This window comes from Gopherus evgoodei, chromosome 12 (assembly GCF_007399415.2).
Source record: "Gopherus evgoodei ecotype Sinaloan lineage chromosome 12, rGopEvg1_v1.p, whole genome shotgun sequence".
In the NCBI taxonomy this organism is placed as follows: domain Eukaryota; kingdom Metazoa; phylum Chordata; order Testudines; family Testudinidae; genus Gopherus; species Gopherus evgoodei.
The window spans coordinates 7,621,134-7,692,697 of record NC_044333.1 but is presented as its reverse complement, the minus strand read 5'-3'; the positions used below and the strand labels follow the sequence as shown (position 1 = coordinate 7,692,697).

The 71,564-nt window shown below is 47.6% G+C and overlaps 1 protein-coding gene, 1 long non-coding RNA gene and 1 gene segment (V, D, J or C); all 3 read right to left on the bottom strand.

The window, feature by feature from the left end:
* Positions 1-549: 549 nt before the first annotated feature.
* On the bottom strand, positions 550-4,433 carry LOC115660492 (P-selectin-like). The gene is given in 4 exon segments (XM_030581963.1): positions 550-575; positions 2,466-2,573; positions 4,059-4,319; positions 4,322-4,433. Coding segments are annotated over 4 exon segments (507 nt in total).
* Positions 4,434-18,195: 13,762 nt separating this feature from the next.
* Positions 18,196-22,738, bottom strand: LOC115660451. 3 transcript variants are annotated; one of them, XR_004002823.1, is made up of 7 exons: positions 21,728-22,738; positions 21,377-21,490; positions 20,991-21,204; positions 20,102-20,890; positions 19,610-19,980; positions 19,257-19,372; positions 18,196-18,886 (listed from the first exon to the last, which is right to left on the bottom strand). It is a non-coding gene; the product is annotated as an uncharacterized LOC115660451 (long non-coding RNA). The 3 variants fall into 3 exon arrangements; XR_004002822.1 differs by having other exon boundaries at positions 19,018-19,372; positions 19,610-20,890; XR_004002821.1 differs by having other exon boundaries at positions 19,610-20,890.
* Positions 22,739-28,745: 6,007 nt separating this feature from the next.
* Positions 28,746-54,288, bottom strand: LOC115660450. The segment is given in 3 exon segments: positions 28,746-28,979; positions 43,194-43,523; positions 54,082-54,288. Coding segments are annotated over 3 exon segments (555 nt in total).
* Between the last annotated feature and the right edge of the window lie 17,276 nt (positions 54,289-71,564).

Here is a 71,564-nt window from a genome sequence, read left to right as displayed (position 1 = left end):
TTATAGGAATCCTTGCCAGTGATTGTCTCTGGTTCTGTGTCTCAGGCAGTGCTTAATTTGTAGTGAAAGAGGTGCCAGCACTCAAGCAGTTTTCTTTTACATTCATAACTGATGCAGCAAGCCCAGGAGTGCAGGGGCTATGGATTGCCAAGCCTGGCACAGACTAAGCACTGCTCTCAGCTTATCGCTCTGTAGGAAGCTGATGGTATCTGGATCTCATAGTAGGAAGCACGTATGAGGTTGCTGCCACTTACTGATGGTCACCTGGGTTCCAGCTCCTGACACAGACAGGTTCCTGGCTGTGATCCCCACCTCACACACACAGGTTCCTGTATTAGATGAATTTGCGTTCTTCAAAGTGAGAGAGGCAAATCCATTGTCCAAATTCAGGGTTGTAATCACATCACTCTCATTCACCAGCTCTTGCTTTAGTCCCTCGGTCCCATAGTTATACCATCGCACATACATGGTGCTGTGGTTATTGACTGTCTTGTATGTACAATTCATGGTAAGTTCTGAGCCTTCCAAATCACTGACACTGGCTGGGGTTTAATTCACCATCAGGTAGGTAATTTCTGCAGAAAGAGAAACACAGATGATGGCACCTTTATTGAGAAACAGTTCCATGTGCCACCAGACTAGGGCAGATGTACAAAATGAATCTCTCCTGTCTCACAGACTTTAAGGTCAGAAGGGACCATTATGATTGTCTGTCTCTAGTCTGACCTCCTGCACAACCCGGCCCCAGAATCTCACCCACCCATTCCTGTAACAAACCCCTGACCTATATCTGAGTTACTGAGATCCTCTAATTGTGATTTAAAGATCTTATGGTGCAGAGAATCCTTCAGCAAGTGACCCATGCCCCATGCTGCAGAGAACGGCAAAAAAAAACCCTCCAACAATGTGACTTCTTACCTGAACCTTGTGTACACCTGACACACCTGCCAAATTACTCACATTCAAAACCTTCTTGAGACCTATTACCCTCCACCAGCAGGGCAAGAGAGAGGGTGGCCAATTCTGCCCGTTCGCCCCCCTTTTGTCTGTCTTGTCTGTTTAGAGTGTACATTCTTTGGCACGGGGGCTCTCGCACTACGTCCATGTACAGTAGAGCTGCTTGCAAATGTTCTGGCAAAACTTAGCTTAGACTGAAAATGCCAATGCGCTGAAGAGAACTGATTCACCAAATCGACTACAGATTTGACTCCACTTCATCAGAACACACACAGGTTTCTGTTGGTGTTCCAAGAGCCACAGGGTTAAAAAAAACCAACTAGATAAGTGCCTGAAGGATAGGTCCATCAATGGCTATTAGCTAGCATGGCCGGGGATGGGGATGTCAGAAGCTGGGAATGGGTGACTTGGGATGGATCACTGGATGATTGTCTGTTCTGTTCATTCCCTCTGGGGCACCTGGCATTGGCCACTGTCAGAAGACAGGATTCTGGGCTAGCTGGACCTTCGGTCTGACCCAGTGTGGCCGTTCTTATATTCCGTGAGTCCCAGCTCAGGGAGTCGGGAGTCGAGTCTCGAGGCAGAGCCAGGTCTCTAGGGGCTCTTGCTGCCTGCTAGGCTCCCTGTCTGAGCCAGGGTTCTTGGCGCTTTCAGTGTCCCTGCCATGGAACTGAAAGCCTGGAAGTTCCAGGATCAGCTCACAGGGGGTGCAGCTCTGGGGTAGCTCCGCCATGTAGACTGCCCCAGGCTGGAGATCCCAGGGCTTCTAGAGGCCTGGGCCAGTGACTCCCCAGGCTGCTCTGCTCCTGTGCAGGCAGCTGGTAACTGGCCTCTGGGATTCTGGAATCCCTCGGGTCCCTGGCCCTGGTGCAGTCCTTATCCATCTTGGTTTGGAATGAAGCCAATTTTGAAATAACGAAATGTCTCACAAGCTGAAACCACCAGCTCTAGTGTACAGGGTCTAGCTCAGTGGGCCCGACATGTTGGTTGAGGTCTCTGAGCACCATTGCAAAGCAAACACTCAATAATAACCTATTACTGAGCAAACAACTTCATCCCAACTCTGCTCAACCCGTTGTGGGTTTGGCTTAGACTCTTCAGGGGCTAAGCTAGAGGGATGCCCACGTTTTGTCAAGCACCCTGCTCAGCCCTAAGGGAGACGCGACCATCTGTGCTGCTTGGGCAGCTCCAGCTGACAGCGGGATGGGAGGCAGCCTTACCACTAAGGGAGGCAAACTGCCTGGGCTGGCTTGGGGCGGGCGTGCTATAACCGCAGGGCAGGCGGGCGCTTGGGATGCTACACCCCCACCCCACTCTGCCTCCTTGGCCAGGGAGCCATAGCAAAGGCCCCTCCTCCAGCTGGGCTAGACCCCTCTTTGGTGAATCTAGGCTGTCACCCCAGAGGATGTCTCTGGGGAGACCCTCCAGAAAGTAAATGCAGTGACTGTAGCAAGCCCTGCGGTGGGGCTCCCCCCCGCCCCTGAGTGTCCCTGTTCGACTGCCCTCACCCTGTTCACACTCCGGCCCGTAGAACCCAGGGTAGCAATCACAGGTGTAGTTCCCGATGGTCTCCACGCACTCGCCACGCTGGCTGCAGGAGGAACGCTGGCAAGATGCTGCAGAGATACAGCTGGGTTAGAATCCACCCTAACAGCTCCTTTGAGCCCAGTTAGAACCCGCCCCACTGCCTGGATCCTGCACTCCAACCCTGCTGCATTTCTTCACTGTGGGATTCTTCCAGAGTCTGTTAAAGTCATGGTAGAAAACCCTGCTCTCAAAGGCCTTGGCTCAGGCACTGCAAGAGCACTTGGGGGTAGGGGGGACTAGATACCACCCAGGGTACCTAAGCTTTGCCCAGCCATGTGGCATTGGCACCTTGCCAGAAGCTTGGAGGCAGTGGCTGCTTTGCACAGATTGTCATATGGCTCTTGCACCCAGAGGTGCTGCCTGTGGACAGCGCTGAGCTGGACAGATTGGCTGCCCTCTGGATTAAGATGGAGCGTTGCATGCTGGGCCTGCAGGGGACACACCCAGGCATTGATCAGAGGGCAGCATGTGTCACATTTGGCTATCAGGCTGTGCTTTGACCTCCCTTCCCCCCCAGCACTGATTGCACTCCGAGGAGGGTAGTAAAGAGTTTGGCAAGGAGACGCCACTGCGTCTCCCAAGGGCTCAGAATAGGTGCTCCTGGGGCCAAGCGCCTGGCATGTCAATTTACAATGGGACTTTGTGAGGAGACGAATGTAGGGATCAAAGCAAGACTCATTCAGAGCCCAGGTTCAGCTCCGGTCTGCTTGGCCCATTTGTGAGAGAGAACTTGGAAGGCAGGACTTTAACTCCCCAGCCAAAGGAGCCAGTGAGGCACAGAGAGCAGTGAGTGCTCTCAGGCACAGGTGTTGCGCCCAACAGCTAACGTGCAAAGCGGATGCAGGCCTGAGCTGCCGGCCATGGGGAAATATCACTAATGTCTAACACTAGCTAGCACTAACCAGACCCTTGGTGGCTGTCTCCATAGAGAAGTCAGGACTCAGTGGGCCATGGAGACCGACTGACCCTGCAGATCAGGGTTGAGGTACTCTAGCTGGGTGGGTGGGTGAAGTTCCTCTGCCCAGACCATACCTCTTTGTAACCGTGCGTCTGGCCCTTTAAGGGCTAGTGGTTTGGGGCCAGCCAACCCTAGTTACCAGATAGGCACAGCTGAGCAGGGCTCAGCTGATGTCCCTGGACAAGTGGCAGGAAGCATCAGAGAAGGGGAGTGCTTAAGGAGAGACAAGGCAGGAGGCTTCTGCAGGAAACCCTTCACCGGCCGGCAGGGTTTGGGCCTGGAAGGAAGCCCGAGCCAGAGGGCTGAAGAAGACTGGGAGCCAGGGAGAACAGACTCCAAACAGTAAGGAAAAACTCCAGCTGGGTGAGGTGAGAGTGGCTTGTGGAGCAACCTCAGACCACGAGGCGGCATGGGAGACAGCCAGCCCATCGACACTCTTCTATGGACAATTAGGGACTTTCTTCTCCAGAGCTGTCAATCCAGCAACTCTCCCCAGCTCTACATGTGTTAGACAGACCCACACTTCCAAAGAGAATGGCAGTGGTGGGGTGGTTACCTTGGTAACACAGAGTCCTCTTTTTCTTTTGGCAGTGCTCATCGTTCCATCTTCCAGCATCACGGTCCCTCTTTATGTAAATTTCCACACAGTCTTGGTTCCTCCCTTTATTGTTGGGTTCCCTGCTAGCCCAGTTCTCAACCTCCTTTGTCAGGGCCTTGTTGGTACCAACCCATGTCCAAACATCGTTTATCCTCTGTAGCCCAGTCCAGTAGTATGTTCTAGAGTAGGGTAAGATACTGTTGAGATAAGCAATTTCCCCCGGTTCTGGATTGCTACGAGGTCAATGTAGAATGACCTGCAAAAGTTTCTGGCCAGCTCCCATTAGTAATCAGATTTGTCTCCATAATGGTAGGTCCAGGCTCCCACTTCCATCTGAGTCACGAGCACTGTTGGAAAGGGTAAAAACAGGCAAACTTGTGTTACAGTCAGTGCCAGAGCTATGGATTGACTATCGATGGGTGACACCAGACTAGATCTTATATCACACACAAAAGAACTGCATTAAAAGAACATTATTTAGGTTTCAAAGTCAAGCGCTCAAATGCCACAATTAAAGTTGCCCATATAACTGAGTTCAGCCCCCTTTTAAGTACGCACAATGGCAGTCTTTAATGGCATGATAATGTACTATTTTCCTGTGGGTCCTCTGCCTCACTCGGTGCGGAGGATGGACGGTGCTCACTGAATGAGGAGCTATTCAACAGTGTGTTTTCTCCTCACTGGTCAATGTGTGACCGCCCCTCTTCCCTGCCCCATTCTTATTTACTGCGCACGATACAAACCCTGCTCTGAAGACAGAAGTATTCATTTCCCCAGAGGCTTTTCTACAGCACTCATCGTGCCAGTATCTGAGTGCGTCACAAACATTAATGAGTTTATACTCACAACAGCCCTGGGAGATGAGAGGGTGGTATTATCCCCATTTCACAGATGGAAACAGAGGTATAGAGGCACTGGTTCTCAAAGGTATTTAGGCACCTAACAGCCATTGACTTTATTGCAGGTTAGGTGCTTAAATACCTTTGAGGAGCTGGACCAGAGAGATTAAGGCCAAAAGTAATTTTGGGGTGCCTCGTTTGAGTAGAGCCCTACACGGATACACAATTATATCCACAGGCGGGTATCCATGGATCTAAAGCAGATACCGCAGACTTGCAGGGATCTAGTGACAACGTGCGAGACAGGATCCTGGTCAGGTTACACCTTTTGCACACACTAGTGTGACCAGAGGCAGCTGCCAGTCAGCCTAGTGCCCGCCCTGGTGGGCAGGGCTGGAGGAGGTACAGCCATGCCGGAGGAGCTGCCTGGGCTGGATGCTGGCTCCTGCAAGCGGCAGCCCGACATGCTGCTTCTTTCACCACTGTGGCTCCTGGCCCAGTCATTGGCTATGGCCCTGCGGGTCTCATTCACTGTCACTAGAGCCCTGCAAATCCGTGGATATCCGCGTTATATCCACAGATATCCACATCCGCGGATATACATTGTGTATCTGCAGAGGGCTGCAGAGGGCTCTATGTTTGAGACCCCTAGGACCGGATTTTCTGTAGTTTAGTATTTAGCATTATAAAGCACTATGTTCAGAGCACTGTTCCCATTGACTTTAGTTGCAGCTGTGAGTGCTCAGCACTTCTGCAAATCAGACCCCAGGTCTCAATTTGAGCACCCAGAAAGCGAGGAACACACATTCAGTGGCCACCTGGGAAAAATTTGGTTTTAGTGATTTGCCCAGAATCACATGGGAACTCTGGGGCAGAGGCAGGGATAGAATCCAGTTCTCCAGGGCGGCAATCAACAGCCTTACCCTTGAAACCATCCTTTCTCTTCTTGCACCCCCCTGCCTTGTTCATCACACCTTCCAGCTCCTGCAATAGAGCGGGTAGGGCTCCTACAGACAACAGCTCTTTTCACTGTACAACTTGGATTCATTCCTTAGAATAGGTCCCAGGGCCGGCTCCAGGTTTTCTGCCGCTCCAAGAGAAGAGAAAAAAAAGCTGCGGCAGTGTGAACGCACCGCTCCTTTCTTCAGCAGCAATTCAGCATCAGGTCCTTCACTCCGAGAGGGACTGAAGGACTCGCCACCAAATTGCCACTGAAGACCTGGACATACCGCCCCTATAGCGGCCAGAGTGCCACCCCTTCCCATTGGCCACTCCAAGCACCTGCTTCTTAACTGGTGCCTGGAGCCGGCCCTGGTGGGTCCATCCTGTGCACTCAGGGAGGGAAGGGTTCTGGCATTTCCTATGGTATGAGGCTTGACTTTGAAACTTTAACTATGGTCTTTTAAAGTAGGTGTTGGGGGGGTGGGTAATTTCCTACATTTTTTTAAAAAGCAAACTGTAAGAAACAGAAGATCGATCATGTGGCATCATAGTGACACCAATATGGATCATCAGCAGGGTTAAAATCCTGAGATCCAGTGCACAGCCCTCTGCTGCTTGAGCTAATGGAGGAACCAATAGCAGCAGCAGGTTGTCATGCTCCCTATGGGCCAGCACTAGAGGGATATGAGACACACATTTTGCCAGGGGATTTCACAGATATTTGCTGACAACAGAGACCTCAGGAACTGTGGGTTCCATTCCAGGCTCTAGCAAAGGTGGCAGCTGAAATGCCTAAAGAACACATGAACGACTACGAACTTTTTAAACAACAGGCGAGAATTAGAATGGGGCTAACCCCCGAGCATGCCCGTCAGTGGTTCAGAGCCCTAAGGTGGAAACCAGATGTGGCATTTTCCCGACACTCCTACCACATTTTAAAAATTTGGGATACTTGGATATCAGGAACAAGTGGTCATAGACTCTTCTGCCTCTGCCTCCTAAGCATGGCCCCTTCCGCCCTGTTCCCTCCAACCTGTCCCTCTCCCAGGCCTGCCTCTTCCCCATCCCTGGCTCCTCATCTCAGTACCAGTCTCACTGTCCAGCAAGTCCTAGTCTCACCCCTCTGGACTCCCCGTCCTACCCCAGGCATCCCTCCACACCCAGTCCCACTCTCCTAACCTGGCCATTCTCTGTTTCCCCCCACTCCCCAGGCTCCCTGCCCAGCCAGTCCCAGTCCCCTCCAGCCCCCCCATCCTGGCTCTTTATCCAATCTATATCCCTGTTGGCTTGCAGGGCCACTCTCCCTCCCTGGGTTTGTCATCCAGTCTTAGCAGACATCTCCGGCCTTCTTCTCCCAGTGTCCTTGCCCAGCCATTCCCCCTGCACATCAGCTCTTTGGCAGAGTTGTCTCCCCTCCCCCTTCCCTCCTTCCTCCTGCCCTCCTGGTTCTCCGTCCCAGTCCCCCCCAAGATCCTCATCCAACCTCACTCTCCCCCAGCCTACCTGCTCCCACTCCCCCCATTCCCCTCCCCCAGACCCTAGTCCCAGTCTTCCCTGGATCCCAGTCCCAGTCTTCTCCCTGGGCTCCTTTTCCCAATCTACACCTTCTGCCATCCCCACCCACAGCAGGTCTGGCTCTTGCCCCTCTGCCTTCAAATAAGGCAGCTTCTTGCTCCACGCTGCCTGAGCTCGGAGGGCGGCATTGAGAGCCCAGCAGATTCAGCCTCTCTCTTCTCTGTTCCAGTGCCTGACTCAGCCCAGAGCTGCAATTACAGGGAACATCCTGCTTAGCCCCGAGCTGGAGCCTGACTAATATTATAGATGGGCTCTTCAGGGAATGTGGCTGCTAAAATCAAAGTCTTGACTGAGCAAGTACAAGCTGCAGTTTTTCAAAGGTTTATAACTCGGCCGAATTTTGGTCTGATTTTCACAGGCATCTCCCTGACACAATCGTCTGCTCCCTGCCGCATTTCAAGTTCCTGCTCCAAAGTGGGGGCATCAGAGCTTTTCAAAAAAAATCTCACCCCGATTTTTTGAATACGAACAAAACAACATCTTTTTTCCATAGCCTTGTTCTTGGACATGGCTGAACTGTTTTGGTTGAAATTTTCCAAAGAGTTCAGCTTGGGACAGACAACCCAGGTGGAAAAATGTCCATCCAAATGGTTAAAGCCTGGCAAAGTTATAAGCAGCTGAAAACAGGGTCTTATAATGGGAAGCATTGGCAGCCTTAATGCTAGGCAGTGCTACCAGCCTGCCTATAAGAGGCCAGTCCAGTTCTAATGGCCTGTATGTGTTATTCTTGGATCCGACATCACAAATCTCCTGCTGAGAGTCTCTACCTAACTAGCAGAATTCAGTGAAATAAGAACTACAGGGACTGAAAACTGGTAAAAGGTGAACTGCAAAAATTAAACCGGCTTTAGGCTTTGATTTCTGGTCTGAATGTCTCCACTCAGCAGAGGTTAACAAGATAACTAACCAACTCTCCCCCCTGCCCACTCCCCAGACAGCAGAGCTGAGTGTGGGAGGGTTCTCCTCTCTGCAACAGGTAGGGGAGGATCCACACAGGAAAGGCGAGTAGCAACCTGTTCTTGGAGGAGATGTGATAGCCAGGCTTTCCAAGCACAGGCTGGCCAGGTATGGAGCAATCACCTTGTGCACCAGGGAACTCCTACCTGAACTGGGCTCTGGGTGTCAGCCGGAGAGGGCATGACTGAAAGGGCTACTTGAAAGGAGACAATTGTACAGTCAGGATTTCTGAGAGGTGCTATGAGGAATGTGGGGCCTTTTGTACAATTGTTATAAACCTCGGGGTATTTCTCCACTTTGTAGTGTTACCCACTGGGTGGAAAGGGTTTTTCTCCTTGGAACCAGACAGCTTAGCAAGAACTGGCTGGAATCTACACACAGGAATTGGAGACCCTGCATTGATAATGGAAGAGCCAAGGACGGGGCCATTAGTGCTTAACTTCCTCCAACCTTCTGCAGGGAATCAGAGTGAAAAGGCCATAGGTGGAGACGAAGGGATGAGGTGGCAAGCGGCTGTCTGTTGAGGTTGCTGCGATGAGCAGATGGACTCACACAGACATGGTCAGAGAGAGCGAAGAAGGACCCCAGAGAATCAGGGCATGGCAAAATCATTGCTCCTACTGATACAGACTCTGAACCTTGGCTGTCTCATGCTGCCAAGAACTTACCGATGCTGGATTCCAGATAACTAATCAAAGCTACCTAGTTTTGAATCTGCTGAGTGCATTGCTCCCTAAGAGGGGACAGGCTCTCTCAGGTGTCTGATCGCGGCTGGAGTCGCTGCAGAGAGCCACAGTGAGAAACAGGTGCTGGAGTCGGAAGGCCCAGGCCTGCAGTAATAGAGTCACGTGGCCTGCCCTTGGAAGTCTGGCACACTAAAGGGGTTACTCCCAGAGCCTGGATTAAAGGCCAGGGCATGGCCCAGACCCTCTAATCCAAGACAGGTGCCAATCCCCTGCACTCTGTCTGCACCAACACTTGCACTGCTGCTGGTGCTGGTGCTGGAAATGGGGTCCAGATAGTCCCAGTGCAGTCAGCAGGCCCAGGGAGGCACTTGCAGAGGGGAGAGCTGGCCTGGACCATGCCTGTTCAGAGGAGTTCATCGGCCCCTGGCCGGCTGGGGAACTGGGAGCTGCCTTGGGAAGCCAAGCAGGCCCATGTAAAGGCTTCTCCATTGTAACTAGGGTGGAAGTGCCTGGCTCCCTCCCCCTTAGGAGGCTGTTTCTTAGGTACTTGCTAGGGACTCCACTGGTTTTGGAGATACAGAAGGGGCCGAAAGCCAAAAGAAGGGATTAGGAGGAATAGGATTTAGGTCCCTAAATAATCACCCCCAGGTGGGAATTCTGTTTCAATGGTCTTGGGAGTGAAATGTCCCTGGGCAGACCAGGAGTGACTGATGGCACCACAACAACACCACTCCCCTCCCAGGGCTTTCCCAGGGATAGTCTGTGAATTCTCCGCTGGCAGCGTCAGCGGCAGGCCACCAGAGCTGCAGGAAGGCTTACCCCAGCTAATGGCGGCAAAGCACAGGAGTCGGGCGCCATTCCAGCCACATCCCCAAGCCCTTGGGCTGGAGCAGAGTTCTCCAGCGCTGCCCTGGGGGTCAGAAAAACATGTCCATAAACCCCTCTGTGCTTCCCAGCAGGCTGGTTCAGGCATATTGGACACACTGAGCTGAACCAGACACTGTTGGACACACCCGGCTGACACAGACACTATCTCTGATTATTTACAATGCAGATAAAATGCAGAAACTCAGAGGGCAAGAGCTGCCAGCCTCCGCAGGGAAATAAGGAACAGCTGGAATTTTAGGCAAGTGATTCGGTTTAGCAACATCATCTCCACAACTGGTTGTTAATGAACATCCTGGAGAAGGTGAGTATGAGTGTGAGTTGTTGGTCAGGGCCATGAGTTCAGCTCAGAGGATGAAGGCAGTTTTTGTCCATAAATCAGATAAAGAGCTGAGCATCTCAGTCAATTGGAGCAATATTCAGGTGTAACAGAGCTATATTAGAATTAGAAAAAACAGGAACCATCCATGGGTGTAAACGTGAAATGCTGCAAGATGTGCCAGCAGGACCCTCCTCTCTCTGGGCTTCAGAGGGCAGGATCCAGCCGCAGCCCGAATGTCTACCCAGCTGTGTGCAGGGCCATTGCATGAGCTCTGTGAACCGGGGCTGTGAGACGCAGTGCGTGGGTGTAAAACACAGTGCAGTACCCTCTGGCATCTTCCCAACAGGGGCTGAGCCCAGCCCTGCCCAGAGATCTAGGGGAACGGAGGGGGGTGCTCTGAACCAGTTACGCTAGGGGGTGGTGTGGCAAGGGCTGCGGTGCTGGCTGCTCCTCTCCCCAGGCAGCCTCCCAGGCCAGAGAGGCTCCATGCTGTCTTTTGGCTGGCAGGGAGGCTTTGAATGAGGCTGTCTCTGGTAGCCCATCTCCACTTTCCCGACCAATCCTCATGCTGGGGTTGCTGCTATTCTCTCCCCAGTGACCCCACAAAGCCCGGCTGTATCAGCCACCCACCTGGAATTGGGGGGTCCAGGGAGTCATTGGCAGCATTCAGTAAAGTCATTAGTGTAGGAGCTCTGGAGGGAAGGCAGAAAGGAAGGGGAAAGTGGGGAAGAACGTGCCCCACTCCATCCCCTATGCAGTTTTTAACCTTTAGCTCTGCTTCCCAGGTCAGGATCTCGAGCTGATGGGCAGGGGATATTCATGAGTGTGCTGAGGGAGAGAAAGCCTCCCAGCCCAGGTGACTGAGGGAAAGCCAATTTGCACAGCAGTGGGAGTGGGGGCTCTCCTTATCAGCTCAGGGCTGGGCTGCGGGGCGGGGAGGGGTTCTCTCCCTGGCCACTCAGGGCTGGGCAGTGGGTGGGAGGGGGCTCCCCTGACAGCTCAGGGCTGGGCAATGGGGGATTCTCCTTGGGCATTCAGTGCTGGGCAGTGTGGTGGGGGGTTCTCCCTGGGCAGCTCAGGGCTGGGTGTGGGTGCATGAGGGGGCTCGCTGCAGGACAGGGCTAGACAATGGTGGGGCTCCCTTGGCAACTCAGGGCTGGTTGATGGGGGCAGGAGGGGGTTCCCTGGCAGCTCAGGGCTGGGCAGTGGGGGGGGCCTCCCCTGACAGCTCAGGGCTGAGCAGTGGGGGGGGGGCTCCCCTGACAGCTCAGGGCTGGGCAGTGGGGGGGGCTCCCCTGATAAAGAAGGGAATGTATGCATCAGGAAAAGATAAGGTGTGAATGCCATTGTTATAGCCAGAGTCAAGGAAGAAGTAGTAAAGAGACTTAAAGAACATCAAAGAATCACCAGGCAGTGCTTACTACCCCGACGGCTGTGAAACTGTCTGGCATCTCAGAGTGGATACATGTTTCGCAGTGTAAGAATGCACCATCCCCAGTGAACCAATCATCACCTCAGGACCACGCAGAGTCAATTGTGACTCCAGAAGAAGACGTAGAGGAACAGCCTGCAATACCTTACAATTTACGTTCTCATAAGGGTTGCCGGAAGCAGATGACTACATAAAACAAGGCCCAAGAAGAAGCAGTAGTGAGCCTACTGCCTGCTGCCTGGTGGACATAAAACTGTGACTGCAGTTCTCTCAGTTAAGGTTGTCAGAACCAGAAGGGCCCTGCCTCCAACATGCACCTCTGGTGGTGCCTGTTCCTCGGCTGTTGATGTCTTAAGGTCTGGGGAGTCCACAACAATGACAATTCTTTTATCCAGCAGCAAGTGTGGATAGCTCAAACCCTTAATATTTCTAAATGCTGGGTTTGCAGCCACATCCCAACCCACTCTCAAACTGGTGTTCCTGTCCTGGTTACCCATTCAATTCCCCAGACCTCACTGGAGGACTTTGTCCGTTTAACACAATATGGAATAGTAATGACACCTGGGAAGAGGCTATTGGCAGTTCCTTTATCCCACTTGGGAGAGTAATACACCAGGCAAAAAGGCTCCTGAGGTTACAAGCAGTATTAAAATAATGGCAAATGAAACCGGAGAAAGTTTAAAAACCCTGGCCAAAGAAACAGGGGCGATAGGACAGGTGGCCCTCCAAAACCATCAGGCATTAGAAATAGTGCTGGCAGCCAAAGGAGGGACCTGTGCTCTCACTGGAAAAGAATGTTGTGTGTTTATACCTGACAATACCAATGAGGTAATAGATCACGCTAACCACTTAGAACAAATCTCATGTCTTCCCCATGAAGAGCTGAGTTCTTTATGGAAGTGGCTAAGTAACCTGTTCAATTTCTCTGGCATAGGAAACCGGTTGTTTCAGGGAGCCCTAACTATCCTGTTTGGAATCTTAGTGATTTTTGTATGCTTTCAGTTAATCTCCTGTTATATCCAGAATCGTGTCACCCAGGTGACTGCCCCAAAACAGAGTGCTAATATGATGATTTTGAATATCACTGATGAACAAAGAGATAAGGAACGGTTAATTTGTGGAACCCAGTAATTGTTGGTCATGGCGTGTGCTTGACCAAAAGGAGGGATTGTGAAAGTAGAATGAATTATATTGTGAAAATAAAAAGGATTGAAGAAATGCTGTCTGTACCTTTAAGCAAAACTGTTGGAATGCTGCAATCCAGGTGTTAGGAATACAGACATTAACATAGAACAATTGCACCATTTAAGGGCAATTGGTGAAGTATTAGCCTTAGATCGATAAGAGTTAGTAAGAAAGTAGGATATGCATGCTGTGCCCCAGGTGAATTTTACTATTTGCTTTCTTTGTCCCTTTATCTAATTCCCGCTGTTTGGGTCTTGCACGGCCACTCACATTATCTGGGTGTTATTGGAGGAGCGCTGCGCTAATAAAACAGAGTAGTCTGACAAATTGTGAGTCCTGATTCTAACTTTGACACTAGTGACCCCTTTGTGACCCCTTAGTACACAGCTTTCCACTCCTGTGATAGGCTGTGGTGCTGGTGGGAGTGTTCCTAACAGGGTTCACCTGTGCTGGGACCTCACTGTGCTATGACCCCATTTTCACTTCAAATGCCCTCACAAATGGGCAGGTGGACATGGGGTGGGGCTTCTCTGCAATAGATGGAGACCCTGCTGGGAAGAGAAGTGACCCACCAAGCTGCTTTCAGGAGTCTTCAGTGGTTGGTCAAGTTGTGATCTAGGCTGCATGGCCCTTGCACATGAGAACTTCCCTGGAGAGAACAGGAGCACTTGTGGCACCTTAGAGACTGGAGAGGGATTTCAAGGAAGTTCAGTTTGGGGAGAACCAAAGCAGAAACTTCCAGCTTCCAGGCTTCCCTCAGGGAAGGGTCTTGTCAATTCTTGTGAGCCCTTCCCTCACCTATCCCCACTATAGTGATCTCGGCTGTACGGGTGCTGTGTCTGGGTCCCTCACCAGAGTTCGCTTCCCTCCACTGCGGCTTCAGCCAAGATCCCCCTCAATGCTGCCTCTTGCTGGGAAGTCTCTTCAGTGCCATCTCTTTGCAAAGCCCTCTGTGGAGAGGGTGACAGGACCCCTGAACGGAGTTCTTGCCACCAGGTAGGAGCCTTGTTCCCCTCAGTCTTGTTCTCTCCATTCAGTCCATTATCTGACCAACTTGGGGCTCGTGTACAGTCCTGGTGAGGACCCAAAATGTCATGGAAGGTTTCAGGTAGAAAGCTTAGGCCAGGGGTCGGCAATGTTTCAGAAGTGCTGTGATGAGTCTTCATTTATTCATTCTAATTTAAGGTTTTGTGTGCCAGTCATACATTTTAACATTCTTAGAAGGTCTCTTTCTAGAAGTCTATAATATATAACTGAACTATGGTTGTATGTAAAGTGTTTTTAAAATGTTTAAGAAGCTTCATTTAAAATTAAATATAATGCAGAGCCCCCTGGACCGGTGGCCAGGACCCAGCAGCATGAGTGCCACTGAAAATAAGCTCACGTGCCGCCTTCGGCACCCGTGCCATAGGTTGCCTACCCCTGGCTTAGGCAATGAGTTCCCCAGCTGTACTTCCCCTGTTTGCTGACAGAGGGCGGCAGAGTTCCTTCTCTGAGCAGTTTCTGTGTATGGAGTTCTGGGTAAACAGCTGGTGGAGCAGGTGTTGGCTGCTCTTTGCCCTCTTCACCTATGGATGGTGGCTATGAGCCATGTAACATCTGCGTTTCAGGCTGCCAGGCACACACATTGCCTGGGCTGGTAGCTGTGAGCTCTGCTACCAGCTCCACAGAGTTCCAGGTGCCATGGTGACTGACACTCATAAAACAGGTTTCAGAGTAGCAGCCGTGTTAGTCTGTATCTGCAAAAAGAATAGGAGTACTTGTGGCACCTTAGAGACTAACACATTTATTTGAGCATAAGCTTTCGTGGGATGCATCCGAAGAAGTGGGCTGTAGCCCATGAAAGCTTATGCTCAAATAAATTTGTTAGTCTCTAAGGTGCCAAAAGTACTCCTGTTCTTTTTACTCATAAAACAGACAAAGTGGGTGAGGCAGGTAATCTTGTACTGAATCTACTTTTCTGGCTTTCAGGTGCCATAGAGCTCCTCAGGTCACAAGACGCTCCAAAGCTTGTCTCTTCCACCATCAGAACTTGGTCCAGTAAAAGATACTACCTCACGTATCTTGTCTGTCTCCTCCTGGGACCAATACAGCTACAACAACTCTCCTGAACTGGGCAAGTGAGATTCTGTTACAGTGGCTGGATTGGTGCACAGTCTGAAAGAAAATTGTACAGGACTTTTTGGGCTAGACCTGGTCAGAAACTGTTAAATATTGTCCACAAACTTTTAAAGGAACAAATGACTTTCTGAGAAATCTTTGTTTTTTATTAAAAAAAAATTCCCTAAACTTTTCAGTTTTCAAAAAATTGAAATGTTTGGCTCTTGCAATTCATTTAAAATGCAACACTTCACTGACATTGTTTCCAAAATAACTTTCATCAGGAAATTTTTGAACAAAGCTTGACCAGCTCCACTGGAGATCAGGGTTCTCTCCTGCCTCATTTGAGCACTGGACCACTTGCAGCTTGGTACTCGGTCTGTTGTGAGGTCACTGGACCAGATCCACCAAGATATTTAATCTCCTAATTCCCAGGGATTTCCACAGGAGTTCGGGGCCTAAATAACTCTTGAGGATACAGACTGTCCCACTCTGATTCTTCAGTCCTCCAAAGTGCTCTGCCAAAACCAGAGTAGGAAAAATCTGCTATTTCAAGAATGAAATACAAGCAAGAAAAATCTTGTCCCAAGTCACAAACCCTATTCTGTTCCCTCTTCAGGTGAGCTCACAATGCCCCAGTGATGTAGGAAAGTGCAGGTAATCCTAGGTAACAGGCTGGGAAATGGACAGTGTTAAGGCTGATGGGAGAAAAGGACATTGTGTCTCCAGTAACTTATCAGTATCTTAAGATGCAGGAGACTGGTTCCAGTGTCAGTCATGGGAGGCAGTGATCTGCCAGCAACAATTCTACCTGAGGGCAAAGATGGCGGCTATTAAATGCCCAAGTGATGTTATGGGCTGAAGTGTCACCACCTGGAAACTGCTCCCCTCCCCTGTGGTCATGTTACATCCCAGCAGCAATCACAGGCCAGGGGCTGACTGACTTGGGCTCTAAGATTGGCCAGTCGGAGTGATGTGACTCCCCCCAGAAGCTATTGAAGGGAGGCTGACACAGCCCATGTAGGAGGGGAGTTTTAGCAACAAGCAGGCTGTGGAGCAGAGACCCTGGAGGACTCTGCAGCACAAATGGCATTTGTAGCTGCTGCTGGTGGTACCTCTTGGGGGGAAGAGGGGCAGAAGAGGCGAAAGTGATGGACTTTCCCTGTGCTAAATTCAGGAAGGAGCAGTGACTGGCCAATAAAAAGGGCTATTAGTTGAATTTCCAAAATGTCTCTGAAAAACCAGTTCTGTCCTGTCTCTAGAGGACCCTGCTTAATATTTCTGAAGTTTATTCAGGGCTCATAAAAAGGGGCTCCCTGACCCAGGCCGAGCTCAGGGCTCTGTAGGGAGGAGGTTGTATGGGGACCCAGGTAGAACCTCCAGGGCCAAGGTGAAAGCCGTGATCCTCTGCAGAACAGGAAATGGGACACCTGTTTTATGTTTCTTGTCCTGAGGACTGGAGATGCCCCAGAATGACTGGAGGCTGCAGGATGGATTTACCGATGGTTCAGTGACAGAAGGAGCAGCTGTTGGCAGAACATCAGGCCACTGGGGAGGGTGCCCAGCCTCTATCTGTCCTGTGCCTTTGTGCCGTCAGCCCCACTCTCTGGTGTCTGGTGGTGTTTGACCCTGGCTAATGCTTGGGGATGCAGTGTGTGTGTGGAAGTTGAATGCACAGTTAAGCTCTGCCCATCTCGATGAAGGGAGGGAGCAGACTGTGTTGTAGGTGGGACTGTGATCACCAATGCTGCAGAAAATCACATGTTGGGATCTGCGGTTTTAACTGGTGGTTTTATAATCCTGCAGCCAGTTCCTCCTAGGCAGGGTGTGTACAGACCTTTGTACAGTGTTTAGGCGAGGCTGAGATGGGCCGGAACCATCCCTCCAACTCTCCATGATCTCGGGGCGGTTACGAGAAAATAAAACCCTGATCTGATCTTCCTCTCTCCACCCTCAGTTTGGCTTCATTTTGCCAAATAGAAGCTGAAATGAGATTGTTGCAAAGCCAAGACCACGGCTTTCCCCATTTTGCTCTTCTCTGGTGTTAGGTCCCCTCCTGCACCACTGTTTGTGAGTGACACCAGTTCACGTGATATCTTTGCACAGGATATCGCATTCTCCCCAACCTCCTTCCCAAGGTACGAGTCACTTATATTGTCTTCACCTTGGAGATGCTGTCTTCCTGCAGGGACAATCGGGCCCTGGTGGCTTTCAGGCAGCAGGGTTTATAGAGTTTGAGACCCTACAACAACGTTTTGGGCATTGCCCTATGGTTGAGGTACAGCGTGTGGCTGGGAAGCTGATTGGGGAGGGGCAGAAAGTGGATGCAGAATAACATGTTACTGGCCCCTCTCCCTCTTCTCATCCCCTCCAGCCACGTGCTGCTAATACTGACCCTGTTCTATGTCCCCTGGTCATGCTCCCAGTCCCTCTGAGGCAGATCATGGAGATCTGATTTCCCAGAATGCCTGCAATGAGATCTACAGACCCGTGCTTGGCAATTCAGGGGGAATGAGCTCTTGCAGGCCAACCCAGCACCGCCCTGAGAGGTGCCAGACTTGGAGGGGGGTTAGAAGAGAAGAGGGAACAGCTGGAGCAGACTGCAGAGGACAGCTGAAGGCAAGAGCTTCCTGGATGCCCAATGGCCCCCTCTGGAGCGAGGGGCAGCCAGAGCTGAACCCACCCTGGGGGACTATTCGCTGCTAGCCTGTGAGCCCAGTTCAGGAGCTCAGGAATCGGTGGCCCCACCATTCCAATGGAAGAATTGCTCTGGGGTCACTGACCGCCCCTTTCAGAGCCGCTCTTTGAGGGGCTCTTATGACAGGGCAGCGGGGCAAAGCGCTTGGATGTGGCTGACCAAAGGCCTTGCCCTGGCCCCTCCGGGCATCCTGTGAGAGAAACATGGTAACTGCTGCTGTGCTTCCTGCTTTCCCCTTGACCGGTGCACCTGGCCATGTCCTCTCCGCATCCCTGGGAGCCTTGCACACGGCTTTTCCCTCTCTAGGACAGTGGGCTGGTCTCTCCTGTGCTGATCTCTCCTGTGCTGGGTCCCTGCTGGAGTGGGAGAGTGACATGGGGGCCATGCTGGCACAGATGGGGGAGCAGTGCACCTGGGAGGGACTCTGCCCTGCTGTGGGGCTGGGAGCATGGGCATGGCCAAGGGGCACAGGACAGGTTTATAGAACATTCAAAAAACGAAGAGACAAGTTCTCTCTGATGGATTTTATTGTCTATTGTTCCTAAATGGCCCTAAGGGTTGGTCCCTGCTCGATGCTCCAGAGGAAGGCGAAAAACCTCCAGGGCTCTGGCCAATCTACCCTGGAGGAAAATTCCTTCCTGACCCCAAACATGGCGATCGGTTTCACTCTGTGCATGCGAGCCAGGATCACAGTGGGGAAAGGACCCGCTGGTCACTATGGTTACATACCCTGTCCCAGGCCCCTCCAGGATAGTGTCTGTGTCCCAGCACTAACCCGTTTCCAGGGCTTTCTTCTTTGCTTCCATCCCAGCAGCAACTTTTGAACATTATGTGACAAGCAGGTTCACCACCTCCTAATAAAGATGAATCCCCTGACATCTGCCATCCCCCTCACGTCCTCTTAGATCCTGAGATGCATGATCAGCTGTAACAAACCCTTTGGCACAATATAAGTTATAACGAGCACTAAAAAGTTGCTGTGCTCATTTGTTAGACTTACCAAATGCTGCTTACCTCTCCTTAGCCAATCCTGGTGCTTTATTGAATGAAAGGTCTTTTTCCTGGTTTCATATTTTGAGATCCAATCATCCTTTCAGGTGTTGGATCTGTTCAGCTCCATTCCTATTCCTCCGTACTCAAATCCTGAGCATCTGTAACTCTTCTCCTGAAAAGACACATCAGCTTCACAAATGAGTCCCTGGGAAGCACAGCTGTGGCTGTAGAGATCAGCATGTGACAGGTAACTTGTTTGCATGATCTGTTCCATTTGGCAATAAGAGAATCCTAAATGCTCACCTCCTTGTCAGTGATGGTCTGCTGCATTGTGGGTTTGAGACGTGAAGGTGATAAGTGTTTGTCTTCCCATTCGAGTCAAGGAAGGCAACTTTTTGCAGGTCTGGCAACGTGTGTGTGTGTGCTTCAGTAATATGACTGCTTATAGTCCTCAATCCCCAGGAGATCAGATCAGCTGCATTTCTTTCTCCTGAAGGGAAACCAGATCCATCAATTTCTCCATTATGAGGGGAGTTCCTTACCTCTTGGCAGCAGTGAGGAGTTTTGCTTGTTTCCTTTCTGTAGATATCCCAGATCTTCTAGGAACTTACTGAAGTTTTCACGCCCTCAACGTTCAACTCAGCTGCATTTCTCTCATCTGAAAGTACAAGGATCTATTCATTTCCACTTGAACATTAAAGAAATGTGCTTTTTTTTGTCTCTTATCAACTGACATGCCCAGTTCAGCTAGCTGGATTTGCATTAATTCCTTCTAGAACACAACAGCCCTCTGGTGTCCTTCCATCTGGAGATGCCATGTGAGCTATTTATTTGGTCTGCAAGTGTTGCTTTAGCACCAGATTCATTTGTGAACCAGAGAAACTTAAATGCTTACCTCCATGTCTGTGATGTTCTGCAGACTTGATTCAGATTTGCAACTAGCTGAACTATTTGAAGTAGCTTTTTTTGTTTGTGTCTTTTTCCCTTGAAATAATAGCATTTTTTCATTGGAGTCCTCAATGGCTTGAGCAGCTGGCAAGTCCATGTTGCTTTGTCTTGTGTCTGCTTTTGACACTGTCCTCATGACAAGAAAGGTCATCCACAGTTTTTCTCCCTGAAAGTAAAATCCACACCACTTAATGTACACATGGATATTTGGAGACTGGTATTTCTTACCTCCTTGCCTGGGACAGCCAAGCCACTGAGCCTCATTTCTCCCTGGTAGGAATGAGCACCTGGTCTCTTCATATCTCAGAAGAGCAAAACCTGCAATCAATGTTTGACAGAATTATTTATTATTACTCATTGCCAGCTATGAAGAGTCATCAGTGGAGAAGGTTCCTTAGCATCCAGATCATTGGGCTTCTAGAGACCTTTCAGTGCTCACCTACTTGTCAGTCATGTTCCACCACAAGTCTTTGATTCTTAGGAGTACAGCCAGCTGCACCTGTTAAAACCTGAAGCGTATAAATGGCTGCTTGCCTTTTTCTGAACTGGAAGTAAAATGCTTTTCCCTCTAGCCAGGTATCAGTGCCTGTCTGACTATTTTTTTTCTTAAATTCAGCAGCCTCTTATCATCCTCCCTTGAATGGTAAGACCTTCATTTCACCTGAAAATAGAAACAGAGCCTTTAATTCCTGCCCCCGTGTCGTGAGGAGGTTCCTGACCTCTTGATAGAAATGTTCAGTTCCACTTATTTCTTGACATCTGAAAAATAAGCAACAATGATCAATTAGGCACAAATAGAATCAGCTGGACAACTCCTCTCTGCAAATGCAAGAACAGGCTCAATGCTCATCTTCACACTGTGGTTAGTTGCACTTCTTCTTTGAAATAACTTCCCTGTTACATCCTTGTAGGAACAACCAATGGCCTTCTCTGGGAAGGAAAAAGCAGCAGAGATCATCATCATTAGTTAGATTTACCAACTACTTTCCTTTCATCTGAATAAGTAGCTCCCATTTTTATTGCTTTATTCAGTAAAGCAACTTCTCCTGCTCTTAAGAGAGATGAAAATTGCATCAGTTACCTTTCGTCCACCTAAAAGTATGACAGAACCATTGACTATTATGGGAATAGTGTATTGTATTTCTTACCTCCTTAAAAGGATGGATCAGCTACTTCCTTCCTGTAACTTACAGCCATGTGTCATCCTTGCATCTCGAAATATGACCTGCTGCAAAGATCAATGTTTTACACACCATATTTTTGTCAGGCAACAAATGTAAATGAATTGTCATTGGATTCATTTTGTAATAGGGAGTATAAATACTCACCTTCTGCATGATGAATTGCTGGATTGGTTTATCTCTTTCTCTCCATACAATCAGCTGTATTGTTAAAATCTAGTAGGTATAAGTGGTTTCCTTATTCTTGACTAGAACAAGTAAATATTTCTGTAACCTTAGAAGCTTTGGTTATGTATCTTGCTTTATTCTTCTGAAACTGCTTGTAGCCTTTGACGGCAAAGGATAGATTCACTTCCTTCACCTGAAAGTACACCCAGATTGGTTAGTTTCCACTCCATTGCTAGGAGAAGGTGAATTCCTTAACCCTTGATAGTAAGAGAAACTGTTCCTACTTGTGACAGACAAGCTGCATGTCTTTCACCTGAAGGGAAACCAGATCCATCAATTTCTCCATTATGAGGGGAGTTTTTTACCTCTTGGTAGCAGTGAGGAGTTTTGCTTGTTTCCTTTCTGTAGATATCCCAGATCTTCTAGCAACTTCCTGAAGTTTTCACATCCTCAACGTTCAAATCAGCTGCATTTCTCATCTGAAAGTACGAGGATCTATTCATTTCCACTTGAATGTTAAGAAGGGAAAAAAGGTGCAATTCTTTACCAAGTGACATGTCTGGTTCGGCTAGTTGGATTTGCATTAATTCCTTCTGGAACACAACAGCCCTCTGGTGTCCTTCCATCTGGAGATGCAATGTGAGCTATTTATTTGGTCTGCAAGTGTTGCTTTAGCACCAGATCCATTTGTGAACCAGAGAAACTTAAATGCTTACCTCCATGTCTGATGTTTTGCTGATTTGATTCAGACTTGAGACTAGCTGAACTATTTGAAGTGGCTTTTTTTGTTTGCTTTTTTTCCCCCTTGAAATAACAACATCTTGTCATTGGAGTCCTCAATGTATTGAGCAGCTGGCAAGTCCATGTTGCTTTGTCTTGTGTCTGCTTTTGACACTGTCCCCATGACAAGTAAGGTCATCCACAGTTTTTCTCCCTGAAAGCAAAATCCACACCACTTAATGTACACATGGATGTTTGGAGAGTGGTATTTCTCACCTCCTTGCCCGGGACAGCCACGCCACTTAGCCTCACTTCTCCCTGGTAGGAATGAGCACCTGGTCTCTTCATATCTCAGAAGAGCAAAACCTGCAATCAATGTTTGACAGAATTATTTATTATTACTCATTACCAGCTATGAAGAGTCATCAGTGGAGAAGGTTCCTTAGCATCCAGATCATTGGGCTTCTAGAGACCTTTCAGTGCTCACCTACTTGTCAGTCATGTTCCACCGCAAGGCTTTGATTCTTAGCAGTACAGCCAGCTACACCTGTTAAAACCTGAAGCGTATAAATGGCTGCTTGCCTTTTTCTGAACTGGAAGTAAAATGCTTTTCCCTCTAGCCAGGTATCATTATCTGTCTGACCATTTTTTCCCCTTAAATTTAGCAGCCTCTTTTCATCCTGCCTTGAATGGTAAGACCTTCATTTCACCTGAAAATAGAAACAGAGCCTTTAATTCCTGCCCCTGTGTTGTGAGGAGGCTCCTGACCTCTTGATAGAAATGTTCAGTTCCACTTATTTCTTGACATCTGAAAAATAAGCAACAATGATCAATTAGGCACAAATAGAATCAGCTGGACAGCTCCTCTCTGCAAATGCAAGAACAGGCTCAATGCTCATCTTCACACTGTGGTTAGTTGCACTTGTTCTTTGAAATAACTTCCATGTTAAATCCTTGTAGGAACAACCAATGGCCTTCTCTGGGAAGGAAAAAGCAGCAGAGATCATCATCATTAGTTAGATTTACCAACTACTTTCCTTTTATCTGAACAGGTAGCTCCCATTTTTATTGTTTTATTCAGTACAGCAACTTCTCCTGCTCTAGAGAGATGAAAATTGCATCAGATACCTTTCTTCCACCTAAAAGTATGACAGAACCATTGACTATTATGGGAATGGTGTATTGTATTTCATACCTCCTTAAAAGGATGGATCAGCTACTTCCTTCCTATAACCTACAGCCATGTGTCATCCTTGCATCTCGAAATATGACCTGCTGCAAAGATCAATGTTTGACAGACCATATTTTTGTCAGGCAACAAATGTAAATGAATTGTCATCGGATTCATTTTGTAATAGGGAGTATAAATACACACCTCCTGTGTGATGAATTGCTGTATTGGATTATCTCTTTCTCTCCATACAATCAGCTCTATTGTTAAAAATCTAGTGTGTATAGGTGATTTCCTTATTCTTGATTGGAACAAGTAAATACTTCTGTAACCTCAGAAGCTTTGGTTATGTATCTTGCTTTATTCTTCTGAAACTGCTTGTAGCCTTTGACGGCAAAGGATAGATTCACCTCCTTCACCTGAAAGTACACCCAGATTGGTTAGTTTCCACTCCATTGCTAGAAGGTGAATTCCTTAACCCTTGATAGTAAGAGACACTGTTCCTACTTCTGACGGACAAGCTGCATTTCTTTCACCTGAAGGGAAACCAGATCCATCAATTTCTCCATTATGAGGGGAGTTTCTTACCTCTTGGTAACAGTGAGGAGTTTTGCTTGTTTCCTTTCTGTAGATATCCCAGATCTTCTAGCAACTTCCTGAAGTTTTCACACCCTCAACGTTCAAATCAGCTGCATTTCTCTCATCTGAAAGTACAAGGATCTATGCATTTCCACTTGAATGTTAAGGGGCGGGAAGTGCATTTCTTTACCAACTGACATGTCTGGTTCAGATAGTTGGATTTGCATTAATTCCTTCTAGACAACAACAGCCCTCTGGTGTCCTTCCATCTGGAGATGCCATGTGAGCTATTTATTTGGTCTGCAAGTGTTGCTTTAGCACCAGATTCATTTGTGAACCAGAGAAACTTAAATGCTTACCTCCATGTCTGATGTTCTGCTGATTTGATTCAAACTTGCGACTAGCTGAACTATCTGAAGTGGCTTTTTTGTTTGCTTTTTTCACCCCTTGAAATAATAACATCTTGTCATTGGAGTCCTCAATGTATTGAGCAGCTGGCAAGTCCATGTTGCTTTGTCTTGTGTCTGCTTTTGACACTGTCCCCATGACAAGTAAGGTCATCCACAGTTTTTCTCCCTGAAAGCAAAATCCACACCACTTAATGTACACATGGATGTTTGGAGACTGGTATTTCTTACCTCCTTTCCCGGGACAGCCACGCCACTGAGCCTCACTTCTCCCTGGTAGGAATGAGCACCTGGTCTCTTCATATCTCAGAAGAGCAAAACCTGCAATCAATGTTTGACAGAATTATTTATTATTACTCATTGCCAGCTATGAAGAGTCATCAGTGGAGAAGGTTCCTTAGCATCCAGATCATTGGGCTTCTAGAGACCTTTCAGTGCTCACCTACTTGTCAGTCATGTTCCACTGCAAGGCTTTGATTCTTAGCAGTACAGCCAGCTACACCTGTTAAAACCTGAAGCGTATAAATGGCTGCTTGCCTCTTTCTGAACTGGAAGTAAAATGCTTTTCCCTCTAGCCAGGTATCATTACCTGTCTGACCTTTTTTTTCCCTTAAATTTAGCAGCCTCTTATCATCCTCCTTTGAATGGTAAGACCTTCATTTCACCTGAAAATAGAAACAGCCTTTCATTCCTGCCCCCGTGTTGTGAGGAGGTTCCTGACCTCTTGATAGAAATGTTCAGTTCCACTTATTTCTTGACATCTGAAAAATAAGCAACAATGATCAATTAGGCACAAATAGAATCAGCTGGACAGCTCCTCTCTGCAAATGCAAGAACAGGCTCAATGCTCATCTTCACACTGTGGTTAGTTGCACTTCTTCTTTGAAATAACTTCCCTGTTACATCCTTGTAGGAACAACCAATGGCCTTCTCTGGGAAGGAAAAAGCAGCAGAGATCATCATCATTAGTTAGAATTACCAACTACTTTCCTTTCATCTCAACAGGTAGCTCCCATTTGTATTGCTTTATTCAGTACAGCAACTTCTCCTGCTCTTTAGAGAGATGAAAATTGCATCAGTTACCTTTCTTCCACCTGAAAGTATGACAGAACCATTGACTATTATGGGGATGGTGTATTGTATTTCTTACCTCCTTAAAAGGATGGATCAGCTACTTTCTTCCTGTAACCTACAGCCATGTGTTATCCTTGCATCTCGAAATATGACCTGCTGCAAAGATCAATGTTTGACAAATCATATTTTTGTCAGGCAACAAATGTAAATGAATTGTCATTGGATTCATTTTGTAACAAGGAGTGTAAATGCACACCTTCTGATGATGAATTGCTGGACTGGTTTCTCTCTTTCTCTCCATACAATCGGCTGTATTGTTAAAATCTAGTATGTATAAGTGGTTTCCTTATTCTTGACTAGAACAAGTAAATATTTCTGTAACCTCTCAGAAGCTTTGGTTATGTATCTTGCTTTATTCTTCTGAAACTGCTTGTAGCCTTTGACAGCAAAGGATAGATTCACTTCCTTCACCTGAAAGTACACCCAGATTGGTTAGTTCCCACTCCATTGCTAGGAGAAAGTGCATTCCTTACCTCTTGATAGGAACAGGTTCTCTTACTACTTCTGACAGACAAGCTGCAGTGATCAAATCAACAGAAATAAGAGATTACTTTGCAGTTGGTCCTGAAAGGTAAGAACCAAGCTGATGCCTGCTCTGAGCTATGGCCAATTGTACCCTTTTCATTTTGAATTGTACAAATGCCTGTATTGTTAACCCCTAGTAGCTACAACTGGCTGCTTTGAGTACAGCTTGACAAAGGCAATTGCGATTCTACCTGATGCTAAAGAAATCCATCTGGGTTTTTACCCCCATCCACTTCTGTGCTTCTCCTTTCTCTTCTCTTGCAGCCTCTTTGCCCATTCCTCTCTCTTTTTCCCTCTCTTCTCTCATTCCCCTTAGTTCCATGGTGCTTCTCACTAACTTCTTTGGTTCCCCCCCCCCCACACCCTCTTCTCCCTTATCAGTACCTCATCCCTCCCTCCCTGCCTTGTTTCCTTCCTCCTTACAAGAATACTTTCCTTCATCCTTCTGTGTCTCACGTTCCGTTCTTTAGCAATGTAAGCAGGTTGGTCCCAGAAGGCCCTGCTCCATCACCCTGGTCCCCGTACTCAGACCCAGAGACAGCAGCCATGTGCTCTGGGTGACAGCCTGGTGTAAAATGCTGCAGTCCCTGGGGGCTGACCCAACAATCACTGCATCACAACAGAGTCACGGGTCATCACCACCTTGTCATTTGGGCAAAGTGACCTAGCCCAGGTCCCTCCTCCCCCACCCCCCCGGGGAGCTGTAGGGGGAAGGCTCTGGCTGACTCTAAACTCTCAAATGAGTCAAATTACACTCCAGATCTGGAGTCACCAGCTGGGGCTCTGTTTGTGACAGTGAGTTCCAGGGTCTTGAATGGCTCCTTTCCCTGTGATTTGGATGGAGTGGGACTTACACAGCCCTCACCTATGGAAGCTTACATCCTAGTTCCCTTCCCCTGCCTGTCCCCTCCTCTGGCTTTGTCTAGGTCACCACCCCTACAGTGGAATGTTCCACTTCCATCACAATGGGCCAATTCTGAGCAGTGCTGAGCTCCTGCATCTCCCTCTGAAACCAGTGGGAGCTGCAGATAGGGTGACCAGATGTCCTGATTTTATGGGGACAGTCCCAATTTCTGGGTCTTTTTCTTATATAGGCTTCTATTACCCACCATCCCATCCCAATTTTTCTCACGTGCTCTCTGGTCACCCTAGCTGCAGGTGCCCAACCTCTCTTAAGACTGTGTTTCATGGCACCGTGCTGTCCTCCATCTTGTGTTCTAGGCTAATCACTGCAGACCCACCCAGGGACTGACAGTCAGCACCTCCTGTGCAAGGGTTTCAGTGTTAGCTGGAGATGGGCAGATACCAGAACCATCACTCCACCCTTCCATGATCGCTGGGGGCTCTGATAAAAGGACACCTGTTATTGGCTGTGTGGACCTATACGTTGTCCTAGCTTTGGCCAGGTAACTGGCCCTGCAGACCTCAGTCAAACTGCCTGAAAGACAATGGACTCATTTGGTGGCAAATGCGCTTGGCCAGGTTTGCTGCAAAGCACTTGTATTAGCACCCTATAGACTCTGCATGGACACTAGGACATGGAGGCCCATGAAAATGGACCAGCTCAGTCAGCAGTGGGATTTTCCACTGCCCCCTTGGCCAGATGTACCTTCTGTAACCCCTCTTTTATACCCTGATACAAAAAAGTTGTGTATTACCCCTCTCACATGCTTAGTTACCACCATACACCCTGGACCTGTTGGTTCGAACCCTAGGAGGGGTCAATGTGTACCATCTTCGGGGAGTGTATTTATTCTATAACTCTGTAGCAGGGTATTCTCGTACTACCCTTCTGGACTGTTTTTAGTGACTAGCTACTGCCTAGTGTTTATTAGGAATGTCTCTGTTTTAGCAACACCTGCCACATCCTTACCAAGTTCATGTACTGGACAGTGGTATTGTAAGCAGGGCCTGACTTGGTTCAGGCCTCATCTGGTACCAGGCTCTATGTTTCAGGCTTTTTCTGCTACAATCCCCATATCCAAATCACCCTAGGTTTGGCTTTGGTTTTCCCAGCAGATGAGTTTGCAAAACCAAGACCTGAACCATCTCCCTTCTGTTCTGCTCTAGTGTTGTTCTGTTCTGCTCCAACTTTGTTTGTGAGTGACATCCCACCCCACCCCCTGTAACTTGGGTTGCCTTGAACTCCCTGATCTGTTGTTCATCCTGACCTCCAGCACAGGTGCAACTCCCATTGATTTCCACTTGTAGATGCTCTTACCCTCCAATCAGCATCAGCTCCCAATCCTGCTGGCCTGAAGCTTCCAGAAGGTTGGGCTTATAGAGTTTGCCAGTGAGCAGAGTCAGCGCTGCAAACTAATTCCACTGCAACAATTTGCACTTCACTGGGTGGTTTGAGTTCAGTCTGTGATGGTGTAAGGGCAATGTCTGTGAGAACTAGAGATGTGTCAATAGGAAGTGGAGATGAAATAGTTGTTTAGCTATATTGTAGAGGGGAGGTTAATGAGAACTAGAACTGAAGGGAAGGGAGAGGGAAAGACAGATCTCTCGACTGTCTCTGATTAACTCCCTCAGAAACATAACTCCATAAAACATAAGCAGGAAAGAAGATAGAAGTAAGCAGAACACCACTTCTGTCAGTTCAGGATGTGCCCCAGTGTTCTTTATGACCAATTTATGGAAATATTGGACACCATGAGGTTGATGCATGGGGCATATTTATATCATTACCAAAATCCTTCACTCTGCAAAGCAATGAGTCACTGGAAGACCTGATGACTGTTGCATGAACAAACTCCAGAAAGGAAGAGGGAAGAATGGACAAAGGAAGGGGTGGATAAAAGGAGGAAAAAGTAAAAATGACTCACTTTAAACTCTCAAGGAAAACAACAATAAAACACACTCAGAACTGTACCAGATTTTGGTTCTAGCACTTGTGACAGGTGTTAGCCTGTAATGGTTGAACTGCAGCCAGCAGCTCTTAGCACCTTAACTCTTCTCCCGTTCTCAGAGGCGGCTGGAGCTCAGGGAGACTAGGAAGGTGCGGAGGCTGAGCTCTGACATGGTGCTCAGTGGACTCATCCTCTAAGTCCCTTGTTACTTGGGGCTTACAACACTGGGCAGGTAGCAAATTGCTGGCATTGCCCAGGGATGGTCCCTTGGGTTCCAGTTCCTGTCCCAGACAGGTTCCTTGCTGTGATCCCACCTCTCACACACGTAGGTTCCTGTGTCAGTTGTTTGCTTTCTTCAGAGGTGTGAAACCCTCTTCCAAATATCGAGCAGCTGTGACCTAAGCCCCTTTCGCTCATTAGCTCCTTTTCCTCCAGTTCCATTGTGCTTGTGCCATTCCACGTCTCTGGGGTTTGGGTTTTCTGGGGTCCTGAATCTCCACTCCCTTGTGAGATCTGACCCTTCCGAATCCCTGATCTTGGCTGGACTCTGATTGAACACGAGGTCTGTAATGTCTGAATCCTGACGGAGACAGCGAGGAGAGGAAAGGCTAAACAGGCTTCCTTGGGAGAGAGGGGAAGTACCAGACCCTCTCCAAAGCTTGGGGGTGGGGGCAGATGAGCTATCCATTCTAGGAGGAGAGGTTGAAATCTGAGCATCACAGGGAAGCACACTATTGCCAACCCTTGATCTTAAAAAAACATGAATCCACCTTCCCAAAATCATGATATTTGTCTTCATGTTTTTTACCCTGTAGGGTGTCATATTTTCAAGCTTTCCTCTGCAACCATGAGGGCTAGAAACCATGTTTTTTGGAAACAAAAGCAGAGATTTGCATGTAAACCCGTGACTCTAGGAGCTGGGCCTCTTACTTCATCCTATTTCAGCTCCTTCCCATTCATGGGATGGACCAACACTAGCTCGCGTGAGCTGCATCCTGTCACAGCTGGCTGCAGGATGAACTCAATGATTTTAGTCAGTTGTACATACCTGCAAGGCTGTCATCTGTCCTTTGCACCTTAAAAGAAAAGCAGTGGCCTCCCTTAATCTCTCTGTCTCTGCCTTCCCTGGGCATTAGTTCAAAGTGCCTGTAGTTACTGATTAGCACGTTGTGATTCCCTCCGGGATGCTTTACCTTTGTTCTTTGTTGCTTTCCCCAAACTAAAATGGATCATTCAGACTGAAACACTCTCTGGGTTTTGAAAACGTGACCTAGTCCACTGTGCAGGACCCAGAGCAGGAACTCAAGTGGCTCAGAGAGCCTGGGTATGTGCTAGAAACTTTGTTACAGAAACAATGTTTTGTCTCTATCTCTCCCCCCCACCCTGTGTGTTACTGTGGCATTGCACATACCTTCTGGAGTAGGGACAGGGGATGTTAATGCATTTCCTCTGTCATCAGCCCTTTGAACTCTCCCCCCTCGGAGAGGAGCACAAATACTACTTCAACCTAGATTCTCCAGGGACTAATAGACAAAGGGTTTTTGGAGAAATAGCCTGGTTTTAAACTGGCTCAGGACCTTCTTCCAGCCAATGAGCAGGACCCCAGATCCACAGAGGACCCTAGCTCTGAGGGAAGGGTTGGAAGGGCAGGGGGCTTGTTCTGAGCTGAAGCTATGATGAACAAGGAGAGCCCTTGGGTGGGGCCAGAGCCCATGTTAGGGTTGGGTGATTGCTGGGAAGCTTATTACCATGTATGTTGGTTCTTTCATTGTTTTTAATGTTTTTCCCTGGAGTGTTTTTATTTAAGAAGAAATAGATTTGCGTAGTATGACACCCCCAGGGCACAAGCAGTGTTCCCGTCGCTCACTAGCCGGGAGACCTTTGACAATGCTTTGCTAGTGAACAGTGACTAGCTGCTCTGTTCACTCTCAGCCACCAGCATCCAAAATGAGGCCCAGCTGAATCCACGAATGCTACACCCAGCTAGTCATGAATAGACACAGGGCGGCACCCACATATCCGTCAGTCTCAGCCTTGCACCCCAGAACTGTGCATAATGTACTGCTCAGGACCTCCCATGCCTGAATGGTGTCAACTCATTAGACATCTGTCATTCCATCAAGGGATGATGAACATGCCCCAGCCTTTAACGTGCGTAGAGATCCCCCAAACACTCCAGTCAAAAGCAAACTGGCTTAGAAAAAGAATGAAACAAGCTTATTAACCAGAAAGAGATTTTAAGTGAGAGCGGCATAAAAGTCAGCACTGGTTAGAAAAGAAGAGAAAAGATTGTGGTTGTATCCTAACTCCTCAACTTTACCAAGCTGAATAAGATTTGAAAGCAAAAAGGTCTCTCTCTCCCCAAAACTTTCCGCAGGCCATACTAACTGGAAGGCTTTCCGGCCAAGTCCCCTTCCTCCCCAGTCCCCTCCCACGCACACTTCAGTGATGGTTCCTTGTCTTTCACACACTCCTGCCACCATGTGTTGAGATAGGGAGGACAGGGTGTGGGGAAGCCATTGTCTCTTATTTTATGCCCTTCTTTCTGTGAGGATTACCTGCACCCCAACAAGGAGAGGAGACAATCAGCCTGTGGTTTATGGGAGATTTGAAGCATCTTCCAGGTGAACTGTAAATCTTTTGTTCACACTATCTTTGTACGTGAGGGATGATATGCAAATCTTTTGTTTACAGTCCCCGCTGCTGGCAAATGGTTGCTTCAATAGCTAATAGTTTTCTAACACCTGTGGTCAGTCCTTTGTTGATGCTGGGAAGCTAGTCTGTGAGTGTTCCCCAGAATTACAACATGTTTCAGTAACAAACATATAGCAAAAGTTGTATAATGCCATATCCAATACTGATGCACACATTTAACAGGACAATTATGCTCAGCACATTATGAGTTTTCAACTGATATCTCACAAGGCATACTTTGTACAAAATATATCAGAACCCTATAAATGTGGTGAACATGGGGTATAGGGTCTCACACAGGCAGTGGTGCATAGTACCTTATAAGTGTAGCAATTACACCTATTAACGTCCTCTGAAAGGAGACAAGCAGGTCTCCTTGCCCAACCTGTCTGTCGTGAGGTAATATAGTGAAGGCAGGAAATTGCACAGCCTGGAAATACCCTGGTCAGAGGGGAGAGGGCTGCAGTCTCTGCCCAAGAGGTGACACTGGGGAGCTGGCAGCCTGGGAACAGGTGCCCTTGCTGGCCACTGAAGTCTAGGTGCAGTTGCCCAAACTCTGACACTGCAGATGTTGTTGGTTGTTCTCAGCAGTAAAGTAACCCCGGGCTGAACCCCGCTCTCTCCATGCTCCCCCAGCAGTGCTGTGTCTAGCTAATTCTTCTCTTTGGGAATTTCTACAGGCTGATTCTGTCTTCTGCAGCTTGGTTTCCTGTTGCCTTTTACAGCATCCTGTGCCCCTTCCAATTTCTCTCGGCAGGGCTGCACACTGTGAAAAATTGAACCCAAATCACGGGGCAGAGCAAACTTTTGCTGCTAAACTTCTAAAGCTTCCTTTCTTCTCAGTGGGATCCTGCATGAACTCAACTTTCCCAAAGCTTAATGGGATCAGGCCATCCCTGTGCAGGGCCCTGATTCTCTTCCCCCACGTTACGAGTAATCCCCATGCAACTTGTGTCCCAGGGACTATGGGTAAAGACGAAGCACACTGCTCACAGGTACAGTGTGTGTGGGGGGATTTTAATGCTAAAGAAGAGAAAAATGATGCACAGCCCTAGTTTAGGTTTTTCGTAAGCTCAGCATTAGCTAGGCTCTTCGTCCCATTTTATCTGCCCACCCAAAGCTCATGGGGGCTGGGGCTGGATGGGCTGGTTCTGGGTTTGGCCTCTCTGTACCCAATGCTGACATGCTGCCTGCACGCTCCAGAAGGAGCTGGCCGCAGCAGTATGAAATCTGCAGTTATGATCACAGATTCCCTGAAGTGAGCCACCTGCCGCCGCGTCCAGGCGATAAGTTACAGGTGCCCAGACAAAGCTGGCCCCCCTCAGACAGACTAAGTTTTGCATATTCAGTGACTGACCCATAAAGGAGAGAGTTTGCTCTGTTGAACGAGAACAGCGCCGCACCCCCATGGGTAGATAAGCAATGCCCTGGAATGCAAGGGGTCAAACTTGGGAAGGGAGGAAAATAACTGGTTACATTCTCAAGGGATCAACAGCCTCAGGCTAAGCCAGGACCCTTCTTACCCCATGGCCTGATGCATCTAAATGCTGTGACAGGGTCCCTGGATGCTGCAGTGCTCAGGGGTAGCAGGTTGGAAATCCCTCAGCTTCTTCAGTCATGTTTTCCTGAATTCAGGGTGAAGGGGGGAATGGTGTGATGCTTTTTTAGTGGAAACTTAGAGGCTGGAGCACAGTTCTGCAGCAAGGCGAGGGCAGGGCTGGAGTCTGTGACTATAGAAGCAGGGGATAGACAGGGACCTGGACACAGCCGTGGTAACCTTGGAGATATTTTTTGGTCTGGGTGGGGGAGAGGTTGAAATTAATGGGAGCAGGATCTGGCCCAATATCTGTACAGAGTACAAGTTAATATAATCCTTGTGCCATGGGACCTGGCATCTGTGAAGCCACTTAAAATCATAGAATATTAGGGTTGGAAGAGACCTCAGGAGGTCATCTAGTCCAATCCTCTGCTCAAAGCAGGACCAACACCAACTAAATCATCCCAGCCAGGGTTTTGTAAAGCCTGACCTTAAAAACCTCTAAGGATGGAGATCCCACCACCTCCCTAGGTAACCCATTCCAGTGCTTCACCACCCTCCTAGTGAAATAGTGTTTCCTAATATCCAACCTAGACCTTCCCCACTGCAACTTGAGACCATTGCTCCTTGTTCTGTCACCTGCCACCACTGAGAACAGCCAAGCTCCCTCCTCAAACACTGAACTAGCAGAAATCTTTCTGGTTAGGATGCAGAAAGAATGGGATGGTGAATAATACAAAAAAAAAATTATAATACTTTTATATACAGCCATGCTGCAGCCTCATCTGGAATATCATTTCAGTCTGGCTCACCTGCTCTCAAAAACAATATTGTAGAGTTCAGAGAATAGCGATGAGGGAGATCAAGGTCATTGAAAAACTCTACTAGGAAGAGAAATGGAGAAGACTGGGATTGTTTACCTTAGAAAGGTGATTGAACAGGAGGGAACATGTAAAATACTAATTGGTCTAGAGAAGGTAGGTTGGAAAGTTCTGTTCTCCCTGTCATGCAACATGAGAATAAGGGGAGATTCAACTGAATTGGAAGGTGGGAAATTCAAACTGAGAAAAGGAAATACTCTAACCTAATGTGTGATTAAACAGTGGAACTCACTGCCACAAGAAATCGGTGCGAGCAAGAGCACAGAAAGATTAAAAAAGGACTGTGTATTTATAAGGACATCAAGAATAGGCAGAGTTATCAGAATTGTATTAAAACACTTTGGAAGTGCATAGCCTTAGCCTCGGGTGTAAGACAATCTAACTATTAGAGCAGCATGTGTAAAACAATTAATAAACCCAGTTATAAAAACATGGTCCTTTATAGAGGCTTCAATCCTGCAAACGCTTAGCATGTGCTTAACTGTGCGCCAGTTGACTTCAGCAAGGGGGTGTCTGAACCCACGGAACAGCAATTCCCAGCAGATGTTTCCATTTTCTCTTTGACTGACAAGCAGCTGAACCAATTATAGGGAAGAGTTTTTGGCCCCCGTTCTGAGCATGTTTACTTCAAGGGTTCCATGAGCCGCTAAAGTGATTGCTAGGTAGCACAAAGGGGAATCTTTAGGTGACAGAAATGTTCATCTCCTATTTTGCTATGGCTCAGAAGCCACTGAGACTGCCTCAGCCATCAGCAATCACCGGGTTCTGCTGCCTCAAAGAGGGGTGTCAGAGAGGAGTCTCCTTATATTGAACACCTGTGAACCTCCATTCAGTTCAAGGTTTATTTGCAGGTGCAGAATCTGGCAGGCAGGATGATCAACACGGTGTTGGGGGGATGCCTTGGTACCAGGTGTCTGAGATCTCCATCTCCAGATGTACGCTGTAACAGCTGATCCTCATATTGTGTGATTGACAGCAGCTGTGGGGAAAAATCACTCAGTAAGTTAGAACCTAAAGAATACGCCTGCAGTACGTGCATCACACTTGTCCAAGTGCTGCACTAGCCCCGTGCATGCCAGCCAGCCAGAGATAAACAGGGCACGTTGGACAGACACAGCGATAGGAAATGGTCATCGGTGCTGTGAAAGGGAGACCTGAGAGGTAAAGACCTTCAGGAACCTAAACTCTGTGCTTCTAATTCTGAAATGCAGTGATTTAGTGTTAGACACAAACTAGAACAGCCAGGCCAAGAAAACAGTCTCAGCCAGGTCTGAAACAGCTTTTCGATTTCAACGCACTGGGACTGGGAGGTTGCCCAGAAGGAAAAGGCAGAAGGACCTCATGTGTAACTTGAACTCTGTGGCTGACACTACACAGTGACTGCATTGCAGACATTTCACTCACCCCTCTTTTCTGAAATCACGCACTCTGTAACAATAATCACAGCCAAGATTACAACAAGGGCCCCGAGAACCATCCGGATGATGAAAACAACATGGGAGGCATTGCTCCTTTTATCTGAAATCAAGAAAAACTTGTCATTGTGGGATGCAGGGATGGAGAGAGGGACAGATTTGCCTCTAAAGGAGGGACAGAGGCTGATGGATAAATAAAGGGACGGCAGAGACAGTATAAAGATGAAAAACTGTTTCTCCCCCCACTTAATATTCCACTCCCTTCTGTGTCACAGGCAGTTTCCTTGGCCTCCCTTTTTCCCAGCAGGTTCCTCTTCCTATGCCAGCTGCTGGGAGCTGTGGGGTCACCGGGCCGGGTTCAGCCCTCTCCTGGGGAACCTTCCCATGAGGCCAGCCAGCCCGCTGACTCTGCTGCAGGAGTAGGAAATCCCTAGCAGAGCAAGACACTAGAGACTTGGCCAGAGCCCTTACTGAGAGCAACATTCTGCTAACTGACCCCATCTATGGTTCCCACCCTAGACTCATGAAACCTCTCCCAATTCCCCTCATCCCAAGGGAAATGGCTTCATTAACCCTGCCCCTGCCAATCCACAGGATAAATGGGACTCCATACCTAGGCTAGGGGCATGGATCTGTCACTGGGCAGGGACTGGCTCAGTAGGGGAGGAAGGAAACCAGAAACCCTACAAGATTTATATCTCTTAACATAACAATAGAATTTACATATAGATTCATAGATTCTAGGACTGGAAGGGACCTCGAAAGGTCATCGAGTCCAGTACCCTGCTCTCATGGTAGGACCAAATACTGTCTAGACCATCCCTGATAGACATTTATCTAACCTACTCTTAAATATCTCCAGAGATGTAACAGGAGGATTCTGAAATGTACAAATTATGTAAAGCTCCTTGCCAGTGGTCACCATTACAAAATCAGAATTTACCCCAGTCAGCAGTGCTCAGACACCACACTGCATCTTCACTTTCAGGGTTCCATGAGCCTCTAGAGTGTTGTAGAATAATAGGGTTGGAAGGGACCTCAGGTGGTCAGCTAGTCCAACCCCCTGCTCAAAGCAGGACCAATCTCCAAATAGATTTTCACCCCAGTTCCCTAAATGGCCCCCTCAAAAATTGAACTCACAACCCTGGGTTTAGCAGGCCAATGCTCAAACCACTGAGTTATCCCTCCCCCTTATCACTTGCACAACCTTAATTCTGCCTCCATGTGTTATGTAGAGGCTCTCAACCTTTTTCTTTCTGAGGCCCCCCCCCCCGCCTCCCCCCAACATGCTATAAAAACTCCATGACCCACCTGTGCCACAACAACTGATTTTCTGCATATAAAAGCCAGGGCCAGTGGTAGGAAATAGCAAGCAGGGCAATTGCCTGGGGCCCGCACGAAGCTACATTGCTCAGGCTTCAGCTTCAGCCCTGGGTTTTTGCTTTAACACAGGATGTTAGGAATCATTAAAAAAGGGATAGAGAATAAGACGGAGAATATCTTATTGCCCTTGTATAAATCCATGGTACACCCACAGCTTGAATACTGCATACAGCTGTGGTCTCCTCATCTCAAAAAACCTATACTGGCATTAGAAAAGGTTCAGAGAAAGGCAACTAAAAATGATTAGGGGGTTGGAATGGGTCCCATATGAGGAGAGATTAACGAGGCTCAGACTTTTCAGCTTGAAAAATCATGAGTGGTGTGGAGAAAGTGAATGAAGAAAAATTATTTACTTGTTCCCATAATATAAAAACTAGGAGCCACCAAATGAAATTAATGGGCAGCAGGTTTAAAACAAATAAAAGGAAGTTCTTCTTCACACAGTGCACAGTCAACCTGTGGAACTCCTTGCCTGAGGAGGTTGTGAAGGCTAGGACTATAACAGGGTTTAAAGGAGAACTAGATAAATTCTTGGAGGTTAAGTCCATTAATGGCTATTAGCCAGGATGGGTAAGGAATGGTGTCCCTAGCCTCTGTTTGTCAGAGGATGGAGATGGATTGCAGGAGAGAGATCACTTGATCATTGCCTATTAGGTTCACTCCCTCTGGGGCATCTGGCATTGGCCACTATCAGCAGACAGGATAATGGGCTGGATGGACCTTTGGCCTGACCCAGTAGGGCTGTTCTTATGCTTCCTGATGCTTGGAACTGGCACCAGATTGCAGCACTAACTAGAACCTTCACTGCCTCCACAAAACAGTAATTCTGTTGACAACTGCTGAACATCTGTATTTACACAAGCATCAAGTTCAGCTGTGGGTGTCAGTTAAATGCTTTAAAAAACCCCACTCTAAATGCTGCACTGCACACACAATTCCCCTTCTTGGGAGAGGATGAGAGAGAGAAAGGACCACACCTGGCAGGTGCTAGTCACATTGTTTGATGCATGGCTCGAAGCTGCTCAAGCCCATATTTTTTTTAGAAGGTATTTACATGTTGCAGTGCTGAGTGGAGCAGCCAAAATTTCATTTTCAAAAATGATTTAGTGCCCCATTGACTTCCAATGAGAGAAGCTCCTAAGTCACTTAGGCCTTCCAGTGCTGAGTGAAGCAATGCCTAAATACCTTTGTAAATCTGGGCCTCAGATACTATGATGATCAGGGGCAGTAAAAGAATCAATGTAGAAAAGAGGAACAGATTCTCCGGTGCACCGAGTGTTGCTCCAGATGCCTTATGCCCTGCCCTGCCCAGTCTTTGGGGGCTGTCATAACGAAGCTCAGTCCTGGGCATAACATAGAGCAGCTTAAAGGAATCCTTGCCAGTGATTGTCTCTGGTTCTGTGTCTCAGGCAGTGCTTAATTTGTAGTGAAAGAGGTGCCAGGGCTCAAGCAATGTTTTTTTTACATTCATAATTGATGCAGCAAGCCCAGGAGTGCCGGGGCTATGGATTGCCAAGCCTGGCAAGCCCTGGCACAGACTAAGCACTGTTCTCAGCACGGCTTTCCCTGCTCCTGCTCCTTCGCTCTGTAGGAAGCTGATAGTATCTGGATCTCATAGAATAAAACACGTATGAGGCTGCTGATACTTACTGATGGTCACCAGGGTTCCAGCTCCTGACACAGACAGGTTCCTTGCTGTGATCCCCACCTCACACACACAGGTTCCTGTATTAGATGAATTCACATTCTTCAAAGTGAGAGAGGCAAACCCATTGTCCAAATGCAGGGTTGTGATCACCTCGCTCTCATTCACCAGCTCTTGCTTAAGTCCCTTGGTCCCATAGTTATACCATCGCACATACATGGTGCTGTGGTTATTGACTGTCTTGAATGTACAATTCATGGTAAGTTGTGAGCCTTCTAAATCACTAACACTGGCCAGGGCTGCTGAGAATAGTTCTTTAGTTGTAGGCATGGAGACTTCTCAGGTATTCGTATTGTCCCCTCAGTCCCAGCAGCTCCTTCTGGTCCCTCTGAGGTTCCCACTTAGAGGTCAGTCATCACTCTGAGTCTGAGAAATGGGGGATGATGAACTCACAGATTCTTTGGGTCCTGAACTCCCTGTGGGGGGACGTACCCAGATACTATGGGTAGGCTTGTGGATGAGACTAAGGAGAAACGTGGAGTAGAGGTGGCAGATTAGTTTCCTGACCTTAATCTGCTTTTGTTGTCTGCTCAGGATGAGACATATCCCTGTGTCTGAGTTTGACAGATGGAAGCAGTATAGATTGAAAACACTGACCACCAAAGTGAATGTCTCTTTGATCAATGGGAATGTTGGGAATTAAAGGATATAGGAGAATTTGGTGGTTTTGTATGAGGTTTGGCAGCTCTCTGAATATCAATGGGTGCAGAAACATTTAAAACATTTACGTCTCTTTATCCCAGAAAAACGGGAACATTTCATTTTTTCAAGAGACCCACACAGATGCTGGCAACTGAATCGATGTCTTGCTGATTGGAGAGGGGAGACTTTTCGGATCGGATGAAGGATAGGATGAAGTCTGATTCGATGGCTATTCAGGAAGTTGTTCCAGGCTGTTTATTGATGGTTTGAGCTACTTAGAGCAATCTCATCTGTTTTTGATTCATGTCTATTCTCCTACTATAGGGAAAGACTGGGTGTATTGTGTTTCAGAGAGCTTGGAGGTTCTTTTGATAAATTGTTTGACAACTGATATTTTAATTTTGGGGGGTGATTTTAATTTCTCTCTTAATGAGAGATTAGGTAGGTATCATCTGGAACTACATCCACTGAGTGCTCAGGAATTCTCTATGGCCTGTTTGGACCATTTTTCTGGTTTTACTCATCACTTGTCTCATTTGCTGTCTAGTTGTATTGTCCCTACTGGGATTTCAGATCATGGTTTGGTCTTATTTGTGTTGTTTCTTCCTTCTGTGCCAGACCACTGTCCATACTTACATTTTAACACTCGCCTTTTACAAGATGTGCACTTTCAGCAGCCTGGGTTGCCTCAAAGAATGTTTCCCCTCCTTGTGGCAATGGTGGGAGGTGGGTAAAATTAATATTTAAATGTTTTTGTCAGCAAAACATGCAGCAGACAACCCTGGGCCTTTGCCAGAGTATGGAGGAGTCAGGGTTGGAGATCATGGAACTGGAAAAAGCCTTTCGTGGCAGTAATGATGCTGGATTGCAAGAGCTTGAAATACAAAAACCAGCTTTTGTGGGACCTGTTTAATAGCCAAGTTCAGGGTGCACTGTAAGGAGCCCAAGTTCAGGGCCTTTCTCAAGTGGATGCACCTGCTCAGTTTTTCTTAAGCCTGGAAAAGGAACATGTTGGACAGAAGATGATTGGCCACCTCAAGACGTCAATGGGCAGAGAGGTTTCAGATCCTGTGGGGATTGGGAACTTTGCTGTGACTTCTTTTTTCTCAAACCTGTATGCAGCAGAGGCAGTGTCCATCTGAGACTTGATGGTTCCTGAAGTCTCTTCCTAGGATCTCAATGTTGGATGTGGACAGACTTGAGCACAACCTGACCCTCTCACAATTGACTTCTGCCCTAAATGGCTTTGCTCCAGGGAAGGCACCTGGTACTGATGGTTTGGTGGTTGAGTTTTATAAGGCCTTTTGGACTCTTCTTGGGCCTGACTTACTCCAGGTATTTCAAGAGAGCATCAAAGAAAAGATACTGCCAATCAGTTCTCATCAAGTGATTCTTACCCTCTTGCCTAAGAAGGGGGACATGGGGGAGGTGGAATAATTGTGGATCTGTGTCCTTGCTTTGCTTAGACCATAAACTTTTTTCAAAGGCCTTGACAAATAAATGAAAACTGTGATTGGTTTGGTCATGCACCCTTATCAGACCTATTGCATCACCAGCAGGTCCATTTTTGATAACCTTTTCCTATTGCTAGATGTAATTTCAGCCTCAAAAATGTATGATTTGCACATTGGGATGATTTTTCCCTTGATCAAGAGAAGGCTTTTGACCAGGGGTGGCTCTAGGTATTTTGTTGCCCCAAGCATGGCAGGCAGGCTGCCTTCGGCAGCTTGCCTGTGGGAGATCCCTGGTCCTGCGAATTCGGCGGCATGCCTGCAGGAGGTCTGCCAAAGTTGCGGGACCAGCGGACCCTCCGCAGGCATGCTGCCAAAGGCAACCTGCCTGCCGCCCTCACAGCGACCGGCAGAGCACCCCCTGTGGCTTGCCGCCCCAAGCATGCGCTTGGCGTGCTGGTGCTTGGAGCCACCCCTGCTTTTCATCATGTAGATCATGGATATTTGTTTCATATCCTTTGTGCTTTTGGTTTTGAGCCCACATTAGTCTCCTGAATTCAGGTACAGTAGAACCTGAGGGTTATGGACACCTGAGTTATGAACTGACCAGTCAACCACTTACCTCCTTTGGAACCGGAAGTACGCAATCAGGCAGCTAATTTGAGATGGGTCTCATGGATACCTTGGCTGTCAAGCTCAGTTTTCATTCAGTTCACTGGGTTTCTCAATTTTTGTCAGAGATGGAATCAGCCCTTCCTAGGGGTGGGACTGCCCATCTGTTAGGCGCCTCCTTGAGCGAGCCGTTCCTGATGTTTCTCTTTTCTTGCGTGTTGCTCCTGCTGTGGGTTGGGATTGACAAGCCTGGGAGTTTTCTTGCTTTCAGCGAGTCTTCTGAATTTAGTTTTAATAGCTCAGGACATAAGTCATCCTATATGCCCGCGGTAAAGATTCATTATTTTAAAATGCTTGTTGATTAATCCCATTTTGGTATGGAGAAGACAGCTTCTGGTTGTATACTGTATCCATCCAGCCTGGTGAACTGGCCACAAGCTTCCAATTGCAAAGAGGATGGGTGACCTCCAATGGAGAATTCTTCACAGGTCTATTGCCATACATGTATTTATGCATCATTTGACCTTGTAGGCGTCCGTGTCACATCCTTATTGTAACACAGAGGTAACTGTTTTTCGTGTTTCTGTCTTGTTCCAAGGTACAGCCATTATCTGTATTACTTTAGGGTATTTTTCAGTCGTTGGCTCTTGATTTTTCTTTTACGGTGTTTAATTTTACTGTTAAATACAGGTTCACAAGTAAATCGGTGGTATGCCTTGCAAACTGTATTTTGGCTCAAGCAAAGATGGCCATTTTAAAAAGTAGATGATGATGTAAATTATTTGATACTGGGGTTGCCAATATTCTTTGTTTCTTTAGATTTTTAGTGGTTTTACACCTTTATTGGGAGTTTAGCTAATATTAGCAATTTGGACCAGTTTATTCAGTAGTGGGCTATTGGAAATGCATTTTGTACTAAGTTATTTTTGAATTCATAATTCATTTTCCCATTTTACTGTATTTCTGCACTGATTGTATTGAAAATGTTTTAAAGGTCAAAGTCTCTGTCTTTCCTCATCCTGCTGGTCTGTCCATGGAAATCAGGCAGGAAACGCCAGGTGAGGATCATGATGCAGCTGTTATTTTGGGCTGGGCTCTGCTTATAGGATAGGGAAAGTGTGTCAACAATTCTTTAGCACAGATTTTACCAGTGGAAACCTAAGTACCCCCAGGCTAGCTGGCAGCTGAGCAGGAGCTTTGAGGATCACAGTGGCACCTAATGGATGGACTAGGGCCTAAATCTCTTTGTGGATGTAGCCTTTAATCTCTCTCTCACTTCCCAATCTACCGTTAGTACCTCTGTCCATTTCTCCCGCCCTTTGTCTATTGACTTGCCTATTTCGATGGTAAACTCTTTGGCACGAGGACTCTCACTACGCACAGCGGAGCTGATGGCAAATTATCTGGAAAGACTTAGATTTGTTGGGAAAAGCCAAGGCATTGAAGCAAAAGGTTTCACCGAATCTATTACCAATTCATCTAAATGTTCACTGCGCTCTGTGCGCACCCCTACCCCCCTTACCTCCATCCCAGGTTCCTCTTTTCTCCCCCTATGCCAGGAGTTTTGTTTGCACCACCATTCCATCCGTACCCCCATTCCAGAGTCACCCATGCCCAACCCCGAAGACATGGGCTCTGTGACTGCCCTTCGGCCCTTCCTCCACCATTATTATTTCTCCTCTTTCTGGCTGGGAGATAAATCATTCAGGGTGGCAACATGTTACACTCCACTGGGGGGTGAGCAGAGATGAGACAGGAATGTTGTTCTACTGGAAAGTGTTAATTGGTGCCATCAATTTAGGGTGTCCAGATGTCTGGACTTTATAGGGACAGTTCCGCTATTTGGGGCTTTGTCTTATATTGGTGCTTATTACCTCCCATCCCACTCCATCCCAATTTTTCACACTTGCTATCTGGTCACTCTACATCAACTAATTCTTTGATCTAGACAGTAACAGAGGTGGCTTTGCTGGAAGCTGTTGGTCTGCTAAGCAGAGCAGGGGCTCCATGTGTCCCCCACTACTTCTCTTTGGGTTGTCTGATTTCCCCAATATCAATAGAGTTCTGCCCACTGATGCCTCTATTTCTTGAAATTTTGGAAGTGATTGCATGTTGCGTGCAAAAGTTATTGCATTATAGACAAAGAGAGATGCCATCAACTTGAATGAAGGTCTCACAGGATCACCCAGTTAGAAACCTCCCCTCACCCCATCTCAAAACAGTTTTTGAATATCTGGGGCTTGACCCTGCATTCCTTGTGCAGCCAAACCCCCCACAGAAATCAGTGGAATGCAGGATCAGGACCATTGTACGCACCACAGAATGTCCCCCAGTTCTGCCCACAGCTCTGCTCTTTACGCTTTGTGCTGCTCCACCTCCCCCAGCACCACCTGGCCCAGCTCCCTGGAACCAGCCCAGTGTCCTGAGCTCCCCGAAGGGTTTTGTAGAACAGAGAAGGAAATGCTGGTATTTACCTTCAATGGTCACTTGGGTTCCGGTCCCAGGATATATCACATCTTTGCTCCCAACCCTACACACGTAGGTTCCAGAATCAGTGACGCTGGCTTTCTTCACAGTGAGGGAAAGAGACCTCTTTTCTTTATCTGCTGATGTGATTCGATCTGTTCCATTGGACACCTTTTCTGTTACATTGTTTCTGATTTTATTCCATTCAACAAACCACCTGGTTGAATTATTGCTTGTGTTGAATGTACACTTGATGGTGAACTCTGACCCTTCCATTGCACGGATAGAAAGAGGTGTCTGATTAACCACAATGACAGCAGCAGTATTTTCTGTGGCTCCTGAAAGACAAAGTTCAGTGTCACTATTTGAAATTATTGCAACAGGAGGAAGAATTAAATCAAACAAAATTGTTTGCAAATGATCCACTGCAGACTGTTTCCATTTCTCTAAAAGTGCACGAGCAGGAACTCTCTGCTGAAGGTCATGGCATGAAGTTCAGAGCGGTGAGTGGGGAGGGCTCAGACTGGGCAGTTTGCACAGGCCCTCCTGGCACTGTTAGCTGACCTGCCCCACTGGCTCCAGCCTGCCATACGGGTTCCATGGGGCCTCTCCCTAAGTGCCAGCCAGAGAGCACTGGGTGGCTCCTAGGGATCTAGAGAGAAGCCCAGATGCAGGGAATTGGGCCTGCAGGCCCCACAGTGGAGTGTTTGCTCCAGAGAGGCAAATCTCAACAACAATGGGCCAAACAAAGAATTGGGGGGGAGGGTTCAAAGAAGGGAGACAAAGATGAGAGACACAAGACAAAAAGCAGGTGATGGCGGGGAGAAGATTGAGGAAACAGAGAGCTGGGAGTGGAAAAGAGAGGATGGGAGAGAGAGAGTGTGTGCAAAGCAGGGGAGAGGGCAGGACCGGCGCTAGGAGTTTGAGCGCCCTAGGCGCACGGCAATTTCGCCGCCCCGCCCGCTGGTCTCGTGGCTCCGGTGGAGCTGCCGCAGTGATGCCTGCGGAGGGTCCGGTGCTCCGCGGCTCCGGTGGAGCTGCCGCAGTCGTGCCTGCGGGCGGTCCACCGGAGCCGTGCGAGCAGCCGACCGTCCGCAAGCACGATAGCGGCAGCTCCACCGGAGCCGCGGACTAGCAGACCCTCCGCAGGCACCACTGCGGCAGCTCCACCGGAGCCGCCTGCCGCCCCCTTCTGGGCAAAACGGCGCCCACCAATTATTCTGGTGCCCTAGGCGATTGCCTAGGCTGCCTAAATGGTAGCGCTGGCCCTGGGAAAGGGATAGAAAGATGTAGGGGGCCTAAGGAAAGGGGAAGTAAAATACACATGAGGCGAACTGAGGCAGCCGCCTCAGGTGCCAGAGAGGGCGCGAGGGCGCCACTAGGATCCAGAGTGTAGAAAATTGTGTCTGCTGCTGGTGCATCTGTATTCTCTCTGCTCTGGATGCACAGAGATGGTGGAGTGCTGCGCTGGAAGAAGGAGGGCCCAGGAGACATAACAGGCAGGCAGAAGAAAAGAGAATAACAGAAAGCAGCTGGAGCTGCAGGGAGAGAGAGAAGGAGAAGCCTCTTATGTAGCACCCCCAGGAGCCTGGACTGATTCACACCAGCTTCTCAGGGAGCTTCCTGTTTCCTGATGCTTTCCTGAACCCGCTTGAGGAGAACAGGCAGTCAACTGAAGTAGTAGGAGCCAGTTAGGCCCTTAAGATGCTGATATCTTCCCTCACTCAGGCCCTGCTACCAGCCTGCTTATTTGTCCTCTTCAACTGAGTGTTGAGAGCCACTATAGCTGGCACAGAACAGCAGTCATGAGTGAAAGAAGAAAACGCCCCTCTGGGGCAGCATACAGAAAAAGAAAGCAAGCAAAGGAAACTTTTCTATCTAAGCAGGAAGGAGCTCTCCTGAGATACACAGACACAAATGTTCATGGTGAGCCTTCCGGCCCCAGTGAGGATGTGAGTGGTGAGGAGATGCCTGATCTTCCAGTTAGTCAGAATGCAGGTGACCCGACAGCTACTGCAGCAACCACATCGCCATCTCAAATGGATGTAACCATGCACATTCCTGAAGAAAATTGTAGCTCAGAGAAGAGTGTGGTGGAGGCACAAGAAACAGCTGCTGCTGAGTTTAGTTCCTTAAGAGTAGATAATCCAGGACTGTGGACCCACTTGAGCAGCAGCCTGAGGGACTTCCTTGTACTGCATGGGCCACAGCAATGAAAAACTTCACGTTCCCCAAAGACAATGAAAATAGCAGTTTCCATCCAACACAGTACTGGTGTGAAATCCCCAATGTTGACAAAGCGGAGAGGCTATGACTTATGTACTCAAAAACCCAGAATGCTGCATACAAAGAGCAGGATGATGTATTCCTGTCTTACAGTGCTGATGAAATAGTTTCTATTCCATCAGTAACTAGGTGGGATGTAAATTAGCAATGTTACAGGTAAACTTTTTTTATTCTGCAGGACTGGATAACTTGCACCCAAGAGCATTAAAAGAATTGGCCAAGGAGCTTGCAGAACCATTTTGTTTTTAATAACTCTTGGCACAATGGGGATGTTCCAGAGAACAGGGAAAAAAAGCTACTGTTGTGCCAGTATTTTAAAACGGTAAACGGGTGACCTGAAAAACTATCAGCTGGTAAATCTGACTTTAATCCCAGACAAACAAACTTGATATAGTTTTTTGATGATGAATTTGGTTGATGAAGGTAACTGAAATGATATACTTGGGGCTTGTACACACTACCACTTATATTGGTATAACTTATGTCGCTCGGGGAGGTGACTGGGCAACCCCTGGAGCGACGCAAGTTACACCGACCTAAGCACTGGTGTGGACAGCGCTATGCTGGCAGAAGAGCTTCTCCCACAGACACAGCTGCTGCCTCTCATGGAGGTGTATTTATAGTGCCAGTGGGAGAGCGCTCTCCCGTTGGCATAGAGCATCTTCACCACACATGCTATAGTGGCGCAGCAACATCTAGAGTAGACTAACCCTTAGACTTCTGTAAGGCCTCTGATATTCTGATTTTGTATGGTGCTGTTTTTTAATCAACATAGAATATAGAATTGTAGGACTGGAAAGGACCTAGTCCAGTCCCCTGCACTCATGGCAGGGGTAAGTATTATCTAAACCATCCCTGACAGGTGTTTGTTCAACCTGCTCTTAAAAATCTCTAGTGATGGAGATCCCACAACCTCCCTAGCCAATTTATTCCAGTGCTTAACCATCCTGACAGTTAGGAAGTTTTTCCTAATATCCAACCTAAACTGCCCTTGCCACAATTTAAGCCCATTGCTTCTTGTCCTATCCTCAGAGGTTAAGGAGAACAATTTTTATCTCTCCTCCTTGTAACAATCTTTTATGTACATGAAAACTGTTATCATGTCCCCCCTCAGTCTTCTCTTGTCCAAACTACACAAACCCAATTTTTTCCAAACTTCCCTCAGAGGTCCTGTTTTGTTACTCTTCTCTAGACTTTCTCCAATTTGTCCACATCTTTCCTGAAATGTGGCACCCAGAACTGGACACAATGAGGCCTCCAGTTGAGGCCTAATCAGCATGGAGTAGAGTGAAAGAATTACTTCTCGTGTCTCGCTTATAATACTCGTGCTAATACATCCCAGAATGTTACACTTTTGACTCATATTTAATTGATAATCCACTATGACCACCAGATCCCCTTCTGCGGTGCTCCTTCCTAGGCAGTCATTTCCCATTTGTGCAACTGATTGTTCCTTCCTAAGTGTCCTTGTTGAATTTCATCCTATTTCTCCAGTTTGTCCACATCATTTTTAATTTTGATCCTATCCTCCTAAGCATTTGCAACCCCTTCGCGCTTGGTATCATCTGCAAACTTTATAAGTGTACTCTCGATGCCATTTTTTAAATCATTGATGAAGATATTGAACTGAACTGCACCCAGAACTGATCCCTGTGGGACCCCCACTCGATATGCCCTTGCACCTTGACGATGAACCACTGATAATAACTATTCTCTGGGAATGGATTTCCAATCAGTTATGCACCTGCCTTATAGTAGCTTAATCTAGGTTGTATTTCCCTGGTTTGTTTATCAGAAGGTCATGCAAGACAATATCAAAAGCCTTACTAAAGTCCAGATATACCACATCTACTGCTTCTCCCCTACTCACAATGCTTGCTAACCTGTCAAAGAAAGCTATTGGGTTGGTTTGACATGATTTGTTCTTGGCAAATCCACGCTGAATGTTACTTATCACCTTATTATCTTCTAGGTATTTGCAAATTGATTGCTTATTTGCTCCCTTATCTTTCTGGGTACTGAAGTTAAGCCGATTGGCCTGGAATTCCCCAGGTTGTCCTTATTTCCCTTTTTATAGATGGACAATAGATTTGCCCTTTTCTAGTTCTCTGGAATCTCTCCCGTCTTCCATGACTGTTTGAAGATAATCGCCAATGGCTTAGTCAGCTCCTTGAGTATTCTAGGATGTATTTCATCAGGCTCTGGTGATGTGAAGACCTCTAACTTGTCTAAGTAATTTTTAACTTGTTTTTTCCCTATTTTAGCCTCACATCCTACCTCATTTTCACTGGCATTCACTGTGAGAGACGTCTAATCACTACTAATCTTTTTGGTGAAAACTGAAACAAAAAAGTCATTTAGCACATCTACCATTTCCACACTTTCTGTTACTGTTCCCCCTTCCCCCTCCCGCCCCGTTGTTAAATAATGGGCCTACCCTGTCCTTGGTCATCTTCTTGCTTCTAATGTGATTTAGCTCAAAAAAGTTCTGGGCTTGATGCAGGAATTACTAAGTGAGATTCTGTGTCCTGTGTTATGCAGGAGGTCTGTGTAGATGTTCATAATGATCCCTGCCTGGCCTTAAAATCTATGAAACTATGACAGCCTGAAACACAGGCCGTTATTCTGCTGCACCTTGTGCAGCCAGTTATACTGTGCAAAATGTGTGTAAAATACAGCAATTCTGCTTTGTTTCCTTTGTACAGGTGCAAATGATGATACAAGATGCAGGCTGGAGGGAAGGGGTGGTCAGGTGCACAGTCTTAAATAGAGACCATCCATTTTCACTAGCATGTTAGACTCAAGGTTCTTTTCACCTTCCATTACTAACCTCTGGTTCTACAGGGAATCAATCTCAAGTCCACCAAGAGACTATAAGTCATATCCAAAATATCTGGAGATGAGAGCTTGCCTGGTCTCCCCTGTATTCTCGAGAGATTCACTGCACAGCTGTCCTCCTGCTCTGCAGATTCAGCTGTCCAGTCTTCCCTCTGAACCAGAGATACAGACTGTTTACTCAAAGAATCAATACGGAGACACTCCTGTCCCAACACCATTGTCTCTTCGACAAGCTGGTTAAGCTTATAGGGCTGTTTAAACACCCTAACAATTTTTATTCCATCTGAAATCTCCTCAAAGTTCCCCACCAGGGACTTTTTCAAAGCAAATTCAGTGGATTCATTTTCATTTGAAAGACTTTTGCCACTAGGCACCAAAACACTTTCCTCAGAAGAGAGATTGTTTACTATTAACAATGGCCCATTAAGAGTCAATGGAAACAATTGCTTTTCCCCCCACTAGGCACAGCTACTGACTTTTCACAGACCTCAAAGACTTCACCCAGAAATCCCTTTCCTTCTGCAATGTCATGCACTGCAACAGGTTCTTGTTGAGCTTTATTTATGTCCAGAACCGACTTTGGCACAACAGACAAATCACCAAACTCCTTCTGAGTTTCACATACATCCAGTATCACCTCTGGCCCATCAGGAGGCTTTTCACAAAAAACCCTTTCAGGTAAATGGCTAGACTTCATAGTCACAAAATTAGAAACACTCTCTTCCTTGTTACAAGTTTCCACTATGGGTACCATAATCCAATTATCTTCATGCTTTCCTTGTGCCCTAGCTATATCATCACCCTGATCAGACAAGGCTATCATATCTTTACCCAGCACCACACTAGCAACAGGTAAAATAGAAGCACCAGAATTGCTTGGTCTTTGGGAGCTATTTATGACATCAGTTGGATGCAACCTACCTGCAATGTTATCATCCCTAGCAGACACAAATTTAGGACCATTTCCTTCCTGGGCTTTAGTTGTATCCAGAACCAACTTTAGGTTAACTGACAGATTTTCAACTATCATAGGCTGACAGGCTGCTTCTGTCTGCTCTACAAACAGAAAAGAGCTGGAGAAACATTTCCCTCAAACAGACAAACAGTTTGGGATATCCTTTCCCTTGTCACAGCACACATGGCTGTTCACAGACCATTACTTTGAGATTGGGATAGCTCCCTTCATGCGCAAATCATTACTCCTAAGGAAATGTTCCTATGTCTCTTCACTGTTACAATTCTCCACACTGGAAACAAGTAAGGTGCAGGGATACTCACTTTCCACTAACCTGGCCTTCCCAAACTGCTGATTAGACAAAGCCATCAGCTCAGAAGGCTGCCTCTGCTCATCTAAACTTTCTTTGCCTTCCCCTCCCTTAACAGATAAACTGCTGTGTCCACAAATAGTGTCTTATTACACTGAGCTACTTTAAGCCCATCACTTTTACCTGGCTCAGGCTGACTTTCCCAAGCTTTACTAGCCAACAACTTATCACTCACCACGACTATACCCCTTCCTTCCTCAGTTAGGGCTTTAATCCAATCACCATCAATTTGCTCTAGAGAAACATCTTCCTGAGCCTTATCTAACACCAGATTCGCTTCTGAGATACCAGATAGACACTCAGAAATTTCTTCTATACATGCATTGCTTCTTTGCACAGATAAACAGCTATCTTCCTCATACAAACATTTGAAGAAACCCTCCACAGGCAAATCCTTGTCCCTAGTAGACACAGGTACAGGACTATCTCTTTCCTGTGCCTGGTTTATGTCAACCTGACTGAACAAAGCTTTAATGTCATCCCCAATGAAAAGATCCTTAGGCAATAACTTTCTTACATCAGCTATAATGTCATGTGTAACACCATTCCATTGGAGCTGGGTTCTGGCTAAAGGCACACTTACAGTAAACTCATAGAGGATTACAGTATTCACACTCTGATTTGGTAAGTAATCTTCCTCTTTGGCAAGATCTGCTTTAAAAAAGAATGATATTAGAAGCTGTAATTGGTCCTGAACAGCTTTTACCCTTGACTTTTACATTCTCTGCACAAGTTATGGGGTTACCTTCACCCAAGCTGTCAGCAAAAGCATTTACATAAAAGGTGTCAGTGTTCGGAAAAATTTGGTTACACACAGACAACTGCTTAGTCAAACAAACCAACATTGTTACAAACTGGATAGATTCTATCTCCATGCTCGCTGTTGAGAGGAGCTGGCTTTCCAGGATGATTCAGTTCCTGTTGTTCCTATGTTCGTTTAAGTTAGAGCTCAAGTCTGTCCATTTTTGCCTTAGTTTCCAGTTCCTGCAGTCGAATATCTGCCATTCTTTGTTCACGTTCAAAATGCAGGCGTTCTCTGCCAGCAGCTTCTCCTTCCATAGCAGCTATTTTTGCTTTTGTTCAAGTTCTAGCTGCTGGTTTCTCACTGCAAGTATTTTTGTTGGGTCTGCTTCCTTATCACTGACAATTCACAGAGTTTTCAGTTCCTGCTCTGGGGTCTTTATCTTAAAAGACAGTCCCCTCTGTGAGCACAATTCTTCCAGGATCAAGATCCTGATAGAAAAAACCTAGGTCACTCACAGTAACTGATTTTTAACCCTTAAACTCTCCAATATCAAAATTAATTTTTTTGACAAGTGTGTGGTTCTCATCCAAAAACCCAATTAACCTGTGGTAATGTGTATCCCAGCACGACTGCGCCACTGTGACCGGGGTCCTAGTGGAGGCCAGCTGTGGTCACTCAATTAGGGTGAACTGCAAAGAATAGGGCTCCAAACCCCCAAAAGCTGGTGGGTATTCCAATACTTAGATTCACCAACTCAGCATAAAACAGCTTCTTTATCACCTCACTGGTTACTCAGACCTTAAAGTGAACCAGCCTCAGGCCTCCATCCAGGTACCCACGTCAAATACGATGAAAATGTCTGTAAATCTTATTTCATCATAGAAAAGAAAAGGTTCTACCAATCCCGAAGGATCGGACACATTACCTCCCAGGTTAATGAATGTTTCAGATCTTACCCAAATACACGCTACAGCTAATTCTTATTAATTAAACTAAAATTTATTAAAAAACAAGAGAGTATGGTTAAAAGATCAATATACATACAGACATAAGTTCAGTCCATTGAGGTGCAGATTCACAGCAGAGATAGTTGCAAAGAGTTCCTTTAGAATTCAGTTCATATGTTATAGTCCAATGTCCAAATCTCATATTCAGGGCGTATCAGCATAACTGGGACCTCAGTCTTGCGACTCAAACTTCCCCTGATGAAGCCTAAGCAGATCTGAGATGACAGAATCAGGACTCTTTGACAAGTTGGGAGTTCCTCAGGGAACAAAAGATAATTAGGATGACTTTGAAGGAGGTCTATCACTGGCACAAATTTACATAAGGCCATTTCATTTTCCTCCACCATTCACAGATTTTTTACTATACATTTCAATGAGAGATAAATACTGAGATATCCCATGTTTACAGTTCATTTAAATCCTAGGATCTTCTTTTGACCTCTGAATTATCAGAATACAGCATGGATTGCAACTGTTGATTTCACTGTTGACCCTACTTATACATCTGTAAATACACACTAACACGATCTCCCCACATGTCTTCTGTGGGTTATTTATTTTGCAGGATGGTTAACCCTTTCTAGCCATGCATCACAGATGGTGTCTACAAAACTGTGTGAGTAGCTGCTGGCACTGGGGATCAACTGGGCTGCAGAACAATGCGGAGAGGGAACCAAGAGGCCGAAGATAGATGACTGCAAAGTCAAAGATTCTAACTGCACCTCAGGGGATGCCTCATCTCCCTGCTTCTCTTACAAGAAATTTGACCAGATAGTGGGAACCATAGCGAGTGCAGAGCTCACAGCGCTGCATGGTGATCTGCTGAGTGGGGATTGGCACTCCCCCACATCAGGAGAGACCCAGCTGCCGGGTGAAGGGCAAGAGGTGACCTGGGGTGAAGCGAGTAATTGAAAAAGGCTATGCTGCCAGAGCAGCTACAGCACCTCCTGGGTCCATTTATAATATATATGGAGAGATACCTATCTCGTAGAGCCGGAAGGGACCCTGAAAGGTCATTGAGTACTGCCCCCTGCCTTCACTAGCAGGACCAAGTACTTATGTTGCCCCAGATCCCTAAGTGGCCCGCCCCCTCAAGGAATGAACTCACAACCCTGGGTTTATCAGGCCAATGCTCAAACCACTGAGCGATTCCTGCAGAGAGGCTGTTTGGGGATGGCCCTGGGGAGCAGCGCACTGCAGAACCAGCATCACAGCAACCACCGGAACTGGAGCTGGAGACTGGAAGTTTCTGCCGCCGTGTCTGCTGAGGGCCAGTGCAGGGCCTCATTGCTGGCCTGTCTGAGAGGAACGGAGGAGTGAGGGCTGCTCTCCTGTGGAGGAGGAACTCCCAGCAGAGAGGCGGAAGGGGTGGGTGGCTGTCCAGGCTGAAGGATAGAAGAGGCCGGGTGTCATGGTGATGCCAGAGCAGGATGTGTGCTATGTCTCTAGAAGAGATGGTGCAGGATTTGAAGGACTGTGTGCACTGGGGGTAATAAATGGACCGTGTGTTGGGGTGTTTGTTATAGGTCAATACCCGATGTCTGTGATATAAACTGATCCCAAGGAGGGCGGTACTGAGGCCAGGGAGCCTGTCATGGAGTCCTTAGGGCAGTGGTGCCCAAATTGTACAGGACTGTGCGAGAGGTGGGGGGCACGGTGGGGCCAAGGCCAGCCCCCTTGGGGGTTAGGGAGGGAGCTCTCCCCAGCCACACATAGGGCCCTGGTTGCAGCCCCACTGGCAGCCCCGGTGGTGGGTCCACTCCTAGCCTCATCCCCAGCCGCAGCCCTGGTGTCAGCCCCCAACTCCCGGTTCTGCTCCTGGCTGCCGCCTTGACCACAGCCATGGCTCCACACCCAGCCACAGCTCCGACCCCAGCCTCAGTTCCCAGCCCCGACTGCAGCTTGGCTCTCCGCTCCCAGCTGCGCCTCCCAATCACGGTTCCTGGAGAGGCCCCAGACATGTTCCATTATGGGTAAGGGGGGCATGATGGAAAAAGTTTAGGGACCCATCTTAGTGCGCTGGCAAGGGAAGTGGGATGGGAACCCAAGAGTTAGCTGCCAAAGGGGGCTGGGGCAAGGTGCAATCATTCCCAGTGGGGCTACTCAGCACGAGCAGGGAGGGCAGAATCTAGGGCGACCATAAAACAGCTTCTTTACCAGCTTTGCAGCCAACATCTCCACTGATTTGTTCCCATAGACGGCAGTGGAGTTCTGCCAGCCGTGAATTCAGATCAGTCCATTGTTGTCTAAACTACGACCTGATCTGTGCTAGAAAAGCTTTGCTACTCTAACTACACCGGGAAGCCCTCCTCGAGGAGACACAGCTCAGAGCAGGGGAACAGTGCTCTTGCTTGTACAGCGTCCACCTGCTCCTTCAGCACAATAAGCTACACTGGCCACAACACTTTCCAGCTGGTATCACATCTACACTGGGGCTTTTGCTGATGCAGAACATCATAAAAATCACACTTCTCATCTCAGTGACAGGACTGTGCTGACAGGAGTTTCTAGTGCACACCTGGTATAAGAAGAAAATGCTGTAAATTGATTGTCAATGATGATGCTTAGATCAAAACTGATAACACAGTCGTTACCTCTCTATGCCCTTTAATTCCACAGAAAGGTTTGTTACGGTTCATCCCTCCTTCCCCTGAAACACTCTCTTCTCTGAAAGAGTCAAACCCCACAAACTCACCCATCCACAGAGACAGGAGAAGTGGCCAAAGCAGAAAGAGCCTTTCCAGCTGGGCTCTCATGTTCCTTAGAGAACCTTTCCCTGGGCACTGCTGCCAGGGGCTCTAATTGAGGAGGTGTCAGATCTGCTGCTAAAACAGCCAGTGCTCTTAGTTCTTGTAGCTCATTGGCTGAGGTAACCCCAGAGTTATTGCTGCACACTCTCTCCCCGTCCCCCTTCCGTGCTGTCTCTTGAGAACTCTCCTCTGCTCGATGGTATTTTTATCTGCTGATTCTTTGTTCCATGTGTGAGTTTCCTGCCAGTATCCCCTGCCCACTTCCCTAATGTTTTCTCACATTCTGTCACACTGAACATTTCAAATCACATGGTGAATTTAAAAATATTGCTGTTGAATTAATTTTTAAACTTCCTCTCTTCTCTATCAAATTCTACACTAACCCGGCCTTTCAAAGTTTGACAGGATCAAACCAGCAACGTTCCTGGCCCTGAATCTTCCTCTTCAAGGTCTGAGTCATTTCTATTCCAGTTGTATCCTCTCAGAGGGGGTGTAGATCGGGGTCCACAATAACAAATATACCATGTAAAATACAGGTGTCATTCCCAAAGAGTGGTGCAGTGGGGTCGTAGTACAAAGAGTGAGCAAAATGGAGGGGCAGTTTTATCTTTGCTTTGGAAAATCTCATCAGGTTCTATTCCCTTCTGCAAAACTAAACCCAAATCCAGCCATGGATCACACCTGAGTCCTATTTTATCTGAGCCCCCACAGATCAGGAAGGGTTTTGGTGGGCAGTTCTGCTGTTGGCCCATCAGTCCCTCATACTGACATGCTGCCTGCATATGGAAGGCCTTGGTAGCTGCAGTATTAAATCTGTGATTAAAAATGAAAATCCCCAATGCCTGATACATGCTGCCACATCCAGGAGATGGCAGACCGAGGTGCACAGATGTGATGTCCCTTCATACAAAATGATGTAACTTAACTCTGCACAGGAAATGACCCACATCTGGCAATCTAAGTTTAAAAAGAAGACTGTGTTTTACTTAACCAGAAGAGCAGTGCAGCATCCACTGGTAATAAGCAATGCCCCAATGGAGAGTAAGCAAAGCAAGAGGTCACACCAGTGACGGAAGGAGGAGAGCAGCTGTACCTGGTGTGATAAGGAATGTCCCTGGTGATTGTGTTTGGGAAGAAGGCAACAGTGTTGGCCATACATGTCTAGGTGTGAGCAATGCAACAGTTCTCAGCTGTCATGATGGAGGCAAGGAAGTATGTCACACCTGCCAAGAGGAAGGCAATGCAGATGGGCAAAAGGAAATCTCACAGTTCTTCAGACAGGCTAAGGTGAGATTTACGCTAGTGGCTGTATTCCATGTCTATGTGTGTGGTTGTGCAATCACCCCCCATTTTCCCCCCAGAACGAAGTGTCTGCAGGCAAACAGAGAGGGAGGGAGCTAGGCCACCTAAAGGGTGCGGTGTTCCTCCCTCCGGCTGTGGCCGGGCCCCGTTCCCATGCCAACTGGCACCATGGATGGGGTAAGGGGAGTGTACCAGGTTTCGAGTTTCAATCATCCTCCACCCCCAGTCCCATAATGTTCTGAATCCTTTTCTGCCTGGTCCTTTCCCAATCTATAAAGGGCCGTGTCCCCCATTTTCACCAGTAGACATGAATGGCGCTGACCACATCAGAACAGCTTTCTGCTGTGCTCTTACTACTCACCTACAAAGAGGGGCTGCACAGAACAGGGCTGGATTCTGGGGGTTAGGTCCAGGGAGGGGAAGGGGACACTACTTATCTGAGAAAAAAGTTAGTCCTAGCAGTATCAGACTCAGAGAGACTTTAAAGGTCAGAAGGGACCATTTTGATCATCTAGTCTGACCGCCTGCACAACGCTGGCCACTGAATCTCACCCATCCACTCCTGTAACAAACCTCTAACGTATGTCTGAGTTACTGAAGTCCTCAAATCGTGGTTTGAAGATCTCAAGCTGCAGAGAATGCTCCAGCATGTGACCCGTGCCCCAGGCTGCAGATGAAGGTGAAAAACCTCCAGGGCCTCTGTCAATCTGCCCTGGAGGAAAATTCCTTCCTGACCCAAATATGGTGATCAGTTAAACCCTGAGCATGTGGGCAAGACTCACCAGCCAGCACCTAGGAAAGAATTCTCTGTAGTAACTCAGATCCCACCCCATCTAACATCCCTTCTAACAGTCCTCTCTCCTTTGGAAGATGACAAAATTCTACTATCCCTGGCCCTGGGGGCTGGCTTCTCCCCGCACTGTGCCATGCTGCACAAGTTCAGAAATAAGGGTGCATAAGGAAGCCGATCTGGCAGTTGGATAAACACAGTGTAATGGTGTTTTGCTGTGGAGAGGTGAGGGGCTTGTGGTGTTGCTCTGAATCTCCAGGGAACCAGATAAAGGGGCAAAGTCTCTTTCTTTCCCTGTGCTTTTCCCTGTTAGGCAGGCACAGAGGCAGGATTTTCTGGTGATGCTGGGGCAGGGTGGGTCAGGAGGTGGTCATAGCATGGAAACTCCATGTGCTTGATGAGGATATAGTCAGTTTCCAGTCGATTTGCCTCCCAGTCCTGTAAGCACATTTCAACAAATTTGTGGTGAAGCGGAAGCTGAAGTTGGGTCTGAACGATCAAGGGCAGTACATATCTGCTTAATCCACCCTCACAGCCGATCAAACCCCTCCATTCAGTGACATGTAGAGGGGTGACCATTTGCAGAAACATCTCTCTGGCACAGAGTGCCGGATCTCCTCCACTGCGTTGGAAAGCCATGTCCCTGTTCCATGCTCGTACCTTGACAACCTCTGTTTTCTCCAAATGTTGGCTGGCCTTTAAAGAAGAAATTGTAAGCTGGTAGCATTGCCCCTGGTATGAACTTCCACTCCCCGGCCTTCTGAGAGTCTGTGAAAATTCTAAATTTTTAAAAAACCTTAGTACATGTATCTTAGTACCAGTAGCCTCTGTTCCTTCCTAATGGGCTGCGAAAGCTGCCTGGGAACCAAGGATGATCTAACAGTCACATTCCTGGAATGCTGAAAAGTATCAATATTGTGGCCTCCTTCAGCAAATTATGATAAGGGGGAAGATTTCTTGGGTTTTTTTCCCCACCCAAAAAAACCATATAATGCTACCCGTGTCTCTGAAATGGTAGGGCCTTCAGTTTCCTGGAGGGAAACCATTCTGCTAGAAGGGCAGGAGCAGCACCCCAGAGACAGACGGAGTAAGACTCTCTAGCACCTGGTTATTGGCATGGACAGGAGGAATCAGGAGCAGTTTGAGTTCCTCAGGGCACCAGAGGATCTGACTCTTCAGAAGCAAAAGACACCATGTGATGGGGTGGACTGCTCCAAGAGGCTGCTTGCTGGAGGCCTCAGTGTCCTTCCACATCCATCCCAGGAAAGGCGCAATAGAGGAGACCTCCAAGCAGCCTACAGTGGCTGCAGGTGAAGTAGCCAATGAGGGCCCAGGAGGGCCCTGTAAAAAGGAGCTCCCTGGGCTGCCTTTCTGGCTCTCTCTGGCTGGGTGCGGTGAGCAGCTGGGGAGAGGAGGGAGACCTCAGACGGCAGGTCTAGTGCAGGGAGACACTCAGCCAAGAGGCCCTGCAGGCCAGACTTGGAGGGGGATCGTAACCCTGGATGCTGGGAAGAAGGGTCCTGCCATCTAGAGCCTGAGGGTGTGTAGCTACCGCCACAGCAAGTGTCCGACCCACAGTGTCCCCGCAGCACAGCCAGGGCCTGGGCAGGAGGCCTGGGTCGTGTGAGGAACAGACTGAACTTCCCTAATGTCCCCGTGCCACAGAGCAGGGTGACGGGTTTTCCTTTCACCTTTCCTGTGTTTTCCTTATGTTATTTTAATTTACTGCTGGGTAAAGAAAGTGGGAGTGAGGACTCAGATCCTTTCGCTAGCCCATTTCACCAGGTCAGTGTCTAAGCCAGGAAAGTTCCCCACAATAGCAGGACCATTCCCCACTTACACATACATTCTTGCAGGAATAGTCCGTCTGCTCCCCTGATCTGTGAGTTGCCACACTGCCCAGTCTCTCTGGGCTTTTAAAAAAATATTTCTTCAAGACTCAAATAAAGACAGATTTAAAAGGATCGCCGTGAGATGAGTTAGTTTCACCTCCTTCCTATAAATGGAAGTAACAAACCTTTCAAAGTAACAAACTGTTTTTACTCTCAAGTCATGAGTGGAAAGTGGTGGCTTACATAATCACCCAAATAGGTTTTAAAGGAGAACTGAAAGCGCTTACACCCTGCTCAGTGTGGAGTTCGGGACGCTGGGTTTCTCCTGCATGTTCTTCTGTCCTTCCACAGCCACCAGCAATCTGTGGATGGGAGGTGCTTTAACACTATAAACTGATAAGAGTTTCCTCATATCTCACTTAAATGATCATATCCTCCACATAGCCCCAGTGCTGGTGGCACGTGAAACCCTCCAGTGCCACGGCTAAGCCCCCTGTCATAGTTAATGCTGGGGGCTAGCTCCTCGGCTGGTGTGAAGCAGGGTAGCTCTATTGACTAGAATGAAGTCATACCAGTTTACACCTGAAAAGAATTCGACCCCTTCTGTCTTAATTTTACTGACTTAATGGTTTCTCCACCCTTAAAAAAAAAAAAAAGACTTAAATAGCAAGGTCACCGAAAATAGACGCAGAGCCCTCGGAAAGGCTAAGGGCCTCGTATGTGACTGTATTCAGGGTTGACACAGGAAGAGACAAAAATAGGACACAAACCAATGCAGAAGTGAACAAGCCCCTAGCTCTCAGACTGGAGCTCCTAGGTGACGTGCTACAGGGTAGCTCTGCGGAGGTGGATGTGAAGGGTGGTCACCGGTTACGCTTAGCTCTATTAAAGGGATTTGCGGCTGTGGCTAGACACTTCAGGGCACAAGACTGCAGACCACACACTCAGTAATGTGCTCGGAGAGGAAAAGGGGGAAGTGAGAGTTTAGAAGCTGTAAAGGCTGAGCAAGCAAAAGACTCCATCTATGTCTACCCAGCAGTCTATGTCAGCCTAACTTATGTTGCTCATGGATGTGAATAAACCACCCCTTTGAGTGACACCAGTTACACCAACATAAGCCTTCGTGTGTACAGTCACCAAGTTTCTCCCGCTGTACAGGGAGGTGGTTTTTTCATGCCGACAGGAGAGCTCTCTCCCATCGGCCCAGAGCATCTTCACCAGGTGTGCAGCACCGGCGCAGTTACGTTGGTACAGCTGCGCTGCTGCAGCGCTATACATGTAGACATGGCCTCGGTCTGATGTCAAAGTGCTGAAGAGAGAGTCAGTGACAGCAGCAGTGAGGGTGGGAATTGGAAAAGGGGCACATTTTTCTTAACAGCACTTCTTTGTGTGTGCGCAGGTAAGAGGTCTGCTCCATTCGCCTCTTCACTGCAGTCCTGGGCCTGGCGTCATGCCATTTTAAGAGGCAAAATTCTCTCCTCTGAGCCATGTGACACATGGGAAAGAAACACCGAGGTGGATTAATGTCAAAGGGTTACAACACTCCACACTAAAAAGGCACTAAACTCGGACTCAGGGGATCTGGATTCAATTCTCTGCTCGCTGTGTGACCTTGGGCAAATCATTTTGGTGGAGGTGAACTAATTTTAATATGAGTTGCGTGTCTAAACCTTCTAGCTACCTTTGAACATCTCAACCTTCATCTCTCTCGCTCAGATTTCACAAAGGGATGGGAAGCACAATTAGATTCCTTTTTCCTTCCAGGTGTCTGTCTTATTTCTCTAGATAGTACTATAAGCTCTTTGGATGCACAGATGGATTGTCACTATATGTTTATACAGGGTCTAGAATAAGATGGCCCAGATCTTAGTAGAAAGCTATAGATGTACTGTAATGGTAATATTAATCTATTGCAAAGCTGGTCTAAAACCACACGCATTTGTGTTTCTATTTTGCAAGGTTCCAAGTTTCTGCAACACTTTTATCCATATTTTTTAAACTTTAGGCCAAATGTTTGAATTTGTTGGCAAACTCTGTACTGAACATGGCTTTTTTCATATACACAAATGAAAGATTTTTAACCTGAGTTCCCTGAAATTTCTGATTTCAAGAAATAGACAAAAATGTTACAAAAACTGCATAAAAAATAATAATTTTCAAGATGTCAAAAATTATCACAAAAAGTTTTCTTTTCAAAAAAGCCCCCCACCCATCACCTTTTTTTTAAAAAAAAAAAGGCAGAAAATATTTTTGTGCAAAAAAATGTGACTGGGTCTCAGAAAAAAATAATCAGTAACACTGGGCAGCAGGGGATGCAGTCACATGCAAGTGTCAAGATGATCCTCCCTGGGAGTGTAAAATAGTTTTCAGTTGCACAGCGTGGAAAACCGCACAGTGCCCTGTTTTGTTATTAAGCTAAGCTCCCACACCATCCCTGTTTAATCTCTGGAGAAAGTCCAGAGAAGAACAACAAAAATGATTAACAATTTAGAAAAACATGACCTATGGGGAAAGATTGAAAACATTGGGCTGTTTAATCTGGAGAAGGGAAGACTGAGAGAGGACACGATAACAGTTTTAAAGTATATAAAAGGTTGTTACAAGGAGGAGGGAGAAAAATTGTTCTCCTTAACCTCTGAGAATAGGACGCTATAGATATGCACAGGAGGCAACTCAGGCCAGTAAGAAGGGGCCATTTTTGTAGTTACTTTTTAAGCTTAGAATTGCACTTTAAGAGTTCGATTTCAAAGTGATCCAGCCACTCCCAGTCCCTATTCCAGCCCAAATGAATGGTGTTAAGTTAGCGAATCAACTGTAGCTCTGCAGTTTCTCTTTGAAGTCTGGTTTTGAAGGATGGCTACTTTTAAATCTGTTATTGAATGTCCAGGGAAATTGAAGTGTTCTCCTGCTGGCTTTTGTATCTTACCATTCCTGATGTCTGATTTGTGTTTAGAATGCAGGTGCTGTATGGCTGTCTATGAGTTCTGGTTTCTCATACCAGGCCCATCTGTGTTAGACACCTTGTGTTAGACACCACCAGCGCGCTGACTATATGATATTGTTTAACATTTACACTGTAGTAGCAGTTAAAGACCTCAGTCAGGTTGTGCCCCATTGTACAAACATATAATAAAGAGCAGTCCCTGCCCCCAAAGAGTCCTAAGCACGTGTAGTAACACCAGTGCACCAAGGGGGGGGTGGAATTTCTGCCAGCCAACATGCAAGGTTCCCCTCACATCCTTACCTCACCAAAACCCCAAAGACACACTTACACTGAAAACCCTAACTGAAAGGAACACTGGAAAAAACACTGACGGGGAAGAAAGACCAGTATCTAAGCGCATGCTCTGGTTCAGGGAGGAGTTGAAAGACAAAATGAGTATTGAACAAATCGGACTGTCTAAACAGAAGCTGTGGTATGATAAAAATACTTGGAAATGCCTCCCTGTCACAGACTTGCTGTCACTGTTAAGTCTCATAATACAGAGTTTGTTGCTCGTGGTAAACCTGATGAGAAAGAATTTGGTACTGATGGTAAATCCCATGAAAAGGTGCAACATGCACAATTTTTGGAAAAAAACTTTTAAACATGCTAGGACTAGTATCAAGGAAGCCCTAGAAGGATACTGCTTCTCAGCTAATACCTGTAAATAGGATTAGAGCTTGACACAGCAGGGCAACCATAACAAACCTAGCTTGCTTTGTGGAAAGGGAAACTGAGGCACACTGCCTCATGGTATCAGTGGCTAAATGCCAAGACACCTACACTCTAAAACCGTGGTTCTCAAATTTAGCAACCCAAGGACCCTCATTTTTATTTACATTTTTTTCCACAGGCCCCCAAGCCTCCTGCTCAGCCTCAGACTCTGCCCCCACTCCTTTCCTTCTCCTAAGGTCCCATCCCCACCCCACCTCTTCCTGCCCTGCTCCACCCCTGCCCCTCCTCCTCCCCACCTCTTTCTGCCCCCTTCCCTGAGTGTGCCCTGTCACCACTCCTCCTCTTCCCTCTCAGCGCCTTCTGCAAGCCACGGATCAGCTGTTCCCAGGCATGCAGGAGGCACTGGGAGGGAGAGGGAGCAGTTGATCAGTGGGGTCAGTGGCCCCAGACATGATTCGAACTCCTCCCCCGAGCACGCTCCATCCCCGCTCCTTTCCCTCCCTCCCAGCGCCTCCTGCACACTGCTGAACAGCTGTTCCCGTGTGCAGAAGGTACTAGGAGGGAGAGGGAGGAATTGAGGGAGGGGGAAGAGTTGATCAGCATGGCCCGCTGACCTCCTGGAGTACCTTCGCAGACCCCCAGGGTCTCATGGACCCCAGTTTGAGAAACGCTGCTCTAAACATAATGCAAATATCCAACTCTTTAACAATGTTACACAAAAGAATGCTTGCAGGCAACATGGAAAAAGAAAGACAGAACTTTGCAAGAACACCTGTGAGTGACACTACAATGTTTGGTAACACTTGGAAGTTGTAAAACCAAAACCTGAAGAGAACCTTAGGCAAACAGCCCCCACATTAATCAGTGACTGACCCTCTGGCAGTAAACTAAGCGGGGAGGTATGACACTGCACCCCATATCCTTCGTGGTTGATTATGATATGATTATGGCATAATTATGATGCATTTTGTACAAAATGGGTCATGTAACGTGTCCCACTGATCATATCCCCCATATACAACACCCAGGCCATAAGGAGGGGGTCATGTTATGACCCTGGGCCCTTAGCTTTGGCTAAGACACTTGTCACACTTAAAATCTTGTTCCAGATCCTCATCCGCTGTAAATTGGTGTCGCTCTGTTGAACCCAATGGAGTTGTACCAGTTTACACCCAAGGAGGCTCTGGCTCCATGGCTCTTCATTTTACTGACCAAATGGCTTCTCCAAATACAGTCTCAAAAAGATTTAGACTAACAGGGACATCTGAGTGTAGCCAGACAGAGCCCTGGGAAAGGCTACAGGCCTCTGTAAGAGACCACAGTCTGGAGCAACACAGGCAGATACCAAGACAGGAAACAAACCACGGCAAATAAGAACAAGCCCCTTTCTCTTAGGCGATGTGTTACATGGCAGCTCTGCAGAGATAGATGTGAAAGAGAACTCACCACTTACACACCGAGAACTATTTAAGGGATTTCCGGGTGTGGCTAAACAGAGCTCTGACTACAAGCAGCGAGTTCACACACAATATACGCACTTGGAGAGGGAAAGTGGAGGTGAGCACTCAGAAGCTGTAAAGAGAAAATCTCCCCCTCATGTCACCACTCAGAAGAGCCAGAGTCAGCCACAGTGGTGGTGGAGAGGATGGGAAAGGGGCACTTCAGCCATGGAGAGAACATAGTTCTTAATGGCACTTATTTGCCTTTGTTCGGGTAAGAGGCCTGCTCCCTTCTCCTCCTCGGTGCAGTCCTGGGCTTTGGGTGGTGCTGTGTTAAGGGGCCAGATTCTCTCCTCTAAATCACTTTGCCTATGGAAAGGGAACACCAAGATTTAGTAACTTTAAAGGGCTCCACCTTTCGCTATGAAACATTACGTCCAAGGCACTAGACTGGGACTCAGAAGATATTGGTTTAATTCCCTGCTCACTCTATGGCCTTGAGCCAGTCATTTGGGTTCAGATTAATTACATTTTATGGGAGTTAAATCTCTGAATCCTCTAGTCAGCTTTGAAAATCCCAACCTTGATCTCTCTGTGCCTCAGGTGCCTATCTGCACATCAGGAATGAGATTTCCCATGTCCTACCCATTGCTGTCTTGTCTCTCTTGATTGTTCAGTGCAGGAATTGTCTCGTCTCAGATTATCTGTTTGCACAGTGCTAGAATAATGTGCCCCCGGAGCTTGGCTGGAACCTCTAGTTGCTTCTGTACTAGTGCTAATAAATATTTGTGGTCAAAGACTGAAAGCTGTTTAGAAACGTTGCACAAAACTGTTTTCCATTTTGCAGGGTTCACAATGGGCCTGTTTTCCATGTATTGTGAAGTCATTCTTCATTTTTGTTTAACCAATATGTGGGTTTTGATTGAGAAAGTTGTGTTTGAAGTGGTTATCAAAACACTGTTGACCTTTTTTTAACCATTTGTTTCACTTTTAACTGGAAAAACCGTGTGTCAAAAATGTCACCCGGCTCCAATAAACAAGAGCAGGCAGCTGGTGTGGCTTCCACATAGGCAAAGTCATCCAACAAGCCCACCGAGGAGTAGAGAAAGCTGATCTGTGAGCTGTTCTGGTTTATGAACCAAGCCCCTCAGACCAACCAGGATTTCCTGGGTACAGAAGCCTTGAACCACGGCCAGTTTGGTCTTCAGAATTAGTTGCAGGCACTACTAGATTCATAGATTTTAAGTCAGAGCGGGCCATCGCTATCATTTAGTCTGACCTTCTGTATGATACAGTCCACAGAATTTCACCCAACAACCTCTGCGCGAGTCCCATATCTTGTAGCTGAGCTAACACGTATCTTGATTTAAAGCAATGGAGAAACCACCACGTCCGAGGGGCGAATTCTTCCAATGGCGGTTTGCACTGCTGCAGCTGGTGGGAAGATGGGGTTGAGAACACATGAACCGTCTTGAAAATCTAACCCTTAAAGGGCAGTTCTATCACCCAAAGAGTGACTGGGTAAAATGGTGAGTTGTCACTGGGCTGACGTGCCCCCCGGGTGTATTGAAAGGCCTACCTGGGGGGCATGGAACTAAACTGGATGTTCGGTGCACTTTACTCCTGGAAGCCCAGCATCAAGCCCATGATGTCACCTTTACAGAGAGACCTTTCAGAGCCGAGCAGCGATATAGAGTGCACCAGTGAGGTCTGTGCATTGAAAGGGTTACAGAATAGCCCTGTTCCCTCTGCCAGACACTGTGGAGCTGCATGGTGCATATCCAGCCAGGGTAGGCCTGTAGTGCCCATCTCCACCCTATCTAAGCACTGCTGACCACTTTTACTCCTGCATATAGGAATACAGGATTACAGGAACTGCCAGAATGGATCGTACCAATATCAATCTGGTGTCCTCTTTCCAGGAGGGGCCAACACCTGACACTGCAGAGGAAGGTGGAGGAATCCCACGATAGGATGATTCTGGAATAAAAATACTAAATAGCGTAGAGCCAAGAACCAATTCCTGGGGGACTCCGCTAGGAACTGACCCACTCAGTGAGGGATTCCCATGTACAGTTGCATTTTGGGATCCATCAGTTAGCCAGTTTTTAATCTAGTTCACATGTGCCCTGTTGATTTTGTATCATTTCTAGTTTATTAATCAAAGTGTCATGTGTTTCCAAGTCAAATGCCTGACAGAAGTCAAAAATTAGATTAGAATCAGGACTCCTGAATCTGCCTAGTGCCTCATCCACTGCACCACAGAGCCCTCTGCCTCATCCACTGCACCACATAGCATATTTGGGGTTACTGGTTATACAGTTGGGAACAGTTATCAGTCCAGCAACCAAATACTGCAATGTCCAGCCACCCAGGCCAGGTGGGCCAGGCAGGATTGACAGGGTATTATTAAAGATGACGGGGTTTTGTTTTCCTCCTTTCAGTTTCTAAGGACCATGCTGCCCTGGATGTATATCAGACCCCGCTCTGCATCTCTGCGGCTGTGGGGACGGAGCCCATTATGGAGTGCAGGTTCCCTCCCACGGAGGTAAGTGAAATAGTTTTTATCTCATGGTACAAAGAGGGGGAGACACTAAACTCATTAGACAGCCGCCTCCTACAGTCTGTAAACCTCACAGCAGGGTCTGATACTCTCAGGATATACCATGTGCAGGCTCAGGATGCTGGAGTCTATACCTGTGAGATGGGGAACAGGACCCACAGCTCCACCGGGAATGGCACAAAACTGGAAGTCCATGGTAAGCGGGTCCCACACTGAGCAGTGAGTTCCCTTCTCTCAATTTTCCTCCCTTTGCTTTACTTCCCCTCCCGCTGGAACAAAGAGTTCATGGTGAGCAAGTCACAGACTTGGCACTGACTTTCCCCTGCTAGTGATGAGCTCCAGGACAGACTGACAACACTCATGGTACTGGTGAGAATACACCATACAGGTTCACGGTGTCGATCACATGGGGCCAGGGCATGAATGGCCTCATTGGCCAGGGAGTACTGCATTTCACTCGTTCGACTATGCAACACAAACTCCTGAGTTGGGTGGAAGGGATGCCATTTAATTAAGCAGCCAATAGAGGACCTCCCTTCCACCCAATCAGCACTTGAGGGTAGGAATTTAAATTACCCCGTCCCCCCTGGCCTCAAGCCAGACCTCAAGCTATGAGGACAGCAGAGTTTTCTGCGCTGCCACTCAAGACCTCGGCATATGCTCCTGCTACCAGTTCCCTTTTCCTCTCCAATGAGAAACACCATCTCTCTAGGTGCCCATTTCTCATGAGTGCCCCGCCCCCAGCAGGTTCGCCTGCTCCCCTTCCACATGGCAGCTCAGGTCCTCCCACTACATTCTCTCCCCAGGAGTCAGCTGCACCCCAGCTGGCACCCAGCACTTAGGAAGGTCTATCGGCTGGTGCTGTGAGGTCTTTGTGGTTCCCAATATAGCAACAGAGCAGTAGCCCTAATGCACCGGATCCAAGCTCCATTTTGTCTAGTATCCTGTCTCTGTCAATGGCCAGCATAGTGGGCAGTTTGTCTGTCAGTGGCCCACAGTCAGCAGTTTGAGATAATCTGTCACCATGAAGGACTCATCCTAATTACTCATTAGTAAGGCTATGATTTAGTCATAGATATTTTTAGTAAAAGTCATTGACAGGTCATGGGCAATAACAAAAATTCATGGCCTGTGACCTGTCCATGACATACTGTAAATACCCCTGACTAAATCTTTGGGGCAGGGGCACTGCAGGGGGGTGGTGTAGCTCAGGGGGCCGTTGCTGGGGGGCAGGGCCAGCGACACCACCTGCTGGGGGCAGCTGAGCAGCAGCTGCTCTGGTTGCTACCAGGACTGCTGCTCAGGTGGTCCCTGCTCGGGTGGTTCTCGGGGCTGGCAGTGGTGGGTGTGGCTGGCCCTGTGGCCACTCCAGCAATGCCAGTGTTGCTGGCCCAGGAACCGCTCACCTGCCACTGATCTGGTGATCCCAGGACCAGCTGCCCAGGGCTACCTGAGCAGTGGCTGGTGCAGTTGACCCTGGGGCGGCTCCAGCAGCAGCTGGTATGACTGGCTGCGGGGCAGCCCAAGCGCCTGGATCAGCCACATCGGCTACCACAGAAGTCATGGAAAGTCACAGAATCTGTGTCTTCCACAACCTCTGTGACAAACACAGAGCCCTGTTCATGGGAGATTAGTGTGAGCCCTGCCGCATACAAGTTTCCATTCCTTCCCAAACACTCTCACGCTGTTCACTAGGGCTACTGGCTACCCAGGCTGTGTCAGTGAACATATAGTGTGACATCTGCTCCCTGGGATAAGAGACTAGCTAGTAATGCTCTGTCACTATGAAGGGGGGAAACCCCTGGGATTCACAAACATCCCCATGGATGCTGCTGTCTGGCAGAATATGGCCCTCTCCAGTGCAAACCAAGGGGAGAAACTACTTGACTGTTATAGAACAGAATACCAGGGTTGAAAGGGACCTCAGGAGGTCATCTAGTCCCACCCCTGGCTCAAAGCAGGACTAATCCCCAGACAGATTTTTGCCCCAGACCCCTAAATGGCCTCCTGAAGGATTGAACTCACAACCTGGGTTTAGCAAGCCTTCTCCAAGTCAGTCCAGGGAGAGCTGAAACCTTTGCCAGGGGGTTCATGCTTGGTGATAGCGTCTGTCCTCAGGCAGTAAAATCCCTATATCTGTAGGGGCATCACACAATTCATTCCAGCCCCTCAGATCCCCAGCAGTGGCACAAAGAGGGCTGGAAGCCATCAGACCACCCCAGTGGATGGTTCAGTGTACACAGGATGGAGGAGATCCCAGACAGCCTAGAGCCGGCATGGCCAGCTCCTGTGCCACCACGTGTGTTGCCTGTGGCATAACAGGCAAATTGAGGCCCTGGAGACACAGGAGGGTATTTACGGAGATTACAGGAAGGGAGACTTTGTTGATTTATGTTCCAGGTTCAACCCCACCTAGGAATCAATCTGCGATGGAAGGATGTGTCCAAGTTACTGCACCTCAGGAAGAGAAAGGTAATTGCTTTTGTGCCAGGAAAAGCCTTTCCTGTCTTGCAGGATCAAGGGCCTCTTATGTTTTAAGACAAATTGAGATACGCTCATTTTCAGCTCTTTCACAGACTGTTCCTCACATGCAGCCTCTGCCCTTAGCAGAGTGTCATCTTAGGGGGACACTAGCGGCGTGTGCTATTTCCTTACACTGTCCCCGTCACCAGCCCATTGCACACTCTTGTGAACACCACCACTGCAGTGACTAGTTATTGATTCTTAAACATTTCTGCTGAGGAAGCACCTAAAGGGCTCAATCAGTTAGGCCCCATGGTGCTAGGTGCTGTGCAAACAGACTAGAGGAGAGTCCTGCCCCAGAGAATTTAGTGTCTAAAATGAACCATAAGTGAGTATGGTAAGACCAATAGAGTCAGCAATAGCTCCTGCCTGGCCCTATCCATCTGCCAGCTTTAGTGAGAGGGAATGTTTGTCCCCATAGCAGAGTCATTCCTTACGGCTTTCCAGATGCACCGGGGGATGTTTCTATTCCATTTGGACAAGCATCAGAGGTGGCACATGGGCTGTGGTTGAAGGACTCACCTAGCGATGGGCTTTGTATTGCAGTATCTCCAGTACCTCACCAAGCATGAGTCCCTGGCAGAGATTTCAGCCTCCCTGGATTGAATTGCAACTGTTGGCAGTTGCAGTTTGGCTGAGACATTGTCACCTGGCGGTGGTAGGGAGCCAATTCTAAGGAAACTCATTTCCCCAGGGCTCAAGTTTCTTTCAGTTTGCTTCCAGTCTATCAGGAATCCAAATGTCATAATTTCTTTCCATCTTCTGTATGTTTCAGTGGCAACATCTGTAGGCATTAATATTCTGCTTCTCAGAAACGTTGTTGGAGGGCAGCTCTTGTTGACTCTAGTGCTTGCGGTCATCATCGTCCATTTCCTGTCAGGTAGAGTTATATCGGCTCATGTTCCCAGCTATACATTAAAATGTGGCTGCTTCCTCTCCTCTTACTCTACGGTAACAGGTGGGGAAGCACATTTTAAAATGTTTGACCTATGGCTCAAGGACTGATCAACCGGATGTGTGGACAGGACGGTAGATAACAGTTTTCACTAGCTATAGAACTGCTTCACTCTGAGGGGTTAACACATTCATTGTCCTTGTTTGACATAAGTGTAAAGAAACTGGGAGGATCAAAGTTAGGAGGGAAAGTGTGGCTAGAAGACTGGTAGCCAGCACTTCTTGGTTCTCTTCCTGACCTGCCACTGACTAGCTGTGTACCTTGGCTAAGTCACTTCTCCCTGTGCCTGGGTATCCCTATGAGCAAGATAGGGATAGCGATATCTATCTACCTAACAGGGAGTTGGAAAGACTCCATTCTTCTCCAGAGCACTGGGCTCCTTGGATAATAAGAACATAAGAATGGCCACTCTGGGTCAGACCAAAGGTCCATCTAGTCCAGTATCCTGTCTACCGACAGTGACCAATGCCAGGTGCCCCAGAGGGAATGAACAGAACAGGGAATCATCAAGTGATCCATCCCCTGTCGCCCATTCCCAGCTTCTGTTACAGAGTGTGGGTTATTAAAGCATTGCCTTTAATAAGCATTCTGTAACTCCTTAGAGGAGGAGCAGTCCCCAGCCAGCCACCAAACCACCAAGTCTCTCTCACCTTTTCATCACAACCTGGGGGGAGAGTTGGGATTCCAGAGCACCCAGCTAGGGGGAGCTGGCCTACATTGTCACGGGGTAACCTGACTAATAACATTGCTTATAAAGGCAGACAGTGTGAAAACTGGAACTCAGCCACTGAGTCTCAGCCAGACCAGCAGTTCAGAGACAGGCGGGGCCCTTGGCTGATGTCAGAGACAGGTGATGAGGAAGATCAGTGTGAAGGGGAGAAGCTGGTGCAGAGTGGACGGCATTCGCTGGTGGTCCAGAACATGGTTCATTTGATGCACATTTCCCTTGTTCCCAGGTTTCATTGGATACTCAGCATAACCCGGCCTGCTGGAAGCATTAGGACATCGAAAGGAACAAACTCTTTGCTCTGCTCCGCCCAAAATCAGCAGTGCCCTAGACAGTATTGAACTGCCAATCTTGTCCCACTAATGAGAAAGGAAAACCCAACCTTCCCTTCCCCTCCCCCTCCAGAGCACCTAGTCACCCAGCAGCTCCTGGCCATTCACCAGCAGGTGTCTCTCCTAGACTACAGCTACAACTTCATTTTCCCTGAGGAGAAGACACCACCAGGTTCATTAGTTGGAAGCCAATTCCCAGCTGCCTCAGAAACTCAGACTCCTACTGGAGCTTAAGTAGCTCCCAGCTCCTCCTGGCACCCAGTCTGCAACCTGCTCCGAAATCCACAGGATCCCCTCTATGGAGCCATACCAGAGTCACCATGGTTACCCGTTACTCCTCCCAAAATGTTCTGATTTTTCCAAAAGCTCCTTCCAGCTACCTAGATTCCCAGGCAGTAAATAACTGTCAGTAACACAGCGAGCATCACTATTCCCTGGGCCCAGTCTGTGACCAGCGCTGAGCAGAACGAGCAATGGTTAGCATTGCACGTAGGCTCCCTACCCTATGCCTCGATCTTTCCCCTTTCTACATTCAATTCTGTTTTAAATGGCTCAGCCTTGCACACGGTCTCTTGTTAAATAGGATTGCAGGACAGCAATGATGGGGAAAACTGACATTAGCCGAGACAAGAAGTGGGAGGGAAGAGTTATATTGGGCCTCATGATGTATCACTTTATAATCCTGAGGGTATTCGTTAGTATTATCTTTTGGAGCAGGAGTGGAAAGGCTGGTCCCAGCCAGCACTTCTCTGGATCCCTCAAACCAAATTCCCTGTGAATATGGGTCCTGTCATGCAATACAAAATGGATGATTATTGACACAGAAGGGTCTATCAACCAGTGTGTGTGTTACTCAGCTGCTCAGTGGATTAAAATTATTTGTATTTCTCTTTGCCTTCAAGAGTCAAATAAAGACAGAGCTGATGGGAGCCGGGTCAGGTTTCTCTGGTTGACCTCCAGCCCCTGGTTATTCCCTGCTATGGGCTGGCAGGACCTGACTACCATGGAAGAAGAAGTGAGGAGGGAAGAAATGAAGCAAGCCAGGCTATCTAGCAGTACTTACAACAAAGACATATTGGATTTATTTTACTAGTGTTTTTGCACACATTTTACTTTTAGACCCAGACCTTGTAAGTTCTGCATACCCTATGTTTCTCAAAGGAATTAGTCTTTCCCACCCCCTAGCAATCTGAAGTTAAGTTGTTCCACAGGCAAGAGGTCCAACCTCTCCCTGATTCAGTACCTTCCTTTCCAAGCTCTGTCACATTCTCACCGCTCCACACTTGGACTCCTCCCTAGCCTTGCTG